At 36.0% G+C, this 69,376-nt stretch overlaps 2 protein-coding genes across 2 annotated transcripts; one reads left to right on the top strand and one right to left on the bottom strand.

Annotated features, from left to right (window-relative positions):
- Positions 1-9,146: 9,146 nt before the first annotated feature.
- On the bottom strand, positions 9,147-24,177 carry Smp_050700 (putative phosphatidylethanolamine-binding protein). Its single transcript, XM_018796638.1, has 7 exons — positions 24,090-24,177; positions 18,141-18,408; positions 15,903-16,297; positions 13,118-13,245; positions 11,805-11,981; positions 10,389-10,525; positions 9,147-9,586 (listed from the first exon to the last, which is right to left on the bottom strand). Exons 2-7 carry the CDS (start codon positions 18,310-18,312, stop codon positions 9,195-9,197), a joined length of 1,401 nt encoding a protein of 466 aa, XP_018651760.1. The 5' UTR covers positions 18,313-18,408; positions 24,090-24,177; the 3' UTR covers positions 9,147-9,194.
- Positions 24,178-30,501: 6,324 nt separating this feature from the next.
- Smp_149300 (hypothetical protein) lies at positions 30,502-49,056 on the top strand (the record flags this gene model as incomplete). Its single annotated transcript, XM_018796639.1, has 10 exons — positions 30,502-30,644; positions 32,546-32,712; positions 33,160-33,279; positions 33,986-34,341; positions 38,375-38,475; positions 44,031-44,546; positions 45,921-46,252; positions 47,281-47,895; positions 48,041-48,372; positions 48,534-49,056. The coding sequence occupies 10 exons, from the start codon at positions 30,502-30,504 to the stop codon at positions 48,717-48,719; spliced, it is 2,868 nt and encodes a 955-aa protein (XP_018651761.1). The 3' UTR covers positions 48,720-49,056.
- Between the last annotated feature and the right edge of the window lie 20,320 nt (positions 49,057-69,376).

The raw sequence follows: 69,376 nt of genomic DNA on the forward strand, positions 1-69,376 counted from the left end.
ACTATGATACTATTATAACAAATAAATTCATTTGATATAATAAAGCTTTTCCTTTAGTTACACAACTCACTAATGGTTTCCATTCTTCCAGGAATTTTTGGAATACAATGACTGAGCAGGAAAAGTGTCGAGAAACTGTTGTAAATATTTACAACTTGTATTTTACTTTATGATATCAGTCAGACTCCGTTTCATGTTGATTCAAATACAGACCGGTGGTACACAAAGTTATATGAGATCAGCAGAAGTATGATATACTTACTAGGACTACAGAGAAAAAAGATTAAACCACTCGAATGATGACTTGTTCATAACAATATAAATACTAATCAAGTTCCTATCACTTCAGTTATTAGTCAGAATAACTAAAGCTCAGTACTTTGACATATTCACATTCTCTTTATGAATTACCAGTTAATATAATTATAACAACATCCATTTGAAGTAGATATAAATTATAAACAGTAAAAGCTATCATATATATTCAATGTTAAAAAACTCTCACAAACCCCATCAAACTAAAAAAATATTATATATAGTTGAAATCATGAGTCAATTGAAGCTAGACCACCATGAAAAACCTGGAAGCACTGGACGGCCGTCCCGTCCTATTGTGGGACTTTTCAGCAGTGCGCATCCACGATCCCGCCTCGCGAGATTTGATGTGTTAATGTCTAACTTCAACCAATCAACGATGTCGAGCAACCATTTCACCAATGTCTCCAATGGCTCCATGAAGTATTTCCTGGGGTTCTAGTGAGAAGCAGTAAACAGTGCAGTTCAATCAGGTCTGTTGGGAGATATCGACTCACTGAAGACATTGGTGAAATGGTTGCTCAACGTCGTGGATCAGTTGAAGTTAGACATTAACACCGTTGGATGTCGGGCGGCTCAGTGGTCTAGAGGTTAAGTGCTCGCGCGCAAGACTGGTAGGTCCTGGGTTCGAATCTCGCGAGACGGGATCGTGGATGTGCATTGCTGAGGAGTCCCACAATAGGACGAAACGGCCGTCCAGTGCTTCCAGGTTTTCCATGGTGGTTTAGCTCCAATTGACTCATGATTTCAACTATATATAAAAAATATTAGACAATGTTTTAGATAATAATAAACACAGATCATATTTCTATAAGTAATTTGTAGCGGAAAAATTAAATTTAAAGAAATTTTAACTCAAAAATATTATTTGAATGATAAATATACCCTGTAAGTGAATAAAGAAAAAAAGAAAACAGATATCTGCATGATTAAGTTAAAAAAAAATGAAAGATAAACAAATGATTCCATCTTCAAACACAATCAGTCATTGAATGATCAAAATACGTGTAATTAATTAAACAAATTAAGATGATTGATGGAAATGAAGATTTTTCAACTTAGGACCATCAAAATAATATCGAACATTTCTTGTATAAAGATAAAAGCTTGAAGTGGTAACCTTTATTTTGTAATTCTTTAAAAGCTATCAGAAAATCATGAGAATATATAACGAGATTAAATTTACATAAAACACGAATTAGACAAAAGGCGAAGTTAAATTTATTTTATAGCTTCAGATTAGTGTTCATTGATTGAAAACTGTCAAACAAACAAGGGGAAACTCAAAAATTTTGGATAAGTAAAAAGTCAGTAAGCTGCGTAACAGTATGGCGTGAAAAATGTATCTCTGTTAAATTAGTGCAAACAATAAAACCGAGATTCTTCACCAGTAATTAAACATGGTATTATAATAAAAAGTAACAGTATTAGTAAGAAAAACTTCCAATTTATTTCACATAGCTGTCTCCGGTAATTAATTGGATTCCTTAAACCTTACTATAAACAATCACAGAAGACAAAGTTAACATATTGGTACTTAATAAAAACTTTGTGATCGGTTGAATGAAATAAACTTTATCAGACTGACAATCAAAAGTTGCTATGAATTGAAGGTTTCTTCTGTTACGTGAAATCTATGATCCAGTATTCTGAAATGAGAGACATAAACTTACTATTGCTGATATTTTGTTACTTTTAACTAAAAAGAATTTGATAGAATTCTGATTAATGTAATCGATTAGTCAAATCATTCGAAATACATTTCAGACACAATTATTAATACTCCGACTGATTTTCTGGATTAAAATAATCCGATTTTATCCTACTTTACATACTCCTGAATTATTCATTGTGATTCCCTAACTAACTAAATTTAGATTATATAATAAGATAAAATTCAATAAGACTTTTTTTTAATGGCTACATCATTTCATTACGAAAATTCCCTATATTATGTTATAACTTAAAATGGCAGGTCACTTGTATACATATCCAGTTGTTCAATATTAAATTAAAAACACGAATTTCAGCGAAGGGATCTCTTTTCAACGAATTTATTATCAAGCTGTACAATCGTATATATATATGAAAAAGTTTTGTTAAAGTACTAATTCCGTGAGGAAATGTGAACAACGTAATGTTGACAACGTAATATAAACTACACAATGATCTAATTTTGGATTTGAGAAAAAAAATTGTATTATCCAATTAAATTAGGATTGGGTAAAAACAGTAATTAAACTATAAAAAAATTTTAAAATTTAATTACTTGAAAACATATGTTTATTTTTAATTAGACTAGAAATCAGGAGGATATAATCATTTTAATTAAAGAGCCTCATTAAAAAATATGAAGTCATATCTTTTTGCGTTGGTTAAGTAAGAAGTAATGTAATAATGACAATAATAGTGATAGTATAAGAACTTTCCTACAAACTGTTAAATGTTCATGAACTTATTCATGGACTGTCCTTGGTATAACCACCGGTAAAAACTGAGAAGCACTGGACTGTTGTTGCGTCCCAGTATGGGGCTCACTACCAGTGTGTATTCACGACCCCTTAAGTGGTCTAGAGGTTCAGAGTCCAAGAACAACACCGAAGGTCTTGGGTTCGATGCCCGGCTAGTAGGATCGTGGTCGCTTAGTGATAATGAGTCCTATAATAGGACAAAACAGCGGTCTAGTGCTTCGTGGTTTAGCCGTAATTAGTCCATGATTTATTCTATGATAATGATGCTGAAAGGCTAATAGAATACTCAATACAAAAATTCAGAGAGTTCTTTAGTATAGAGCTGAAACTTGAAGAACTACTAAAACCATCATCAAAAAAGTACAGGCATTTGTAAGCAATTGTCTTTGCAAGACATTCTAAACCCGTTAACTAGATAACATTAGGAACAGTCGACCGTGGCAGAGAACAAACCAACTTCCAGCTGAGGAGGAAATTAGGAAACGACGCTGGAGACGAACAAGTCACACTCTATAGAAATCATCAAAATGCATCACAAAGTAAGCCCTAACTTGGAATCCTCAGAGCAAAAGAGGAAGACCAAAGAACAGATAGCGCAAGGAATTGGAGGTAAAGATAAAACGAATGAACAGGACTTGGCGACAATTGTAAAGAAGAGCCCAGGACAAAGTAGATTGGAGAATTCTGGTTGGAGCTCTTTGCTACAAGAGGGGTAACAGACTTAAAGCAATGGAATTCCTAAGCACAAAGACTGACTCACTCGATTTGCATAATACTGTTGAGGATGTTAAATCCCCAGAACTTACTTGGTAAATGGCCTAAATTTGTAATTTATTTCGAAAATCTGAATTTCTTTGTTTTCGCGCCGAAAGCGCTCATTTCACCTTCGAGTCGAATTTCCCACTCGTAAAATATCTTAAATGCTATTGGTCCGTTGAATCTTTGAGTGTGCTATTTTGTAATGCTGCCCAAGGACAATTTATCGCTGTATATATACGTTTGAGTTTTTCCCCCTTACGATTGCTTGTACTCAGCTGCTTACGGAATATATTTCCCCTACTTCGCCTTGGACTTCTTCCTCTAGTTAGCGGGGCCTGGAACAACGGATTAGATTAGCCTATCCTGTCACTGTGTCGTTGACCTTCGTTCGTTTACCGAGAAAAATCGAATTAGTATCACGCATACAACTTGTTCTTTATGTGATTTCGCGTTCTGTAAGCTGAACGGTTTACTAGCGAAGCTTTTATTGATATTGCGGGCAACAAAATCAGCAACTAATTCTAGTGAATGTGAGAAGTTTAGGTGAGCTAAAACTAATTGAATCACTCTCACTTTACAAAAATAAGTGTACAACTAAATGATGACACATCATCACTCATACCTGCCTATATAGACACCTGTATGCAAGGATATAACTGAAATAATGTCTATATCCTACTAAGAGTAAACTGTACTCATTCTAAATAATGCTCAGAATCTCGACATTTAGGCCAATCTTCAAACAGTAGACATTTTCGACATAAATTCATTTTACCAAAAAATTAGGAAAAAGACAGTCAAACAAATCTTAATGCAATATTTACCAGGGATCCAAATTCACATTAAGAAAACTAAGTTTTTGAAAACAACTTATTACGAATCAAATCACTAGAAAGTATTGTGATTTCCTGTTGCATAATAATTTATCTCAACAAAACGTTTGTTTTTCTTTGAGGAATACAATTATGTGGTTATCCTGAACAAAGTTTCAACGCTTCACAAATAAACAGGACATAACATCACCAACGAAAAAATATCTATCCCTGTCACAAGTTTACTTCATCACTTAATTTCTCCTTCATTCTATAGGAATAGTTAGATTTATAAACACGTATCAATAAGAATAGATGGGATAATTTTGTTTGTAATATCAAAAAAATAATCAAATTTACTGATATTTTCAAAATGTTTTTGTCTGTTAATATGCACATAGAGAAACACTTACAATCAAAATAATCTAACTTGATAAACATAAACTCCAACACAAAAACAAAACGCAATAAATATTATTCAATAGACAAATAAGAGATATTAATAATCCAAAACATTTATAATCACAACACACAGATAAATCACATGCTTGCTTGGTGATTAAAAGGATACCATGAATTAGTTGGAATAGTATTTTAGTTAAAAGATAAATGAATTCAGTTGTTTATTGAGCTATAAATGAAATCATAGTGATTCCACCTAAAACTTAAATATAATGAGAGATTAGCTATCATTATTAGTTTTTCAATAGATTACTATTTAGTTGTGATAAAAAAAAATTGACAATAGAATGAAGTACATAATAATTAAAGAGATTTGACGTAACAAGTTTAAAGCTCAGTTGTAAGATGAGAAAAATGATAGTACTCTTTTTAAATTCATAAATATAATCCCTTAGAAAAAAATTATACTGAAGAAATAATACTTCACAGCATCGAAATTTATGAATAACGTTTTGTGATATAACTAAAAGTTTAAAGAAAATGAATATTTGCGAACTGTTAATCGTTACTTAATCATATATATCGACATAAAAAACTAGATAACGTACAATATTTCAAGTGTGTTATGAGGTTTTCCTAGACCAAACACGGGTGTACAAATGGGGGCGGATAGGATATACTTCACATAAATCATTAAACTACATCACAAGTCGAGTCATAATTTAGAATCCCCAAGGTGGGAGAAAAAGCTCAAGACCAAATAATACATGGCGCCGGGAATCGGAGATAGACATGGAGACGTTTAAAATACGACTTGGCAACAGTCCCCAAATGCCCTGGTACGGCCGAGAGTGGGGAGAGTCCGCTCTCCCTCTCCAAATGCTTTCACATAACCACGCGTATATAGCCTGTCAGGGAAGTCCTACTCACTGCCTTCTCGTGGCGGGGTTGTTGTTTACGAAATGGAGAGGACGAAAAGCGAATGTCCGGCGCTTTAACCTGGTTGGTAGACACGGAACCTCCACCTAGGGGAGTTGGAAAACCCTGATTCCAAACCAATGGTGCACATGGGCTCCAGGATCCTGAAGGAACAAATGGCGTATGAATCAATCGTTGGTCACCGGCTACCATGGAACTGCATCTCCTCACGATGCTCCACTGCCTTATGGATCAGACCTTTAGGTCAAAGGCTCCGTATGTGGCCCCCTAAGAAAACCACCTGCTTCAGTTTGGGCACCTGGGCAGTATCACGGCCCTCACACAAATCAAATGAGATTTGTGAGGCGCATATGTATCTGGTGCTTCCTTGTACCAATATTTATATGTTTAAATAATAAATAATAATAACTTGGCAACAACTGAAAGGAGAGCCCAGGATAGAAGTAGTCTCTGATCGACAGTCTATTCCCCAAGATGAGTAGTAGGCTTCATAGCGTAAATATAGAGTGACAGGCACAAGTGTTAATCACTTACCAACAAACATTATAACTTACTATTGTTCGTCACATCAACTTCATAGTCTATGTTATTTTTAGTACAGATACTCTAGACAAAAATGATAATAATAATGAATAATGATTTCTATTGTCTTTTGTTATGCTTACTACTTTCATTTCATATTGAATATATTTATTTATTCGAAGTTTCTTTATATCTACTTACCTACCCACTCACTACTACCTTCTATTTTAGAAATGAAGTTTTTATTTTTAAAAAAAGACATGAGGAGTTTCGAAGAGCAAACACTGATAAAGAACTTTCTAAAATTCAGTCATGTGTTTAAAAGTAACAGAAGAGGAGAAGAATCAAAAACGAGTATCTTTTCACATACAAAAAAGGAAAGCAAGAAAGTTAGAAAATGAAGAAGATCAAGATACTTAATAATGATAACAATCAATCTTCTCAATCAAGCAATACATCTTAAAATGAATCCAAGCAAATGACAGCAGGCTGACCAATTCGTTCAAACATTTTTGTACCCAAGTGGTTAAACAGTTTTACTAATTCCTCTACTTATCTATCTACCTCTAAATGAAATTAAACTTCAGTGGAAAATCACCACAAACGCTAACTAGTAGAACATATCAAGTTATACTTTTTATATGACACCCCTTTGTCGAATTAGTCGACTAATCTGTTGTGGTATCTTTTTCTAACTTACAGGTATGCATATATTTACTTTTTTCTAACCACGTATTCAGTCAAATAAGATGGTATGAGTCTGTAAATGCTCAAGTAAGTGGTTATATATATATATATATATATATATATATATATATATAATGTTTGCTCTTATACAACAGATGGAATGACAGTACTGAACAGGCAGATTGAAGAGAAAGGCAATGATTTAAAAATTAGATTTTTCTAGACCGATGAAACAACCAAACATATTTTACGCAAAACTCAAAAATATCACGATTCGTTGGGGTTATTTTAAATTATTTTTTATACTAAAAAAATAATTGAGATCAAGCTTTCTTGAAATCTTGTCGAATATAACCATAGCGATGTGCATACGAACGAAATACATCTTTCATTTAACCTAACATAACACCGTACAATCATACGTTATCCTATCTATATTAACGGAAAGGACAATTTCTAAAGCCACTGGTACAAACCCTACTAATGTCCAAATTTCCTTGAAGCATCAGAAAGTTCTGCCTCTTAAACACAGATCAACTCACCCATTGTCCAGAATTTGTGTAAGATTATTGATAAAATGTGCAGTCATTAACATTCTGAAAATGTAATGGGTTAATATGAATACCTGACCCAATGAGTGATAAAAATATCCGACTTAGTACGGGAGGAAGAAAACGGAATTCAGAAAGTGCATATTATATGTATCTAACAAACTATTCAAACAATCTCCCAGAAACGCATTTTAATCATACATGGGAATGAATTATTAAAGCCACAAAAAGATATCATGGAATAAAAAAACAACTGATTTCAGTAGTCTTCAAGACCAATTTACAGAGTTTCTCCATAAAATGATCATTGAGTAGAATAAAAACCAATCATCTATCACACTGTTTATCTTCGTTTCTACAATACTCACTTTTTGATCTTTATATCACACAACTCTTATGACTTTCTCATCATAAACCTCGTAAATCACGAAAATACATTTTCACTCAGCGGCAATAATAACCAAAATCATTACACCCCATTCATATGTTGATGTTGATAAGTGATGAATCTTTATATCGGGCAACGATCTATTTATGCCTATGGTGCATATAAGGATCATGACGAAATGCAATATTCCTTTGCGTGTTGTTTTTGGTTCTTTTGTACAATTTGTATGGCCATTATTTCAGCCTCTTCGATTTTCTTTTAACATCCTGATGTGAAGTTTAGAGACGGAATTTCTTACATTTTCTGTGACCGAATCAGTAAATGAATATCGTTCAAGTCCCTAGTAAATTCAGGTTTAAAAATTGTATCTAACAGTTTATCGGGATTTTAAATAATTGCACGGGACTCAGGATTACGACATTTCGTAAATCTGAAGAATTTTATTTATTGTCACTACTAACAGGTGACAACTATTTATATTGCTAATGCTTTATTAACAAAATAATAGAGTGGAAAACTGTTTAAAGTAGGGGCTAAACAGTAATCCATAAATTAATGGAATCGGTTGAAGTAATACACAATCTAACATGAATAAAAATTATTTACAAACGAGAAGCATCGGAGTTAGGTGATCCCTTGATTTTTGCATAAAAAGGTGACAGTGACAACAGTGAAGTAACAACTAATAATGATGTGGACAAAGTGGACGGCTAAAACAATGAGAAATTGAACATGTCGCTTTAATATATCAAGTAGCAGCCTGGACCTGTTAATTGTCAGTACCTTTGTTATCAACAAGATTTAACTTTTGATTACCTTATAACTAGAACGTTTTATTTTGCAGATGATTTAAAAGGATTTTTTGGGTAACTGTGTGAAAAAATACTCGAGAACATAGATACTAATTTTTATACATTCTCCTCCGGAAATCCAGAGAGTACAATACCCGGAAGTGTGTTCGGAAAGAGTAGGTTGTAAATAAATAACCACACAAATGTAAGTAAACTTTAAGACAAAAATTGAGATAGCCCAAACAACGGATTATACTTGATCCGTTAAGAAATTAAATGGCCAATAAAATATCAGATACCACGCTTAACAACTAATCTAGATAAGTCAACTTATTCCCAAAGTCAGAACTTACTGAATAGGAAGATGAAGTCAACCAACACAAATTCCGTCCAAGTTATTATAAGAGCAGCTTTGATTGTAAATACATATTTTAGCAGATCCTTAACTAACCAGCAAACAAAAGGTAAACCAAATAAATTATTGAAAAACATATTTATTATATTTGTGGCTGTACAAGGGCTTAAACTGAAGCTAGTTATTTGTGATTAACTGATAATTAACCGTCATGTCCATTCAATTCTCTCCACCTACCACGACGTAGGCGACGCTGCATTTCCTGTTTGACCCACCAACTAGGCATTTTTGGAGGAATCGGAACAGCAGCTGGATATTCATATATTTTACGACGAGGTTCTTCTGGATCAAGAGGATTACCTTCATTTGCTAATCGTTCGTGAATTATCTCCTCGTATAATTCTTTACGATCTCGATAACGATCCAAGTATACATCAAAAGATACATCACTGTGCACACCATATCTTTCTCTTATCAAAGGAATACCCTGAGGGTGGCGACGAGGTTTATTCCATGTATCAGCGACTGGAAATTTCTGTTGAGGTGGCAAACGAGCATCTGGGAATTGAATTTCAAAGACTGGTTCTGGTGAGTCTGCAAGTTAAAAGTGAAAAGCTTAAAAATTTAAAAAACCAAGTTGTGTTACTGAAACTGGTTAAGTAGTTTGATCCCTATGGAAAGAAATATGAAGGTGAAAACTTAGATTTTGAATGACATTAGGTATGGGTCGATATGATTTCAAATCCAAAGCACCGATATAACATTGTCTAGCATATATCACCCAAACGGCTGAAACATAATATTCCATGTCTCAAGTGAGCAGACTTGACACTTGCTCTATAGTATTTACCTAACTATTACGAACAAAATGTTACATTCCTGATCAGATCGGGAGTGGGAACTCAAAAAACAGACAATCAACTGTCGTAAAGTATTAATGTATCTCACTAATCCTTGAATGTAATAGGTATCTTTTTTTATACAATGCTGGACCTACAGATTACTGATTTAGTCACTCAAATTCAAGCAGAGAGATTACACATTTGAACTACAGTTCAAGTACCCATTTTTCTGTAGCCAGGTATCACTAATTATCCAAACTAATTTTCTGAGCTATATCTTAAAACTAATGGCCAAATATACTATTAATAAGAGTTTGTAATACTCCGTTGTTTATAATCAGGGCTGGACTTGGATCAGTCATTGCTGGTATATGTGCATCATGAGAGAATTGCCTTGACATTGACCACTTTAAAACAAGTTCTACAACATACGGAGTGTGACTAACAGTGAAATCCAGGATGTATCATTATATCAAGGATTTGTCAGCTGAACGGTCAAATATGCAAAGAATACACTTGATATAAATAAACATAAAGGGGACAATGCAGCTTACCAAGTTTATAGCGAAAATAAGATCGCACACTTTCATCCCAGACTGACTGAAAAAATGCTAAACCAGCAGGAGTTATTTCATCTTCTAAACTTCGATAAAACTCTAATGTGCTGAAGCCGCGTTCAGATTGAAGACCACTGACAGTTAAGATGGAAAATTAAAGAAGATCGATACAATTAGTTCAATTGTTCGAAAAACCAATACTGTATCAGATTATCTGTCATAAAGTTAAGCATAAGCGCCAGGAAGAACAACGAATTAGACTATAGTTTATTCAACTCTGAGTATCTGGATATCGTCTTACTATATAATGGCATATGGTTCGCTAAAATAGCACTTTATTGGTTTGTTGGTGAGTCATTGTAAATATGATATGATAAGTTCAGAAATCAAAGTACTTCTACAAGATTTCCAATGGTCTCTGCTTGCACTTACCATTGGTCTACGCAAGCAATCGAAGTGTTCGTGTATTTAGCTAGTTTGTGAATCTTGTTTGTGGCATGACAGAAGAAAACTTGGGCAAATACTGATGAAATTAGATAGTAATTGTAGCATATTGCCGATTGAATGGAGGCGATAAGTGTAAAACTATAGATTTCGACTCAGTAATATCTTGTTCCTTGCAAAAATCCCCAAGGTCCTTAACTTGGTCCTGTGTGACGTTACAGCTGTACACTGCTAGGGGGTTGTAAACCAAAGCCTACATGCTTTCAATGGTACGTCGTCTGATCCCAACTTGTAATGAAAACTATCCACAAATCAAAGATGTAAATGTGTGGATAAACATAAGTGCCAGTCTAAGGCATACTTTTAAAAAAACAGGTTAATCGTTATTTTCACGGTAAGTTAAAAACCATTTGGGAGAGTACTTCAACAACCTGAAACTGTTACGAGTTCTGATTTCATCTCATTTTTTTATTCTGTAAACTTCTCTGCTCATATGTTTAATTTCCTAGCAGCAATTCCGAGCACCGAATAGTCAGTGGTCGCTTGGTCACCTCTTTTTCATGTCGAAGCGGATTACATTAACCAGCTTAATCTGACTACCTGTCTTAGTACATTTTTAGCCACCTGAACTACTTTTCAGACCTAAATAGTTTATGTCATCCACTCTTTACAATGGTTGTGGACCGGTATTTACTACTTGTATGTCGTACGGAAAATACTTGATCATTCTTCTCTCCCGACTTCAATGATCCAAACTTCTTCATATCTAGCAATATGTACTAATTATACTCCATGAAATATTTCAATTTCTTTCAGTTGAACTACATAACAACTTTTGCTTTCCACCATTTTAAGAAAGTAAACCATAGGATATTTAATTTTCACGAATATTAATCATGTAATTAAATGAATTCTAATAATAACTATAACAGCTTGAAAATCAAAAGGGGACTCATATTTTAAACATACCATCCAGTGGGATTTCCCTTTCTCCACTGATTTAAATCAATTTTCCCATGATCTTGTCGATAAAGAATAAATATATACCGATGATAGCCAGTTCCTTGGTACGGTATAGGTGGCATATATGGAATAATCTCATCACCAATAACACCAACACCTTCTGATATGGACTGTAGATTTGTCCTATATATTGGAAATTCACAACAACAACAAAGAGACACCAAGCTTCAGATGATATCTATGTAGCTGTGTGTAACACGTGATCTTCACAGTTCAATAGAGAATAACTTTTGTAAATATAATGGCATATTACACGAGTGTTTCATAGATAAATACGATTAACGTTATCAGATATTAACTGAGAATGGTACTACGTAGGATACGTGTATATGGGTATCAGACATTTTTAGTCAACTTTTCTAAACTTAGAAATAAAACGAACAATGTATTTGACGAGTACGTACATTCAAATGATAAGTGTTTAAACTGACGAATGATTCTAGCTCATGAGGATTGTTGCAAATGTAGAACAACAATTTGTCTCTTCTGAAGACTGCTAACTAAAAGCAATAAAACTTCTTTTTCTCCTGTATTGATATTAACACTCGCTAACTAAATATATATTCCGGTACCAACATTACACCTACAAAACCTTCGAGAACAAAATTTAGAGACGAATATATAGTGGGTGTTGATAATATCAAGTAGAAAAATCAAGAACGTAAGTGTACTGCGATAGATTCTTTTGAACCAAAAGGTGCTCGGAAAATTATTTTCTGGGACATCAGGACAGAAAACAACACCAAGTCAAATGCAAGCCAACGAAGTTCGTCCAGTGATTGAAATATGGTAAACAAGGCCAATACACATTTGTTTTAACTTTCATAACGTTTGTCCGCTTGAATGAACAGTGAGATAGTCCAATGTCAAAGGTGGAAGGCACCACACCCAATTGTATATTCTAACCATCTAAACAATACATTATGATTAAAGTACTACACCTTTAAAATGCGACAACCTGAAATATTACCTGATTAATTATCCAAGAGAGCACAAATACATCATTACGACGTTTGTACCTAGTCGTCACAACCTCACTTCAATCTAATTATGACTATGGAATGAAAAGGAACCTATAAGCAACCAAGAAGACACTAGTGTAGAGGTAAGTTGGAGCATCATCAAACAGCTTTTTGGCTTTGGTTTATTAGCAAAGACCAATCGAGTGAATATACATTCTCACCGATGACAACCACTAAATAATATCAGTGTATAAAAGATTTCCTAACGAATAAGTTATCATAAATAAAGTAGCTTACACCATCCAGTGAATATATTCATTAGATGGTTCACAACTATCGCTGCCAATGGGTTCGTCCGGACATGTCATCAACAAAGTCCAGTAGAAATTGTTTGGTGCTGCAGACAAGTTAATAAATGGAGGATTCTACAAAAAAATTTTGGAAAATGTTATGGCCTGATTAGAATTATGAATAGTAAGTTTTCAGAACTATTTATGAACCGATATGACACATATATTTTTATTGTACAATTTTCATTTATTTATTTATTATTTATTTAATCACATATATATTGGTACAAAGGGCACCGGATACATGTGCGCCACACAAAAGAATGGGAGGAGAAGGAAGAAGATGCGTATATATAAAAGAAGGAAAAAAAGAAAAGGAGAAGAGTAATGATGGGGGGAACTGAAATGTACAACCAGAAGAGCTCTTTCAGTTAGGAAAGTTATAGCCACTCTTTATGAAGAAAGTAGAAGAAGGTTACAGCAGAATCGCCACTGGCTTCTATTCTGAGCCATATCTGATAACGTCTCTAGTCACTGTGTTGCACCATCTCTCGGACCCCAACCAGGGAGTCGTGAAGGACCAACAGAAGCTAGCCCTTTGCAGCTTTCTTTCATGCCACGACACCATGTCATACACTGACCTCCTCTCCGCTTTTTCCAACCAGTCCCAGAGTCGGCAAATAATGCACGACGTGGAATTCTCTGGGACGACATTCGTAAAACATGTCCAAGCCACCGAAGTCGGTGTTTCAAGATGGTGACACCAATTGAATTATCGTCTCTGCGCCCGAGCACACGATGCCGAACCTCTGCATTACTAACATTGTGTTGCCACTGAATGTCAGCAATCCTTCGGAGATAACGATGATCGAACACAGAGAGACGTCTAACATCCTCAACTCGGAGAGGCCAGGTTTCACAAGCATAGAGCAAAACTGCTCTCACCGACGCGTTGTAGATCCGACCTTTTACAGCCAGACTAATAATAACAATAATAATAATAGTAATAATGCAAATTGATTTGTTTCTAGTATGAACGAGAATATAATTGTCAAATGAATGTTCCATTTCACTTATTTGCGTGAGGGCTGTGATACTGCCCAGGTGCCCAAACCGAAGCAGGTGGTTTTCTTAGGGGGCCACACCCCGAGCCTTTGACCTATAGGTTTAACCCATCGTGAGGAGATGCAGTCCCATGGTAGCCGGTGACCAATAACTGGTTCATTCGCCATTTGTTCCTTCAGGATACTGGAGCCCATGTGCACCATTGGTTTGGAATCAGGGTTTTCCAACTCCCCTAGGTGGATCCTTCATATCCACCAACCCGGTTATAGTGCCGGACATTCGCTTTTCGTCCTCTCACTTTCGTAAACAACAACCCCGCCACGAGAAGGCAGTGAGTAGGACTTCCCTGGCAGGGGCTATATACGCGTGGCCATGTGAGAGCATTTGGAGAGGGAGAGCGGACTCTCCCCACTCTCGGCCGTACCAGGGCATTTGGGGGCATGTCCCTATTATTATAGGCTTCATTTTGACCTATGAAGTATTATTATATGATTTACCGTTCTCGAATTATACCTAGTCTATTAATTACTGTTCCCCACATTCACAGCCACTTTTGGCTGATTCTTGTACAAATGTTATTTTCTATTTTATGGTACGATGTGGTCAGTTTGATGGGTATATAAACTCAGTATGATTGGATGGGATGTCATCCTAGTAAAGATACTGACATAATGCAGTATTCAGAACGCAAGCAATGAAACGGGAGGATTCAAGCATGTTTAGGATGCATTAGTCTCCCTCTAGGCACACACTGTAGCTTGAGGATTAGTCTGAACTATCACCTAAAATGACTACTCAGAATGGATTAGTTGAGCGTGTTCCCCACCTCACTTATCTTTGAAGCCTTTCAGCCCTGATAGTTTGGTAGTTCATAAACGTTAGGCACATCTAGAAAGCTAATTTAGAATTCTTCGTCAACTTGCACCCCCAGTTATACAGGAGAGATATCCATTTCTCAATCAAGAGAAAAGTATAATTCTCAGTATTTCATTACTTTAGTTCATGGTTGTGAAGTATGGCCTTGAAAATTAGAGGACAATCGCAGGTTACTGGTATTTGGTCATAGGTCTCTTCAAAACATCGCTCACATATGCTAGAACGATGAAGTGAACAGTACTGAGGTTAGGGATAGAACAATAGACAAATTCAGTGAGTCGTTTGACAAAGAGGTAATTCCTCATCAGCTAGGACATCCATTGTGTACATTCACTCACCTCCTACTACAACGTGGAACGCTGACTGGCGTAGAAGTAGGATGGTAGAAAGCTAGTGGTGGTCAAAAGAAGATGTGATATCAGTCCTTGGAATTACTGACTGTTAGGTTGAACTATTTCATTAGATTCAGATTACTTGATTGGAGTCCGCTCAAAGACCGTGATTAGTGATTGGAGATGGGTGATTTGGCTTACAATTGGTCACAGTAGCGCACGAAACGGTCAAATGATGATAAAATTTGTTTGGTCTGTAGGTGACCAAATAGTAATATTAGAATATTTAGGTTCATGAAGTCTCTTTACAAAATGAATATTTTATGCCTGCGTTAATTTTTAGAATATTATCAATGATCAATCTGAATAAGAAATAAGAATGAGAAATTGCAAACGACTGAAATATGAAAATGAACTCTTAACCTTCTGCATAGCAAAAACTCCAAATGAAACGTGAAAGCATCAAGTATTAGACTAAAGGTAGGTATAGTAAAGTGGTCTAAAATGTAACCAACTAACCATAGCTATATTGGCAGATATTAGATTTCCACTAAACACGGGTTGTACATATGTAGTCGACCGCTCATTACATTTGCCTTCGTCCGAAATATCAGGCTCATCATCTGGTTTTAAATACTCGATTTCGAAATTCACAACAGGGACGAAGATATGAGGCGGTCCAAAAAGTGAGTTAAAGATACCGTAATGCTGCGCAACATTTAGCCGACGAACTGGGGCTTCATTATCTTCACTCGGTGAATGAATTACGTCAAGTGGGACTTGTAGTGTCCTTTTACGGGCTTGAGGTTCCAGATCCAGTCTCTTCAAAATTGTTGATTCTTTAGGGAAAACGTACGGTAATCCAATGTCAACGGATTCCAATGATGAAAGATCGTTTGGTTTCATAGCTAATTCTAAATACCATGAGAAAAAAAAGTATGCGTAAACACTGTTCTGGAGAAATTTCAGTTCTTAACTTCTAATTTGTAACTATACGGAGAAGCGTTTTAAAGCACGTTAATCGCATATAAACTAAAAAGAACATCCAAGTAAACTAAGCAAAGGTAAACCGACTTAAACCAGATAAGCCAGCAGTTTGTAACTAGACCTATAGATCACTAAGCAACAAGAATTCCTACCGGATAATTTCTTAGCTAGCTTTACTAAATCTTGATTTTCTTTCACTAAATACTGGTCGGATTGCGGGATATCCACAAATAAAAGTGAAATTTAGGACTTCTCAGCTAAAATCTAACAAGCAACATCAACCTGCAAGGTGTTTTTTTACCTTAGTATTTCCCCATTTTGTCAAATTCTTGTTTAGTTGTTATATAGAGTGGGATTTTGAAATAAATTTGGTTTTCATTGCTGATTACAAGAGAAGCATAGCTAAACATAAGGACTAAAATTATGTAATGATACAGTTTAAGATTCAGAGGATACAGAATGAACGCAATTGTGCCACTGTTATACATTAATCTGTACTTCCTTACCATTTCGCAAACTACTTCTCCGCCAACTAGGATTTCACGTCGCTGTGGCTTGGCATCAGCAACACATCTGTCAAACACCTGAGTAGGTTAAGATTCATAGCCTCATAAATCGATGTCTTTTTCATTGCATAACCTAAACCTAACGTTAGGACTAATCAGTGAGCAACCACAAGCCAAAATATCTATGGTCAAATACCTACTACTTACATTTATCGTTGTTATTCAGCTGAAAAGAGTCGACAGAAGCTCCCACTCCTAAAAAATGTCCGAATTCAAATTATCGTTCGGCGTGTCGAAGTGTCTGTATGCACGCTACCAGATACTGAAAAAGTCCGACAAGATAACCTCTTCAAGTTCAGCTCCGGAAATATTTATTACAAAATACTCTCAACCTACACATATCTTTTATTTCCACACGTATTATTCCACAGTCACAGAGCGAACTGCTGCCTATTATACTAGTTTATGTCACCTAGAATAGTGTCTACATAGAACCACGATTTTGTAATATGACAATTTGTTCAATGACTGCCAGATAATATAGCTTCAAAAAGGTCATAAATGTAAACTCTAGTGCTTATTTTGTCTTATACTTCGTGCACAGATGTGTTACTTTACTGAGTAAAAACAATTTTTAGCATGCTAATAATTTCATCTTTTGATGTCAGTTCGTTTTGAGGCTCTTGCAAGTAAACTAGTTTTTATGAGCAACCGACATTCAGTCACTAGACACCAATTTAAATGATCACGAAGCAACAATTTAAATCAAGCCATACTGATCAATAGGAGATATTTCTCTAATATAGCTAATTGATCAGGAGTAAACTAGTTAATGTATTTCTAGAAATACCTTAGCAAGCATAGTTGATTATTACAAAGGTTTTGTGAAGAATAATTTTTAGATCCAAAAAGGATATATAGGTCATCTTTGATTTGAAATGCCCAGTTTGGTTGAATGTTTTGAGGTTCTTGATTGAAATACAAAGAAAGCGCAAGACAGTCTTAAAAGCGAAACTCTACTAGATAGTAACAAACTAATTCACAAAGATACAATAAATATGAAGCACCATCACATTCTCTGATCTTCCCTCGTAATTAATGGGAAAACAGATCGAATTTTGGGTATAATACATAGAACAACGTTGTACTATACCAAGTTTTGGTATTTTGTCGTTATCTAATTGCTCAAACAAAACGATACTATATACAAACAAAATCGGTAAATTGTCACAAACTGATGTTTTACGTAGCTTAAGTACCTCACCTTTGATTCTTTCTTTGAATGTTTTCCGACCACATTCCGGCACTTGACGTTTCGGATGTGGATAGACACCAGGCTCAAGTACCGGTGGCACATAACTCTTTCTCATCAGGTAATACCGAACAGGTATAAAGAAAGTACCTCTTGAGCACGTGATCAGGTTAGAAGATAGCATTATACATTAGATTAGTACTTTGCACCAACAAGTACAGGAATTCAAGGGTTATTTGAATACACTTCGGGGAATTGGAGTAAACGAGACTATAAGCTCCTGAAAAATATCAGAACATGAAGAATATATAAAACGTGGACATTTTTCGAATATCCAACAATTACAAATCAAGAGTGACTAACTGTATACGCAACTGACTATATTTGGTTATATGGATAGGGACAAAATTTTAAAAACGCACGAAATATTTTACTAGCCTTTCAGAAATCTAAAGACTTATCTTTTTAGCTTGGAACTTGAGCAATCGGACGTGTGGAGCTTCATACAACAGGGCACACAGGAATGGGTAAAACAAACCTAAATAGTCATATGAAGGCTCAACCATCATTATATTTGCGTCTGAGCTAGGATGAAGCCCTGGGACGAAAACTAGATTAGTTTTTTTTTTAAAAAAAGCCACTCTCTAACCCTTTGAACGTAGATGTCTAAACAGTGAGGTAGTGGAGCAACCCAAGAGATGTAAATCCACTCTACTCGGTGACCGAAATAGATTTACACTTCATTCGCTTTTTTGTGACTGTGTAGCCTATATACCTCATTACTTCGGAATCAGTTTTCCAACTCCCCTAGGCGGACCTTTCTTATTCATATAAAAAAGGCGGAATAGTAGAAGTTTCGCCGTACTGAGTACTTTCATAAACTTCATGTGGAGCTAGTAATACCACTCAGTTGTTCAAATCGATGTAGTTGAGAGGGATTAGATTCCGCACCTCAGATGAAAACTAAGTACTCCAAAGTCTGAAACACATCTACCTACAATATATTACACTTAGAAACTAATCTCCATAGCTAAATAAATACAAATCGTGTTCTTTCAATGTTTTCGCGTAATAAGATAGGGTTATCTGTGTAGACAGGATAGAGAAATCATATTGAGACAACAGGCGTGTTGACTAGTCCAATCATTGTAGTTAGTTTGTCAGGCACCAAAGGCACTGAAAATCATCAGAAATTATCAAAGATTACAAGAAAATACAGAGATTTCTTTGATATGGAATCGAATGTAAAACTAGCACATGTCTCAATGGGAATGAAAGACTATGCTACTGCCATACACAAAATCGAGGACAACTGGGGGTTATTATTGAAAAGTTTGTAAACCATAAGCCATTTACAATTAGGGGCCAAAAAGTTGGGTATCAACTCCTAACGACCGTTCTCATATATATAATATATGTAATAACTTGTCATAAATTCTGACACTAGCTCAGAACCCCATGGCTAAGAGCTTTTCGCCAACTGAGAAAGTCAACTATGACAAATCTATCACTTCAGTTTCAGTTTCAGTTTGGAAAGGACAGGAGGCTTGATGGCCTGTGTTAGTCCTGGCCATGATGGTCTCTCAGCTGATCCAACTTTCTTTTGAAGGAGTCGACGGATGGAGCCTCAACCACGTGCTGAGGTAATGAATTCCACTCGTTGATTATTCGATGGGAAAGTCGGTAGTCAGCTGACAAGTAATTCGTTCGGGGCTTGTGAACTTTTTTGGAGTGTCCTCGTAGATTTTCTGTTTTGGAAGACAAGAAAAATGAGGGCATATCAGGTGCAAATTTGTCATTAAGCAATTTGAAAACTGTAATCAAGTCGCCTCTGATTCTTCTATATGACAGCGGGAATAGGTTTAGCTTGGTCAGTCTAGTACCATACGGGAGCTTCGCTATTCCGGGAATCAGCCTAGTTGCTGTTCTCTGAACCCTTTCCAAGAGTTCACCGTCTTTTTTTAGGCAGGGGCTAGCTGCTTGTATGCAGTACTCAAGTTTAGGGCGTACGAACACTGTATACAGAGTCAGAAACGTTTTAGCGTCAAGATGCCTAAAAGCCCTGCGTATGGACCATAAAGTCCTAAAACCTTTGGCGGCTATTGCACGGCAGTGTGCAGTAGTCTTTAAGTCTTGACTAACGATGACGCCTAAGTCATTGTGTGCCTGAACAATAGGTAACTCAATGTTATTCATCGTGTATGTATCTGTACCCTGGTGGCCAATATGCATCACAATACACTTGGAAGTGTTTATCGGCAATTGCCAGGTTTGGGACCATTCAGATAATCTCTCCAGGTCATTTTGAAGTTCTAAGCTATCGCCCTTGCTTTGTATCGCTCTCCATATCTTGACATCATCAGCATAGAGTAAGACCGATGACGATAGTAGACGAGGGAGATCATTTACGTACAGGAGGAATAACACTGACCCCAAAACTGTACCCTGGGGGACTCCACTAAGCACAGTTTCCCAGCTAGACAACTTGGAGTTCACCCTTACTCTTTGTCGGCGCCCAACTAGGAAGTCTTTTATCCACATCAATAGATTGCCTTCAATCCCGACATTCCTTAGCTTATATAACAGCCGGTTATGCGGAACTTTGTCGAAAGCTTTGCTGAAATCGATGTAAGCTACGTCTATAGGTAATTTTTGGTCCTTAAGAGCGCACCAGCTTTCACGAGCGACTAATAAGTTTGTGAGACAAGAGTAACCTGTTCTAAAACCATGCTGCTTTTCGGAGAGGATCCGGTTTTCATCGAGATACTTTAACAGTTCCTCCCGAATAATCTTTTCTAAGATTTTAACAACCACACTAGTTAGGCTAATTAGTCGGTAATTCTCAGGCTTATGTTTTGTACCTGTTTTGAAGACTGGACTTACTATGGCGTTCTTCCAGTCTTTTGGTAGACGACCCTGGGTTACGGATAGATTAAAACATACACTTAAAGGGTTCGCAACAAAGTTAGCTAATTCCTTTAGTAACCTAGGATGCAGTTCATCGGGTCCAGTGGATTTACCTATGTCAAGCTTAACTAGCAGACCAAAGACATCGAGTTCTTTAATGGTTACGCTGTCCAGTGCTTGTGTGGGGGGATTTTCATGGACTGGTGAGAAGGGTGTTTCTATGGTGTATACATCGCTAAAGTATTTAGAGAATACTTGAGCTTTGCCAAAGTCGTCCTCCACTAGTGATGTGGCAGTACTGTCTCCCCATAGTGAAGGAACATTTCTTCTTCTTTTTGTCCTTTGGTCTATATACGAATACAAGCGTTTAGGGCATTCTATGGATTCCCTAACGATTTTCTCTTCGTACAGCTTTCTGGCCTTACGGAGGGTTGAGACACAGGTATTTCGAGCCTTTTGATACTGAGATTTTGCCCCGTCAGTCCCCAGTAACCTAAATCTGTCCCACATTTTCCTTCTTTTACGGAGAAGGATGCGAGCCTCCCTATTGAACCACGGTGGGGAGTTTCTCGGTCTCTTAGGTGTAGTCCAAGGGATGTGGGGGGCGGTAACTTTTAAGTATAAATTCCGGAATACGTCTCAAGCCGTTTCGATTGATGACTCTGGGTCTATTTTCCAATCTACTGATGATGCTGATTTCATGATGTCTGGTATGTTTGCTTTCCAAACGTTAGGTCTGGATTGAGCTGAAGCGTACTCGTGATCGACAGTTATATGGAAGTCAAAGCTTAAAACTGCATGATCACTTTTGCCTAGGGGTGGCATGTAATCCAGGTTTGCAACATCATCCTCATAATGAGTCAATATAAGATCTAGTAAGGATGATGCAGAACCCGGGTCGTACCTAGTTGCTTCCTTCACGTGTTGCACTAGGGCACATGTGATTACCGCAACAACTAGTTCCTGTTCGAAGGAATTTGCTGACGATTCAGTCCGCAGATTTCCCCAGTCCACCATGGGTGCATTAAAGTCTCCTAGGATTAGACATCGATCACTTCGTGATAAAGTGTTGAAACTGCTTAGCAGGACCTCGTTTGCCTCACAGCTTGGACTGCGATAGATCAAACTAAGTAGCAACTCTTTTCCCCTGCATTTCAGGCGGCAGCAAACTAATTCATACGTCCCACTCTCATGGGATACACTGTCGATAATGGTGGATGGAATAGCATTTCTAATGAATAGAGCTACTCCCCCTCCTTTGCGCGTTTGTGTTCTATCGGCCCTTACTAATGTAAAACCCTCGAAATCAAGTTCCCTACTATCTATAGACGGCGTCAGCCATGTTTGTGACTGCGATTATGTCTGGCCTAGTTGAGTCAATCTGTACACCTAGTTCCGGTAGCTTATTTAGTAAGCTCCGGGCGTTGGTATAACAGATCCGAAGCCTATTTAGGTGGCCTCGTGCTTCACCCAGAGTGGCTTCGGCATCATCCTCTGTCGAAGCCTCACAACCCGAAAATTTACAATTTTCAGGTCTTTTTCGCCAGCGTCTAATCTGAGCTGTAGTTCCTTTTCGGCTTCACGTCTTTTAACACGGTCCGCCAACGGTAAGTCCTTATGGAGAAAAACTCCTGAACCCTTTAATTTGTGTCCATTTTCTAAGATTAAGTCGCGTTCGTTTGGGGATTTGAAAACGACTTTGAGTAGTCTAGACTGATTTGGTTTCAGATGCGCTAGATTTCCTAGTCTATACACCTTTAGCAAGGTGACTCCGGGGATGTTTTTGGGCATAACTTGGTTCAGTAGTTGTTTTATCAACACAATGTCATGCTCAAAACGAGCTTTCGGTTCTAAGCCGTCACTCTCCTTGACTCTATGGAGAATGACTGATCTGTCGCTGTGATCAGACCTCGGCTTGTCGACCCTTTCGGTGGGGGTATGATTTCCTTTTACGTCATTTTGGCGTTTTTTTCTTACGACCCGTACCCAATCGCCAACGTTCTTTGGAGTGGTAACCACAGTCGCGTCAGGCGTACTGTGGGATTCCAGAAGGTTCAGGACGACTTGGGAGATTAAGTCATCTTTCGCGCTGGAAACCGATCGAACCTTGCGGTTTCGGCTTCCGGAAGTTCCCTTCTGGGTAACATTTTTGATACGAGGGACAGAAGAGACTTTTTTGCGCGAGTTTCTGGTTGTGACAGACCTCTTTGGAGGATGTTCTTCCTCCTTTGTAGAGTGTGGGTCGGCATTTTTTGGACTCACTTGGGCCTGCCTTGTGTCAATCTGCGTGTCAACAGATTGAGTTCTGACTGATGTATCCCGACCGCGCTTGCCGAGACACTTTTTTGCGGCATTTACTATTGAGATGGCCTCGGTTAACAGGCTATTTGCATCCAAACAGCACTGTAGACATAGCCATACGCACCCATTTTTACTGAACCGCTTGAAAGCTGCAGGTGTTAGATTCGTGCAAGCTTCGTGGTACCAACCTTTGCACTCATCGCACTGCATGCCGCTATCAACAGGATATCGACATCCCGGGTGGTGGCAAATGCTTTTGTTGCATCTTCCAGTCATTTTAGAATGCGAAAGTGAGTGTTGACTACAAGTAGAAAAAACTATAAATAGGGCCAAAGTACTAACAGACACAATAGAAAAACAAAGGTACTCTGGAGTACCGACGATAAAACTATTTAGGATACCAAAAATGATACTTTAATAGAATACATTAACTGAAAGAAATTCAATCAAAGTATAAAAACAGTAGTCTTGATACGTTAATAACGGTCAAAACAATAGAATTTACTCAACGAGGAAAAATACCACTGTCCTTTTTAAATAGCATATTTGTTGTAAAGAAGATCGAAATATTAGAAAGTCGGTAAAGAAACCATACTGTGGTTAAACACCCGTGAAATGGTCCCTCTTCAACCACAGTAGCTATTTTAGGGAAATATCTCACTGAAACCGAGGGAATATTAAAGAAAACTTTTAGCCTATGTACACAACTTTACTTGGAAATTCTGAGAAAGCAATTAGCATTTTCCTTCTAACCTTGTAAGTAAGCTAGTATTTCAGTCACTACTTAAAATAACCGAAACACCAACCGATACCGTACAATCCAAGTAAGTCTGACCGACGCCAAGGCCACAGTTGGTTGTTCGGTGTCCAAGATTTGTTTGATAATTTCTTCAAATGACTCTGGTCTTAAAAACGACCTAATGCTTTCAGTCACACACATCATAAGCCTTCACTATTAAGGCTTTACAAATCCAGGGAACAAATAGACAACTGGTAATGAATGGAGAGAGAGGTCAACGTCAAATACGTAGTAGAAGTGTTGGGGGAGCAAAATAAGTACAGGATAAAAGCTAGACTAAGATTGTGGTCTGTATACCTTTAGGAGACCTGAATATCTCAGAAAGCGCCGAACGGCATATAGCTATATACATGTCTGTCTTTAAGCTGAAAAAATCCTCGATATTACATACTTAGGTTGTCGAACTAAGGCTAGCGTATTTTATCCTTTGGCGGCTGATGTAATTTTTTGTCCATTTATTCAAGACTAATACGGCTTTAGGTACTCCTGAGAGTAGTTCGACCGACTTAACCGATAGTTCTCGTCAGGCAATCCTATTTCAAACGTTCTTGACATAGGATGAATTCAAAAGTGCCTCAAAAGTTTTCCAGCATGTAGGAAAAGTGTTGTTCTGGTAGTTGCAAATGACATGTACTCATGAAGTCCTCCTACAAAGCAAGCACTCCGTTTTCTTGTAGTCTATACTTGTAGCAATGCCTTACAGCTTCTGAATCTAGGACAACGTAATTATACAGGTGATCGTTGCCAACAATAAAATGTATGTCTACCCTAATTATACGGATACTCAGACAATAATCAGGGGAGCTGAATTATATGGACATTCTTTCACTATGAAGTGCGACCAAAAGTACTCTTTGCATTACCAATCTTCTGGTAAAATATTAAATGATCTCTGATCACTTCTTTTTGTGTTCCTAGCAATTTGGGAAAGTAGACCGGCATTTCTAATGGGTATATATGCTTAGTACAGGTTTATGTATTGTCATGTGTGAGATGCTCACAGTGTATACTGAAGCCACTGAAAGAAATCAGTCATATATGTTACTCAGAGTTTACATTATTTGTATAAATTTTTCTCGCCGAGATGTATGTAGCACAACTGCACCATCTTACATAATATTCATCCGTTTACCACATAGAGTGCTACACCTTAGGACAACTCCAAAACGACTTATTCACACCTCTATTAGACATAGAAATACGCAACCTTACCTAAAGGAACTAATAAAAGTCTTGAGCAAAGCAGTGTATTCTCTCTAGTCCCCAAATGAGGAGTCGGGGCACTAATTAATGGACATCGATTTGCAATATCCTGGTCAGCGTCTGTTAAGCAAGGCCAGTATACAAAGTCGCGTTGGTGTACTGAGCTTTCAGAGGAAATAAATTCTAAAACGGTCCAACAGACTTCCTTTATGTAGATTTAGGAGTAACTTACTTCATGATGAAACAATATGTTAAGGAGTAAACGTTGATATTAGAGAACCTATGGCGTTTAATACAGATGTATTGATTGCACACGACTGTACACTCGTTTTGTGATGGTAGAAAAGATTTGCAGTCCAAGTGGATGATTTGCATGTATTTTTGTTCTCTGAGTTGGATGGTTTGTTCGTGGGAGTTTTATCGTCATTCTGAACGACATTATCCGCACAAAATTTAGGTAGAAGTGACACCAGTTCCTACAGTAGAAACGACGGTTTTGAACGAGAAAATCCAATTGTCTCCGTCAAAGACTATCAACTGTTTGTTTTGTCATCACTCTGCATATTAGAGAAAAGGGTGAAATAATGTCACTAACAGTGAGACATATCTACCCTAAGATGTTGGGAATCTTTAACGGCAAAAACCTTTCTCGCAAAACCAGTATGCTGATTTACAATAGTCAATGAACCATCGTTTTGATAGTGCTGTCATTCTGCCAATTATCGGAGTAACTTACTTTACAAAATGTTCAAATAGGCGTTGATGCCCTAAAAATAAAAGTTTGCATGCGGTTGTTAACTCCAGGGTCTATCTTTAAAGATTTCAACATATAGCACGATAACACGTAAAAATCTACAGAAACGCCTTAGGCTAGCTATTACGCCGTGTCGCAAATATATTCACGTCGGTAAGAAAGGATCAGTATTTACAACAGTAGTTCATGGATGGTTAATAACCTTAGGGTTCTCTTACAATGACCAATTCCATGAATTCCATAGTTTAATAGTTTCTCGGTCCCCCACTATTAGTGCGTCAGGATTTTCTCGAACACTGACTCAATATTAGTATGACAACATATCGCGAGTTGCTTTGATGGGGCTAACATCCTCTTAACTACTTGAGTAATGCCTGACAGTGATAATAACATTGTTCGCACTAGAATCCCGATGATCCTTAGTTTGTGGAGATAGTAGAATAACACTTATTTTCCAACTTGTATTACCTTAGGAAATTTCTGTTTGAACGTTGAGAAGTGCTGAAGGTCAATGAAGGTGGAAACAGAAACAGAACTGGGACCATGAGGCATGTTCATACATCAGTGGTCATTCTACGCAACTATCTCATCATTACATTCTGTTGGAAAGATTCCACCCATCTTTTTAAGGTTCTCTAATGTAGCATACTGAGGTTATCACAACGGGCCGCTCTAGGACAGAAAACGATGAAATGCCAAGATAAGATCGCAAATATTAAACGGTCACATCATTGCAAGTCATCCATATTGCACCAGGCCTGGTGGTCTGGCAGCATAAATTACACCATCCAACATTTCCAGATATCACAACTCTACCAAAACCTTACCAAATGCTTAGATTAAGCCTATCCGTCCCTTGCTTCCTTTCCACACAAACACACTCAAACGCAGAGACTGTTACTCTACACCTGTTGTTACTGTTGATGTCTTAACTTTGCATTCATCATTACCCTATTTTACGATATGCTTGATCCTTAACACTCAAAACTCGTTGAATTTCAATGAGCAATTGAAAACTAGTGTTTCAAATTAACAAAGGAAGGCAGATCACGATTTCAAAATAGGACTACATTCATAATGAATCAAAACCCATTTCATTCAGATAATCACAGCCGAAAACGTTTGTTACCCTATCATGTGTATATCTGGATTAGAGTCCAACTTATGATGAGATTATTGGAGTTACTTCCCAATTTCGACCCTGAAGCCCGTTGACTAGTCAACTGTGTACTTCTTTTAGTATCACTATAAATTCACTTGAAAATATCTATATGTCAGAATACCGATTGTGTTGAGAAAGCGTAATTAATAATTAGTTAAATTCACAGACATGCGATGAACAAGCATACTGGGAAGTAAAGGGAAAGAATGTATGCGTATGAATGAGTATGTTGTAAGTACCAAAAAACCAGTGAGATGACAGGTATAAAATTAGGATATGGAAATGCGTTCAATCAAACTGACTCACTCATATACATAATGGATCGAACATCTAAAATGCACCAAGCAGATGATGAAAAAACAGTATGTATTTCTTAACCTCTCCTATGCGACCCGGCAAAATAGGTCATGCAAATAAAAAGTAATGGTGGGCTTGCCATAGGAGCACTCTTGCACAGCATTTATGCATTTCTTTACGTCTATTTTTGAAAATGTACCAGAGACAGTTGATGTGTAATTATGCCAAAGAGCATGATGGTTTAACAGTTGAACTCCATGTACTGGAATAAATGATCCAGAAATCATTGGGGTGAAGGATTGTAGACGTGGAAGAAATGAATAACTGAATCAGACAAGTGTGGTGGTCGCAACGTATCTGTCATCTCGGTGGACTATATTCCCAGTTCTGACTGGAGTTACTGCTATTGTTGAGATATGGTGTAGATTTTACTTGCTGTAAATTTCTTATCCAATTCCGGTTCCACTGCATATTTATACAATTATGTCACTGGTTTCCGTTCTGTACTCTCTAAGGATGCTGGTTTCAATAGACCGAGGTTGACAGTATCATCCTTTTCAGACCTCTCTATAGTGGCTGGATTGTCATTTTTCCTTATGATTTCAAAAAGATCGTTATCAGAAGTCTTCAATAGATACTGTAATCAATTACTTTAAGTGAAAGTGTGTTGCAGTAGAAATGTGGACGTCCTCATTGAGAATGGAATACAGTGTAACTAAATATCTTCAGTTGCCAAACTAGAACTGGTGAAGGGGCAGTGGTATAGGAATCCGCTTATTCAGCAGCTACAACATGTTTATTCACTGCTAAAACAATACCGACACGATGTCAATTACTAGTGTCTAAACAGCAATAATAAGAGTACATATCTTCATACTTTCGTTGGATATTCTAACTGACTGTTGATCCAAACTGCGAATTGCAGGTCTCACACGACACAACCAGTGTACTGAATGTTTGACATGAACAACAGCGTGTACAGAAGAAATATGAGGCTTTAATTTTCAGTGAAATCGTCTTTCCAAACCACTAGCTTATGGGTGACATTAGGTTGTTCGGGATTATGTGATTCCTAGGTGTGTAGTAAGTCAGCCGTGAGAGAACAATATGTTGCAGAACTAGAGTTTTCGCAATTCAATGGCCATTCAATCCAGCCATTACCTTCAGTGGTAACATCGAACATCTTAGGCGACACATCTCTCCGGACAGTGTAAGGATGAAAAGCTATAGCTATGCTATAGGATCATACTTAGCTACAAAGTGCATACTCGGCTTTCTTACTTATGGAAATAATAGATAAATATTGTGTGTTAACAATTCGAGGTGATAATAGTTCCATAAAAACTATTCTGGATAAAGTAATGTCAGTTGTTGATATCAAGTCACTCCTGATGACTTGACTTACTTCATATCTAAATAGTCGACTTTTTAAGGTCAGGATAAACTTCAATTCCTTTCGGGCTACGGAATGTCCTGATGAGGTCCTCAGGATCCAGTACTAGGACCTCTCATTTTCATAATTTATATAAACGACGCTCCCCAGAGAGTATCGTCTGATATATGGCTCTTCGCTGACGCTGTGAGACTACAATGAGTTCTCAACCAAGATGATAGGCTGGGACTTTAAAAGAATCTGGCTCGACTTCAAAGTTGGGTGGACTACAACGAAATTATATTTAACACTTTAAAGTGTGAGGCAGTCCGCCTGAGACATGTAACAGACCATGAATTCAACATAAATAACTCCTCGAAGTCTTACGCTAACTGTGACAAAAATGCCTTTCGGGTAAACCTTGCCCTGGTAACACTGAAGCGCATTTTTTTGGCCCGTTCGACGGCAGAACTTTCCACTTAATGTCCGACCGTTTTATTCGACTCCATTTAGAGTGTGGAAGCATAATGTTTCCTCCCTTACTTCAATAGGACAAGGATACATTGGAACGTATTCAACGGCTAGCTACGAAATCAGTTGGAGGGCTCGAATTCACTCCATATGAAGAGGGCACAAAATCACTGAACACTTACCTGTTAGGGCATATGCGTCTCCAAGGAGACCTTCTACAGACTAACAGCATCCAGAACACTCATGGGGACCTCCCAAATACATACTTAAGCCCACCCTGTAGTGCCGCGATTCGTTAATCGTTCGTTTCGGTAATCGATATTATTCTAATCTTAACGGCGCGTAAAATCAGAAGACAAAGGATAGCAGCAACTACAGTTTATTGTCGAATAACTCAGGTCAGAAAGTTAACAACACCTGAGCGAATAATAACGAGCGAGTGAACAGGCGAATAAGCGAAGGAAGCGAACGAGGCGGAAATGACATGCAGTGAAGATGGCTGGGAAGCCAACTCGATTTAAGCAAGCGTTAATCAACATTTACAGTCGGACAAAAATGAGTGACAGACATATGATGAATAAGATACGAAGTGTACACATATACGCTCATATAAAAGTATAGTCAAGGTTAATAAGCGAATGATTACAAGATCAAAAGATGACTCAATGTACAGGTGAATTGGCTTGGCCAGCAACTAGAATAAAGTATATGGGCTTAACATAACAACCGATACTACAACCCAACATAAACCTTGGAGATAACACCCATTAAGTGGAGACACAGCAGCAGAGCGGACTGTAGGCACACCTTCTACTCCTTAAGAGTAGTAGAAGTCCAGAATTCGCTAACTGCTGAGCCAGTTCAAGAGACCCCTCAGGAGTGCTTTAAGAGAGAACCTGACATATTCTTTAGGACTAATTTTTCTCTTTTGTCGTTAAATATAATCAGGTTCCTACCTAGAGGCATCAGTGATCCATCGCTACTGAAAACGGAAGCCCCTCAATCTAAAGTTCCATCTATTCCAACCGGAATCATTTGAAGTCATTTTGATTTTTTTTTTTACATTGTATGGAGAAACTACAGCGCGAAGTTTGACCTCCGACTAAGATGAATGACTGTAGCGAAGAGAAACATTTTCTGGTAGAAGGTACAAGCTGTACCTTGTTTGATGATCGGGAAAAAGCTTGTGAAGTTGATGGAGAAAAACTATTGATACCATGGTGTGGTGACACATCAATTTTGATTGATAGGTCAGGCTCTGTTATTTCGTAAAATTATCCGTATAATTTGCAAATGATTATGTAGTTATGCATCGTGATTTGTTTTTCAGGTGGCGAGGTAAAGTTTTCCTTTTTTTGGACGTAGTTTGTCTCACACTTTAGCTGCTGTACCTCTCGTTCTTGCCATCATTCTGTGCTCGTCTGAGTAGTCATAAAACGTGTTTTTGTATTTCGATGTATTTCGTAACACTAAAACCAAGCCCGTCTTCGCTTACAAAGAGACTGAATGACGACATCTGAGACGAGACGATGGTCTTCGAAATATTGTTTTTCACCCTACATGAGAATTTATTAAACATAAGCATGGCTTTAATTTACAAAAGGTGAGATTTTCAGCCGTAGTTCAGATTGTCAGTGCTTCTTTTGCTACTACTTAACCAGTTTTCGCAGCTTCATTATTATCTTGGATTTTCAATCTCCGCTTGTTCACTTTTGTTCCATGCTTTGCATTGCTTGTGACTGACTATGGTTAGAATTCTATTGTCGGTCAGGCTGTTGGGGTGTCAGTTCACGTAGTAGTTAGTGCAATCATACTTACATTCAGAACTCTCGTTGCTCAACCTTTATGCACATAAATTCTTGTTCAAAAAGTCCACTTATGTCGTTTTGAATGTAACGATACTCTTCTTTAACCATTTACCATATCCGATAACCCACTAATCATGGGCCATTGGACTTACATTCTGTCCACACCATTATTCGTCTTAGTAGAAATGTATAATTCTAGCCTTAGTATCAAAATATTAAATTCATATGGTATTGTAGATATTTTAGTGTGTTGATTATCTATTACTTTAGAAGATTGCTCTATGCTTGTGATAATATCGGATTTTTAACACTATTTGATCTTTAACTTTAAGGAAGTTTGTCGCGTAGTATGTGCGTATATATCTCAATGTATACTCAGCTTTCAGACTTTAGGGTAACTTTCATTGTGAGTTTCTACAAATTACACTACTTGTCTTATATAGCTGACTGAAAATACCTTAACCTCGCACTAATTCACTAGCGACATGATTATATGGGTGTTAGCTTGAATCGCCGCAAAAAACTCGGCAAATATAAATGTAGCAACTAAAAGTATAACATACTTAACCAGTCTTTCAACAAAATATTTATGTACTCCTGAATCATCGTTGAAATTCATATCTTTCAATGCTCAAATTTAGGACAGCCTCAAGTTGTCAGTGTTTGTAGAGACAAACGATCTTTCTATAAAACTGTGGTTAGTGAAATCTCGGTTTACATCCTTATTTTGATCTCTTAACACCCACGTTATATTTCTATTCACTTTTGGCTTAAACAGCCAAGAGATGTCTCCCCCTTGTAAAATAACTGTTGCTCAAGCTTTATTATGCGAACATGCCGTTAGTTGCTTGGTTTTATTAAATGATTAGTTTTTCATATTGTCTCCACAGTTGATCATAGGTATTAACTTGTATCAGTTTCTTTACTTATTCACCAGTATTAAAAGTTCTCAAATCGACTCAGAATATATATGTTGAAATACCCGGGGATTGTCTTCTAGTCATTGTTTGTATGAGATATAGTGAATGATCAAGGAATTTCAGTGTTACTTTGGGTTAGCTTATATGGTTGTAAGCTTCATGCAACCGATGTCCACGTGCCATGCATGTGCAGTGATCTCCGTGTTCTCTAGTTTCAAACCAGCCTGGTGTTTAGATTATCTATCGTTTTATCTATTTCACCTGATGGGATGACAAACGTATTGAACTTTACTATTAACAATATTACCATTAAGTAGCCCGAAATGTATATGAAGTCTTCAGTACTGCAGTGATCTAATTCCCCAAATTATTACCTTTTTTCTCAATTTTGTGGCCAACTGGCTTTTATTTCGCTACCTTCAGGTTCGATGGACGTGGGTATCTCACTGATATTTATGAGGGAGATCCTAATTGCGACTTAAGTCCTGACGATCAATTGTCTGAAGAAGAGATTGCAATAGAAAAGATGTGTGATTTCGAACGTTATTTGGAAATGCAAGTGGACGTCCATGAACTCGCAATTCAAGATGGTGAGTTTACTTTTGTATTTGTGTATTGATGTATTCTGCAATACCACCCTTGCTGATTGTTAATGTGATCTTAGCTTTTGAGTCAACACATCTTTGGTAAACGCATGTTGACAACTTCGTCCTACGTGGTAAGTTATGTTTATCAACAGAATATAGTACTTTTAACTTGATATTTGCTGTGATTGTCACTAAATTAACGTTGTTTCGGTTTTTATGTTCATTAGTGCATCCACTGCACATTTTATGCTCCAGAGATTAACACCTTTTACGTCTGTTTATATCTTGCAGGTTGTTTTTTGGAGTGGGACATGCAATTCGAGCCTGATGAGGCTATGGGAATAAGCATACTTTCAATGTAATTAAACATAAGTCATTTTTTGAAACAAACTCCTACACTCATGTTTTCCATTCCCATATATACCATTCGTTCTGTTTTTTGTTTTATAGAAGAAGCTCGGAAACGTGAAGCTGAACGATCTCGCAATGACTATGGAGCCGTTAGCTTTTCTTACGATGAAAATGTTTCCCAACGAAATGGCGACGAATCATATGTTAACAAGGGGTCAAGTAAATAATTATTTTATAGAAATTAGTATTTTATGTTGAATTGAAATGTATGTCTGTCAATGAAATTTATCCCCCAGTTTAATTTAACATTACTCGGATTATTCCCATTTGTTAACTCCTATGAGAGAATAATCCACATAACTACTTTTTATTATTTGAATACTGCTGTCTATAATCTAATGAGGATGGCTCTACAGGCGGTTCAATTTCAAATGATTAATAAACTTTCAAATTATCGTACCTAGAGAATGACAAGTCTTAGACAATAATATCTAGTGTACCACATTATAATTACTCTCTACCTGTTACAGATCTTGTCTAGTCCTTTAATTTTGTAGATCCAAACTAACTGCCAAAAACTGTAGTTCATTATTCTATTCTGACCCTATCATCAACTTCCCATTGCTAAACATTCTATTAAACGTCTAGTCAACCAATAACAAATGGAGTGGTAAGATTACCTTACAAATATATGCCAAAAATCCTTTAAGTTGCATGAACATTTTACTTGATATTGTTGCTTTCAGAGTTTTTCATTTAGTTGCAATGGTAAATTTTAAGTTGAGCTGATTGGTTAGTTGCCGTACTATAAGGGTGGTATAAACTGACGAAAATTCATCAATGTTGGGTTGCTAACAGAGTAAATAGTCACTTCGTGGTATGTTGCATCATCACTTAAATGAACAAAATCTTTTTCGTTTCAAAGCAATCTTTTTTTTTTCTAAACTAGCTGAACAGCACTCTGAAGAGCCATATAATTGTCCTCCTGAGCTACAACAACTTTTGTCGAATTTCCAACTTCCGGAATCCGATAAACAAGCTCACATTATTGAAAAAACTGCTGTTTTCGTCTCTCGACAAGGAAGTCAAATGGAAATAGTTCTTAAAGCTAAACAAAATAAAAATCCATTATTTGGCTTTTTGACTTATGACCATCCACTTAATCCCTTCTACAAGGAGATTGTGAGGTTAATTTCCCAAGGTCGTTACGTTCCGAAACCTCGTCAGACTGCAGATAAACCAGCTGGGACACTCTTTACAAGTGCAGATGAGTCAAACAAGGTAAGCGTCACGTTTTTTGAGTTTCCAGATCGTTATATTGACCTCACTTGGTAGTGTTAAGTATTGCTTTTTGGTAAAACCTTTTTTACATGTGGCCACAATTCTTATTGCTTGTATCAGTTTCAAGTGTCATCTAATAAGCCCCACGTTGTTGTGTGAAATATTTGTTGTATGCGTCCTCAAAATATTACTGTTACATTATTTTAGAAGAAATAGGATAGTTTAGATAAGGAAAGTAAGTTGTCTTTGGGTTGGTAAGTAATTATCCACGTTACACCTGGCATCTTCAGGTTTAAAGCTTATCTACACTCAGTCATGATTATTTTGCAGTTTTATGTAAATCACACAAATCAAATGAGATTTGTGTGGCGCATATGTATTCGGTGCCCCTTTGTACCATGATTTATGTGTTCAAATAAATAAATAAAATAAATATGCATTTGGAACTTACCTCTGTGGCACAAATTTATGAAGTCACTGACAAGTGGACTGAGCCATGTTAATGGGTGTAGACTACCTGGTTGGGATCCGCAAAATTATAGCGACCGATGGTTATAGACCTTGAATGACATGGCTCAAAGTCGTTTGCAATGGCGAAGGCGCATCCACTCTTTGTGTTCTGCCAAATTCTAATCTGAATTCTTCATGTCCCTATCTTTTTTACTTACTTACTTACGCCTGTTACTCCCAATGGAGCATAGGCCGCCGACCAGTTTTCTTCAACCCACTCTGTCCTGGGCCTTATTTTATAGTTCTATCCAGTTCTTGTTCATTCTTCTCATGTCTGTCTCTATTTCTCGGTGTAATGTGTTCTTTGGTCTTCCTCTTCTCCTTTGACCTTCAGGATTCCATGTGAGGTCTTGTCTTGTGACACAATTAGGTGATTTCCTCAAGGTGTGCCCAATCCACCTCCAGCGCTTCTACCTTGCGTAGACAACTGTTAATAAACACTTGTATCTTCTTGATGATGGCTTTCGTAGTTCTCCACGTCTCCACCCCATACAGTAGAACTGTCTTGACATTTGTATTGAAAATTCTAACCTTGGTGTTGGTTGACAATTGTTTTGAGCTCCAGATGTTTTTCAGTTGTAGGTATGCTGCTTTTGCTTTGCCGATCCTCGCCCTCACATCTGCATCTGATCCACCGTGTTCATCAATGATGCTGCCCAGATATGTAAAGGTTTCCACATCTTCAAAAGCTTCTCCGTCAAGTGTAATTTCATTGGTGCATATTGTATTGTATCGGAGAGTCTTGCTTTTCCCTTTGTTTATATTGAGACCTACTGCTGCTGAGGCTGCTGCCACACTGGTCGTTTTCTCCTACATTTGTGATAGAAGAGCCAGATCATCTGCGAAGTCTAAATCGTCAAGCTGCATCCTGCCTGTCCACTGTATCCCGTGCTTTCTTCCAGATGTTGACGTCTTCATAATCCAGTCGATCACCAGGAGAAAGGATGAGAGTAAGCAACCTTGTCTAACACCGGTCTTTACTTCAAACGATTCGGTGAGTTGTCCTCCGTGGACGATTTGGCAGTTTAGTCCATCATAGGAGTTCCGTATGATATTGACTATCTTCTCAGGCACGCCGTAGTGTCGGAGAAGCCTCCATAGTGTCGTCCTGTCCACGCTATCAAATGCCTTCTCGTAGTCTATGAAGTTGATGTAGAGTGATGAGTTCCATTCAATTGATTGTTCCACAATGATACGTAGAGTTGCGATTTGGTTTGTACACGATCGATCCTTACGGAATCCAGCTTGTTGGTCTCGAAGTTGGGCGTCCACGGAGTCCTTCATTCTGTTTAACAATACCCTGTTGAAGACTTTTCCTGGTATTGAGAGAAGAGTGATGCCCTTGTAGTTGTCGCACTTTCTGAGATCGCCTTTCTTTGGTATCTTGATCAAAAGTCCTTTTTTCCAGTCTATTGGTACTTGTTCTTCATCCCAAATCTTACTGAAGAGGATATGGAGTATCTTGGCAGTTGCTGCTACATTTGCTTTCAGTGCCTCTGCCGGGATGTTGTCTGGTCCCGTTGCTTTGCCACTCTTGACTTGTCTAATGGCCATGCTGATCTCTTCAATTGTTGGTGGGCCAACATCGATTGGGAGGTCTGTGGGTGCTGTTTCGATGTTGGGGGAGGGTTCAGTGGAGCTGGTCGATTCAAGAGTTCTTTGAAGTGTTCTACCCACCTGTTTCGTTGTTCTTCAATGTCGGTGATTACTTTGCCTTCCTTGCTTTTCACTGGTCTTTCTGGCTTACGGTAATTTCCAGCAAGTTTCTTTGTTGTATCATACAGTTGTCTCATGTTTCCCTCTCTTGCAGCCTTTTCCGCTGTCATCGCTAAATCTTCCACATATTTACGTTTGTCGGTTCTGATGCTCCTCTTCACTTGCTTGTTTGCCTCTGTGTATTCGGCTTGTGCCTTGGCTTTTTCTGCTCTTGTTCGGCTGATATTGATTGCTGCCTTCTTGTTCCTCCTTTCCTCAATTTTATCCAGTGAACCGATAGTGATCCATTCCTTGTGGTGGTGCTTATTTTGGCCCAGAACCTCCTGATGTGTTGAAACGATCGCCCCTTGATACCTTTCCAGTTGTTCTCCACGGTAGTTCCTTCTCCATTGAGTAGATCATGAAAGGCCTGGAACCTGTTGCTGAGGGCTATGTTGAATTTGTTGAGTTTGTTTGCATCTCGAAGAAAGGCCGTACTAAACTTTTTGATGTTGTCCGCGCCGTTGTCCAGTGCTTCTTGAGTTTTAGTTTCATCTTGGCAACCAGCAAGTGATGATCGGATGCTATATCAGCTCCTCTTCTGGTTCTCACATCCTCCATCGTCCTCCTGAACTTTTTTGTTGATGCAGATATGGTCGGTTTGATTCTGTGTAGTGTGATCCGGTGAAATCCAAGTGGCTTTGTGTATGTTTTTGTATGGGAATATGGTGCCACCTATGATCATTTTACTGAAGGCACATAGGTTTGCAAATCACTCACCATTTTCGTTCCTTTCTCCCAGTCCATGTTGTCCCATGACGTCTTCGTATCCAGTGTTGTCCTTTCCAACCTTGGCATTGAAATCTCCCACCAGAATGGTCAGGTCCTTGGTTGGGCACTTCTCGAAGATCGACTGCAGCCTATCGTAGAATTGGTCTTTAGCGTCTTCATCGTAGTCGTTGGTAGGCGCATAGCAATGGATGACGTTTATTCTAATGCCCTCTGTGTTTGTTTTGAAGGAGGATTTGATGATCCTTGGTCCATGAGATTCCCATCCTATAAGTGCATTTTGTGCTTTTCTGAACGGCATCAATGCAACTCCTCGTGTATGTGGGACATTTTCTTCATGACCGGAGTATAACAGAAGTTTTCCTGAAGATAGTCGTTGTTGTCCAACCTGCTTCCAATGTGTTTCGCTGATTCCAAGCACCTCCAGGTTGTATTTTCTCATTTCTGCAGAAATTTGGAAGACTCTTCCGGTCTCCCACATTGTTCGGACATTCCATGTACCTATAAAAATTGTCGCTCTGGTTGTAAGAAGGTGCATCGACCTCATGACTTCCGAAGGAACTCGGCTTTCATCATGAGACGTCATAATTATTCCTTCTACTCCCAGGGCAGAGTTTAAAAGGTGTGAATGATTTTTTCTGGTTAGTGTTTCTTTAGCGAGTTGATTTTCTACGGGATGGGGTCGCTAACTCCATGCCCAACCCTCCTTTACCCGGGCTTGGGACCGGCAGTAACCCCCAGAGGAGCTACAGGCGGAGTTCCCTATCTTTCTTCTCTTTCCAAATTTATTTCATTGGATTATACTTCTTCAATAACATCTTCGAACCCTAATCTTTCACATAATGCTTATACTCTTACTACTTCTACCACTATGGAATTTGAATCGACAACTGCATCTCTGTGTTAATGTGGTGCGACAACTGGAACAGATGTACGTACGTACGAAGTTTTACTTTGTGACTGACTAACTGACTCTGTTATGTGTAAATGTTCATTGTTAAGATAATACATACCTTCATTTTTCTTCCGTTGTTTTCAGTCAATCCATGAAGATGTTTACGAATTGAAGCTACCAAAGGTGGATATTTCAAATACATCATATGCTCCACTAATATCCAAGTTCAAGAAAATTAATGAAATGTAAGTTCAGTGATGCTACTATTTTCGGATTTGAACTAAAATACAAACTTCCTTTTAAAGAATGTTGTTACTTTGGTTGTTGTTATTGTGGATTGTAGTCTCTAAATTATTTTGTCTATACAAAGCAATGTTTTAAATTCACCATGAACTTACCTGATTTCTCCCAATTATTTGGATTCTTGTTTCATATGACAAGTGATTGCTTTTATTTCTCTGCTTACTCGGTCAAGTCATAGAAATCCAGATTACTAAATAGCAAATTTGTTTTAGACATCTTTAAAAAATATAATATACCTCAGATTTCTTCTAATGACAGATATAGAACCATTGGTATAGGTAGCATTAGTTGGTGGCTTAACCATGGGGAGTATTTACAGTATTCAAGTAAAGGTACTGCATACGCAAAAATATTCAAATAATTCACTCTGATTTTACAGATTATATTGCAACCTGGTGAAACCGTCAAATGGTTTATGCAGAGGTTGGAAATAGGTTACAACATGGCAATTGTAAGTCAGCTGATGAGGATATGCACGTTTATTGACTGAGGTGGTTGAGACCCCTGTGTAATGTGCTACCTAGCACAAATGGATTAAAAAAAGCCCATTTCATAGGGTTATTGTATGTTAAAGAGAGATAGAAAATTTGGAACTGAGTTCAACAAAATGATCCTAATCTATGATTAGAGGAATTGGATGTTGGCTTAAAATTGGTCTCAATAATGCAAATGCACCATCCGTTCCTTAAGTTTCGTGAAATTCCAAGTCTTAATAATTTCCCATACATTTGAACCCTTGAAATTTATTTATTCTTTCCGATCTTAACTCTACATTGGTTGTTTTTTACTATCAATAGTATTACTTTGATTTCGTTGATTTCATGTTACCCTGCTTTTATAAAATTCAGCATCTCAAGCTGATGCACATTTGTTCGGAAGCCTAATTCGTTTATAACTATTTGGGTGATAATGATGCGATCAGACATGAGATTTAAATTTCTACAGTACGTTTGTAATATTCGGTTGATATATTTAAATGTTTGATTAGGGGTTGGTTCCCGATCGTTGCTGCTACCTTGACGTGGTGGTTGGGCTTGCCTATCGTGATGAAGCCATCGAGCTATGCTGGCTGGAACAATCGTTCCTGGAGGTCCTACCATGCCAGACAGGTCGGTTGAAGAGCGGTGAGACTAAAAGCAGCAAACCCAAGGTCCGAAGGCGAAGTCATACTGCTGACTGTACAGAGGTGTGACAGCAGTAAGGTGTTTCCTTCAGACAACCAGCATGACAGCGATGCTGCCTTCCCACAAGGAGGGGTGGGGTTAGAAAAGGTCGACCCTAAAAATGCACACCTCGCCTTATCCCACGGATATCCGTCTCCGGCGGTAAGGTTTTTTTGAAGAACGGAGCTAACACAAAAAGGTCGTGTGTGACCGACCTCAAGCAGTTGTCCCTTGGGCACTGCGGTCACGCTCTCAGGTCATTAAGACCACTTCTAACCCAATTTCCTTTTCAGGTACCTCTAGAAGAATCCTTCCACGGTGTGGGCAACCGAGAAGTGACAACTGCCCTCATACCTCTAACAACACTCAAGACCACTGTATTCATAATCAATCTCCTTCTTCACTTCCTACTATTCCTTCTACCTTGACTTTCAACACTAAACTTCCTCTCTCGGTTTCCTCCTCAAGTGTCACCATGGCCAACGATTCTAGTGCGCGAAACGCTGTTTCAGGTCTACTAAAACCTCGCTCCAAACTACACATTGGAGCGTTCAACGTACGTACCCTATGCCAAATCGGTCAACAGGCCTCCTTAGCTAAAACTCTAGAATCTCGTACCATTGATGTATGCTGTGTCTCCGAAACACGCATACAGGATCCCAGTGTGGTCATTCACTTGACCTCACCTCGCCAAAATGGACAGCCGACGAAATACACCCTCCGTGTATCTGGCGACCCGTTGGCTAGTTCTCGCGGACTTGCAGGTGTAGGCATAGCACTAAGTACAAGGGCAGAACAGGCACTACTAGAATGGATCCCCGTTAACAGTTGCCTGTGTGCTGTCCGGCTAAATGGCTCCGTAAGAACTCGGAAGGATAGGGACACACGTCGTTGCCTTTTCGTCGTTTCTGCCTACGCTCCCACTGACTGCAGCCATGATGAAGTAAAAGATGACTTTTACAGAAAACTCTCTGAGCTTCTTCAGAAAGCTAAGCGCTCAGACATAGTAGTCGTAGCGGGTGACTTTAATGCCCAGGTAGGCAGCTTAAATCAAACAGAAAGACATTTAGGTGGGTGTTTTAGTATTCCGGCTCAACGAACCGATAATGGTGATCGTCTGTTGCAACTATGCTCAGACAATCGTTTATTTTTAGCAAGCACTAATTTTAAACATAAGGAGAGACATCGTCTAACATGGCGACCACCTGCACCAAACCAACGATGGACTCAAATAGACCATATTGTCATCAGTCATCGTTGGAGAGGCTCAATAGAAGATTGTCGCTCGTATTGGAATACTTGTTTAGACTCTGATCACGCTTTAATACGAGCGCGCATTTGTCTGCGCCTCAATGGACGCAGGAAAATTACACTAAGAAGACCCATTAGGATTGAACTGGAGGACGAGAAAGCCAAATGCGAATTCCAGAAACAACTGAGTTCACATCTAGGCAGTTCTGTAAACGAGACTGACCCAGATGCTGCTTGGAAAGACATACGAACAGCTGTGGAAGCAGCAGTAACATCTATTGGTCATTTAAACCATAGGGCTCCAAAAAACCAGTGGATTTCCTCTAAGTCTATTTCACTGATGGATTCGCGTAAACTCATCCCATCAGGCTCTGAACACGACGAAGAGCGTAAAGAAATTAGATCTAGGTTAACTAAAAGTCTAAGGAACGATCGTGAGCAGTGGTGGGCAACGAAAGTAAAAGAGATGGAAAAGGCAGCGGCTGTAGGCAACACCAGGCAACTATTCAGACTAATAAAAGAAACCGGAATTAAGAAGTCAAGTGTAAGTGAGACAATCTCGGAAAAAGACGGAACCCTTATCTGCTCTCAACCTAAACGTTTAGAACGATGGGCGGAACACTTTAAGGAGCAGTTTAGCTGGCCTTCAGCTACTGCACAACTACCCACTATTCCTAGAAAACCTGAATGGAACATTGAGGTAGGCCCCCCGACCCTACTTGAAGTTCAAAAGGCTATAAGTAATCTGAAACGAGGAAAAGCAGCTGGTCCAGATGGATTGGCTCCAGAGGTCTTTAAATATGGTGGTCCAATTTTAGCGATTAGGTTGACTAATATTCTGGCTAAAATCTGGGAGACGGATGTAATCCCATCCGACTGGTCACAATCACTGATTGTCCCAATATATAAAAAGGGGTCAAAATCATCCTGCGATAACCATAGAGGGATTAGTCTGACTAACATAGCACCTAAAATACTAGCCTCAATAATTATCGGGCGCCTAACTAAGACTCGTGAACTGCAAACACGAGAAAATCAGGCTGGCTTCAGACCTTGTCGTGGCTGTATCGACCACATATTCACCATTCGTCAAGTTTTAGAGCACAGACACGCTTATCGGCGTCCGACAATGATAGTTTTTCTTGACTTGAAAGCAGCATTTGACTCTGTAGACCGAGAGGTTCTGTGGCAGTGTCTGTCATTGAAAGGTGTACCTGAGAAGTACATAAACCTTGTGAAGGCTCTTTACTCGAACACTACCAGTCGAGTAAGAGCTTATGGCGAACTGTCATATGATTTTACAACCTCAAGTGGTGTCCGTCAAGGCTGTCCACTATCCCCATTTTTGTTTAACTTCATTATAGACCTGTTGCTGGAAATAACACTCTCTTCGACTGAATCTACAGGAATTGATCTCCTACCAGGGGACCACTAAGCGACTTAGAATACGCAGATGACATAGTCCTGTTTGGTGAAGACGCTGGCAAAATGCAGAGTCTTCTGTTGGAACTCAGTAATAATGCCAGGATGTTTGGGATGCGTTTCTCCCCATCCAAATGTAAATTGTTACTCCAGGACTGGCCTGCGTAAGGATAGGGAGTGAAGTAGTCGAACGCGTCGACAACTTCACTTATCTTGGAAGTCTGATCAGCCCTAATGGGTTGGTGTCTGACGAAATCTCTGCACGGATTCAAAAAGCTCGTTTGGCTTTTGCCAACTTACGTCACCTATGGCGTAGACGAGATATCCGTCTATCAATTAAGGGACGAGTATACTGCGCAGCAGTTCGCTCTGTTCTACTTTACGGCTGTGAAACATGGCCATTAAGAGTAGAAGATACTCGTAGGTTACTAGTATTTGACCACAGATGCCTTAGAAATATTGCTCGCATCTGCTGGGATCACCGGGTAAGTAATAGTGAGGTTAGACGCAGGGTATTAGGGAACGATGGTAAATCAGTTGATGAGGTGATGAATCTTCATCGACTGAGATGGTTGGGCCATGTGTTACGTATGCCTGAACACCGATTACCACGACGCGCTATGATGACTAGTATTGGGGACGGTTGGAAGAGAGTTAGGGGCGGCCAAACCAAAACATGGCATCAGTGTTTGAAGTCACTAACTTCTAGTCTGAGCCATGTTGGCAGATGCAGACTACCTGGTTGGGGTCCGCGTGACTATCGTAACCAATGGTTGGAGACTCTAGGTGACATGGCTCAGAATCGATCACAATGGCGTAGGTGTATACACTCTTTATCTTCCCTTAAACCTTGAGACTAAAATTGCTTCATATCTCTCTTCCTTCCTATACTATATCCTTATATACAACCTATAATTTATATACTACTACCAACACTAAATTAACTACTATTAATCCGGTGTTGATCTTGTTGTGCTAACGAGGTATGGCAACTTGGACCGATGCATATATGTGCCTGGTCCTACGTTGTAGCTGACTGACTTAGGGGTTGGTTGATACATCTTCGTATAGTTGTGTCTTTTGCGGAATTTAACATAATTATAGCAGATAAGTGCTTTAGTGAAATACGCGTTTGTGTCTGACTGTTCTCAGCTATCAGTCTTCACAACTTTTTGGAAACTCAGATGTAAGTATCGTTTATGGTCGTTCACTAGCGTCTTATAATTTACCTATCACATGGTGGTTGCACAAAATTGTGTATTCATTCTGTTGTAGTACGACTTAAGGTTTCAAGATTCATCGTTTAGTTTATTAAACACATTCAGCTTATGTCTTCATAGATTTATTACTCGCTGTATGTTTAATGTTCTCTTCTGTGCTATCGTCTTGTTTGAAGTTACAGCTTTATTACCATTAAATGTTGCTAGGCTTCTGTTTCCTTTTAGTAGTCAGAATTTTGAATTTTAATGGACTAGTTATAAACCAACGAAACAGCAATGTTAGTCCTGACAGTAACCGGTGTATTCATGGCTTTTGAAATTTGTTCAGATTCGAGCTGCCACTCAATTCTGGTTATTTTGTAATGTGTGCATAAAAGAAGAATGTTTTCAAATTTACTTAAAAAAACTGCTTAAGTTTTGATATTTATTGTACCATCATAGGGCTGCAGCTGTCGCAGCAGCAAATCGTGTTATCCCTGTTTCTGATGTCCAGTCTTCTGTCGCTACTCCTGAGGCATTGACAGAAACAGAACGTCTTCTTTACGATCCTAGTGAGATCGACAATAGCTCTTCGGAAATCCTAAAAGACAGTAATAGACCTTTGGATTCAGAAAAGACAAAAACTCCTTCACCACAATCTGAAGTTCAAGCCGACGTTTCCACAACTAACGAAAGCCTTGCTGACGTTCCAGTCGTTGGGAAAGACAATATGATTTCAGAATTAGTAGATCCTTTATCTCCAGAAGAGTATGAGCGTATTTACCAGGAGTATTATAAACACTACTATGCTCATTATTACACACATTATTCTAACCAGTGGGCTTTGCCTGAACATGTCAACGATGAAAGTTTCAATATTGTACAAGAAGCAGCTAAGGCAGCCGCTATAGCAGCTGCGGCTGCAGTCAATGTTGTCCAACAAACACGTTTAAAAGCTAGTGCTCCAGTCATGTTCGAGTAAGTTTTTCTTTTGCTATTATTAATAATATTGTCATTTTAATCAGCAGTAATCGTGGAAACAGTAATATACACTCATAATTCATAATGTACTTGCTAGCTCTGATATTTTTTAAGATCATTCACTATAGCTAAATATTTTTCAGCTGTATTTGATCCATTTTTCTTCATCGTGTTAATGTCCTGATAGCTTTATGCTATATTATATATATAATCTTGTTAGTGCTTCAGATTTATAGTAAGTTCATATATTCTTTCCTTCTCCCTTAGTAAAGCAATTTTTCCCAAGTGTTGTAAGAGAGAAAGATAAACAAACTGCATAGTATCCAACCTCGTTCAGTGGTGACTGAGTTCAAGATCTCATACGTTTTAACTCCATAAATATACCATCAACAGACTCAAAAAACCTAAAATTGATCGAATATATGGCGTACTTATACAGGATACAGATAACTACAGAACAAATAGGTGTTCGATTTTTCTTAGAGGGAGAATGGATCAATTGTTCTTCTTTACAGTGGTTCTTACTATACCGTCGAAGATCTCTAAGCATTGTTGTCTAGGATCTGGTAGCTTTTAACTGTAAACTCAGCAATTTACTTACGTTTTATGCCACTTACTCTGCTGATCAGTCATATGTCACAATGAGTTTTCTTAACCACACTAGCTATTCCGAATAGATTCTATTTCGTCGTATGTACCAGCATAATTAATTTAGTTGATTCAGATTCATCACTCTATCAACTAAATTATCTTTTATAATTTGAGCAGTGTTACTCCAATATTTCTATCTAGATAAATCTACCAAACATAGGCAATATTTCGAGGAAACCTAAAGATTATCACTTGTCGATCTTTTCACGTTATTATTTGTTGAAGGATAATAAGAAAGTAAACAAGATTACTGTGAGTATTTATTCTGAGGTACGTGACTCGTATGATGATGTGTCGTCGATCGCCAACATCGTACAGTCTTACGGTTGACTGAAATATTTCCTAACTCATTTCTTCAATATTGCAATGTATATTAGAAGTAAATCATGTTCACAAGACTATAGTTTAGCATTAGAAAATTACGGTGAAATTCAGCATCAATATAAAAAATTTTATGCGATATTATAAATAAATAAACTACGTTCCGGGAATAATTGCCGAATGCCCGCCGATTTACAGGTATGATCCGACTGATATCGGCTTTGAAAAACTGAAAATAACGTCAGTGTCTTACATTAGCTTTTCAAGTTTATACATAATCATGGTATGTGTAAAAGCGATGAGTAATTACATATATATATATATATATATATATATATATATATCAAATTGTTTTTGTATCCTATAACTACGGCATTCCTGTTTTGATATTCTTTGCAGGCCTCCACTTAGTGATGAACAACGTGGTATTATAAATAAAATGGCAGAATATGTTGTTCGTAATGGCTTAGAATTTGAAGAATTGGTCATTCGTCAAAAAAGCAAAGATCCACGATTTGGATTTCTGAAATCAGATCATCCTTTACATTCATATTACATGTCTAAACGGAAAGAACTAGATCCTGATGATAGCTTGACTAAAGCTGCCGATTCTAATTTTAGTAATATTTCTCCTTCAAAATCATCTAAAGTAAGCTCGTCAAAAAAATTGGATTCAATTGAAAAGCCTGAAACAATGTTTCAAGATAATAAAGCAAAAGGTGGTTCTCTTAGTAAGTAGTTTAGAGGATAAATATGATTCATTTCTCTGTAAACATAGCACAAACCTTTTTGAACATTCAGAAGTTCTCAATTTAAAAAAAAATCTTTTGGCCTAATCACTTGTTCAACTTTTTGCATCATAAAAATGGAAAAAACATCTATTTTAAATAACTTGTAATTATAGTTTCTCGTGATTGAATTACTTAATCCAAATCTCTTTCGACCATTCTGACTACAATATGAGTTTTGAATATGTCCAAGCGTTTATTACTAATAGAGTTCCTATTGTTATGCATCGAATATTTCAAAGTCTTGAACTCGATTATGCAACGTGCTTTGTGGTCAACGGATTTACTATCATAGGAGGAGATATACATAAACTCCAGTTTAGTTAGTCTTACGAATACTTACTATAAATAAATGCTGAATAATACGTTTACCGTTGCTATCATCGAAAACACAATGGGTCATACTCGGGTATTTATAGAGCAGTTTAGTTTAGTATTGATGCAGATTTAACTAAGCTTTTCTTTAGTTTCTATATGAAGCTTAAAGTTCTCAAATTGCCAATTTAGAAAATTGAGATTGTACTGTAGTGCTTGAGAGACAAGAGTTTTTTATAATGCTACAGTGTCCTGTTTCGATAATTTCTATTGTATAAAATAATGCATTATTTTGCAATGTTTTAATGTTTTTCTCAGCTGAAACATTTCTGTTACGTCTCATGGATGTAAGAATTTATTGCAATATTGTTAGCAGTCAACCAACAAACTAGCTAATGTACCAAACCGTTATATATTTGAAGTTAAACGTTAATTTCACTTTTTATGGCTTCCACGTCTAATATATATATATATATATATATATATATATATATATATATATATATATATATATAAGTTTATTTTTCCATAATAGGCAATCTAGCTAATTCAAAGTCATTTCCACTGAGTTGCTCTATTTACAGTTTTTTTCAGGATATGAGTTCATACTTGTGTTATATATTTCTATATAACTCATTATAACATTTCTTTTGTAGAAAATCCTCAGTCTCTTGATTCTCATAAGGACAAGAAAGATGATTTTGAAACTTGTAATTCAGAACGTCAAACGGGTATCAGTTTTCGATTAGCCCGCCCGATTACATCAAAGTCTCAGTCCACTCAAAATACAGAAACTTCGGCGGGAGAAATTATGGACATAATTGAAGCCGCTGCACTAGAGTACTCAGAATCTGTTTCCAAAAGTGCAAGACGAGCTAACGAACAACTTAATAAGTCATTGAGTCGTTCGAAAAGTGACAGTCAGTCGAAATCACGGAAGAGGAAAACTCGATCTCCAAAAATGTGCGTCATACCTGGTATTCCCAGTCCTAGCTCATCGTCTTCTTCGGAATCGTCTCCACCTCAAGTAGAAAGTCCATACTCTTACGCAAATCGTTCTAGTGGAGCTTCAAATTCGAATTCTGTTTGTACATCACCCTCCATATCCGTTGAGCGACATGAGAGAAATAAACCAGTGCATAACATTCAGTCTGTCTGTAACACCACTTCACCTTATGATAATAACTCGTGTTCTCCTGTGGAGTCGATATCTAATTCAAGTTCACATTTGACTTCCAACTGGCCTTCATGTGCTCTTGAAGATTTATTAGGTAAACACAGTCCTTGTTTTTGATATATATTTGTATACAATAAGTTTCCGTTATTTAATTTCATTAAAGCTTTTAGTTTTGATATAACGTACTTTACAAGCAGGTTTGCTGAATTGTCATATTGTCCACTTTCTCCAAATGATAGATATACACGAACCTACAAGTCTTCTAGACTTCTCTGCCGATGGTTATCAGGTTGCGGTCCCTACAGCTAAAGAAGAGCGTCTGCGTGAAGAAAGACGTAAAAAAGCTGCCCAATTGGTTACCCAGTTGAAGTTAACTAATTCTATCACAAAAGGAAGTATAAATACCAGTACAACTGTCCCCAAATCTTCGACAGTTATTACCACATCAACGACGTCTGATCGGTATCGTTCGTCACCTCCACCAGCTCCTGATTCAGTCCCTGCAGCTGTTGCTCATGCTGTAGTTGCTAACATGAAACGTCGTCGAGAAGCTTTGGAAATCGAAAACAAAGTATGTTAATACTTTTGACTTTTAAATATGTGAATACTCTACTAGTCAAGAGTTTTTCCGCTCTAACGATGTAATGATACACCAATACATTTTGTTATTGTTTAAATTTGTTCATTTATAACAACGCTATTGTAATGCACAAATTTTTACCTCGTTTGTAGGCTCGTAAAAGGCGTCATCGTTCACCACCAGCCGCTTATGCATTTACGCGTAATCGAATCTCTGACAGATCTCCAAGGAGGTCACCAACTCCTAGATGTGATTCTTATGATCGTGAGGACCCAAGAGATCGGGACGATCATCATTCAACAAAGTCCAAGAAAAAACATAAAAAGTCTCATTACTAATCACGTCGTAAAGACACCTCATTGTAAACAAGTGTACATATTTATATTATATTGTGATCGCGTATTATTAAGCAGAAATGTGATTCGTTCAAACAAGGTTTTAATTCATTGTTCTTTTCTTCAATTTTGAGCAGTTGAAAGAAAGTTCTGTATCAGCCACAAGAGATTTTCAAAACTATAATAATTGTAATGAGATTTATTTTTAAATGTCCGGTTTGTATGATATGTGTAACCTTGATAAAATTTGATACTAAACGACTTAAATCTGTATTAATTACCAGTTTATATTCACATTTCATGTATTCTATCATGTGAATAGTAACGTTTATCCATTAACAAGTTGCTTTTATTGCTTAAAATTGTGTTAATTGTTTAGCTACCAAGCATATAAATAAGATTAAGATTTTTAGGCTACCATTATTGTAATCGTTGTAGTAAATTCTCTTCAACAACGGTTTATCATGTCGAGGGTGGGGGGTATCTACGGAAAAACCTGAGTAAACATCCCATTTGGCGTCCGTTGATAATGAACATAGACTTTATTTGGATTTATGTAACATTTGATAATTCTCACTAAAAATATTCCTGGTTTACAACGGGAGAATATTATTAGATTCTGTGTACTTGTCGTGGACCTCCCAATCTATGTTAACCCACCAACAATTGAAGAGGTCAGCATGGCCATCAGACAAATCAAGGGCAGCAAAGCAGCGGAACCAGACAACATTCCGGAAGAGGCATTGAAAGTAGATGAAGCAGCAGCTGCAAAGAAACTCCACATTCTCTTCAGTAAGATTTGGGATGAAGAACAAGTACCAATAGACTGGAAAAAAGGACTTTTGATCAAGATACCAAAGAAAGGCGATCTCAGAAAGTGCGACAACTACAAGGGCATCACTCTTCTCTCAATACCAGGAAAAGTCTTCAACAGGGTATTGTTAAACAGAATGAAGGACTCCGTGGACGCCCAACTTCGAGACCAACAAGCTGGATTCCGTAAGGATCGATCGTGTACAAACCAAATCGCAACTCTACGTATCATTGTGGAACAATCAATTGAATGGAACTCATCACTCTACATCAACTTCATAGACTACGAGAAGGCATTTGATAGCGTGGACAGGACGACACTATGGAGGCTTCTCCGACACTACGGCGTGCCTGAGAAGATAGTCAATATCATACGGAACTCCTATGATGGACTAAACTGCCAAATCGTCCATGGAGGACAACTCACCGAATCGTTTGAAGTAAAGACCGGTGTTAGACAAGGTTGCTTACTCTCATCCTTTCTCCTGGTGATCGACTGGATTATGAAGACGTCAACATCTGGAAGAAAGCACGGGATACAGTGGACAGGCAGGATGCAGCTTGACGATTTAGACTTCGCAGATGATCTGGCTCTTCTATCACAAATGTAGGAGAAAACGACCAGTGTGGCAGCAGCCTCAGCAGCAGTAGGTCTCAATATAAACAAAGGGAAAAGCAAGACTCTCCGATACAATACAATATGCACCAATGAAATTACACTTGACGGAGAAGCTTTTGAAGATGTGGAAACCTTTACATATCTGGGCAGCATCATTGATGAACACGGTGGATCAGATGCAGATGTGAGGGCGAGGATCGGCAAAGCAAGAGCAGCATACCTACAACTGAAAAACATCTGGAGCTCAAAACAATTGTCAACCAACACCAAGGTTAGAATTTTCAATACAAATGTCAAGACAGTTCTACTGTATGGGGTGGAGACGTGGAGAACTACGAAAGCCATCATCAAGAAGATACAAGTGTTTATCAACAGTTGTCTATGCAAGGTACTTCGGATCCGTTGGTCAGACACTATCAGCAACAAGTTACTATGGGAGACATCAAACCAGATTCCAGCGGAGGAAGAAATCAGGTAGAAGCGCTGGAAGTGGATGGGACACACATTGAGGAAATCACCCAACTGCGTCACAATACAAGCCCTGAAGACCAAAGAACACATTACGCCGATAAATGGAGCAAGACACGAGAAGAATGAACAAGAGTTGGGTAAAACTAGAAAGGAAGGCCCAGGACAGATTGGGTTGGAGAAGGTCGGTCGGCGGCCTATGCTCCATTGGGAGTAACAGGCGTAAGTAAGTAAGTCTACTTGTCGTTAGCTTGTTTTTCACGACAACTAGTGTAAATAAGTATCTTGATTATTTTTTTCAAGTTTAAGTTATTTTTACAATCTCAGAATTGTTATATTTATTATTTGCACACAATCCATGTACCGTTTATGGAACAATAATAACTCAATCAAGCAGCTAGCAATTTTCACCATATCTTTTGTGTTAGAAGTGATTGAACTATGATACTTGAAACGTATCATATTTACTCATGACCACATATTGCAATCCGTTGTTCACTAGTAAATGCGTTTGAATGCCGACTATTGTAGTTTCCTTTACTAACTGGACGATTTTTCGATAATGATAACAAAATTGCAAAATAGGGGTAGACCTAACATATAACAGTTGGAGTTTCGTCGGATGACATGTTAACTAGATCCATTTGTATTAATTCAGAGTTAGCAGTTTCATTTTAAAATGGTTCCAAAATACATCTACAACGACACAAAAGGTTTAGTTATGAAGCAAGGTAAACATGGATATGTTAAAGTGTGAGCAATGTGATTATTGTAGATAGTCAGTGCATGTTCACTTCAACAATTTAAAAGAAAGGTTTTATTTTTTACTCTTTGCGATCGTAAGATTAATGAACGTTACAATGGAAACACTTTTCTCCGAAGTATTCTTTTGTTGCACTGATTGAAAATATGCAAGAAGAATTATCGCGCAATGGAAATGGGGTTTAATGATCAACAAAGTGATCTAGAGTGCTGTTCGGGGTATGAGAAACGCTTTCATTTCCTAGTTATCCACAACGGTTGATACTCCTTAACAAGTATCTGAAACGGAAACAGTTTAAGAGTGGTCTTGACGATCTGGGAGCGTGGCGGCCCTTTTCAACGAACAACTGCTCATTCCTGGACACATGGTTGTTTTTGTGGGAAGTCTCAGATGTTTTAGCCCCATACCTCGGAACTCTTACTGCCATCGGAAATCCATAGGGTAACGCGAGATGCGCTATTTTCACGGTCAGCCTTTTCTAACCTCTTCTTTCCATTATGAGAAGTCAGCGTCTTTGTGGATGCTTTTTGCCTGGGAGGAACTACTACCATTACATTCCAGGACAGCCAGCGGCCTAACTTTGTCATCTAAAAGCTACTGCTCTTAGTCTTATCGTTCTTCAGCTAACCTGCCTGACATAGTAGGACCCATAGGAATAAGTGTTTCAACCAATATAGCTCTATCTGGCCACAATAAGCAAGCCTGACCACCGCGGTGAGTTATCGTCTATAGTTGTGGAGTTATTTATATAATAGGGAATGTAAGTATAAAATTGCATGAGATTTTTCTGATTATGTTGTCGTTTAACGATAGACATTAATTTTAACAATCTGCATAATCAGACTAAAAAACAAGTATACTTTAGATTTCCATCAATAACACAAGAAGTAGTCACCGCGTTATACTACTGTTGTTAACCTAATTTTGTTTTTATTTTTGAAATGAGGTAAATGTACGATTTTTACTAATGAACTCTTTGGAATGTGTTTTTTAAACTATACACAATCGATAATTGAGCAAAGGTGACCTACTCATAACTGTCAGTAATGTCTATATGTTTATTCTAACGGTTAAGTCTTTCATAAAAATGTTAGTTACTTATTACATCCAAATTATACTTCAAATTCTCCATCTTAATAGTTATGACACAAAGTCTCAAGGATAAACCTAATTACGATGACCTAATGAGTATATATTAGGTGAATTGAGTCAATTTTATGGAAATGGTTACATGAGTTCTAGCTAGTAGCTAGTATTAAAAACATATTTCAAAAATAATTTTTTAAGTCCATAAACAGTGCTGCAAATTGGGTATATTATTAATAGTGGCTCATCAAGTCTCGTGGTATTTGTCAAAGGACTTGTTTGCTCATCCTGTGCATTATCTAAGTTATAGAAATCAACCACGACTTGGTCACTAATATTTAATTGCTTGGAAAATTCGTCGTTTTAAGCGTATAGATAATTTTTGGAAGGTGCTTTTTATATGAGATATTTCAGGTAGATTAGAAAACTCGATATCCTCCCTTTTATCTCAAAATAGCGGTTGGATTGCATATAGTTATTTCATTTCGTCTTCTTCAAAGTGTTAGTAGAGATATTTTTGCATTTATGCAGGTACGAGTGCTAGTGGTGGTTCAGCAAGTGAGATCGATATATGCATTACAAAAGTGGTGACGTCTTATGCTAGTCTGTCTTTAGAAGACCAGGTACCAAATACTTCGATGTGAGCAGTTCTAAATAATGTGGAACTTAACGCATCAAAGCTGAATACATTCAATTATCGTCTTCTAAGAAGTGCCCACATTCGTGTAAAGACAATACAAATAATTCAGAAGTCTGATTGCTTAACGTTGGTGTTTAGAACTGAAACACGTCTGAGGCGTCTTAGCTGTTTTTACACCACGTATGGTTTACTGTCGTCTTCTATGAAGAGCTGTAGAGTGGAAGATATCTATGAACAGTCATATGCGTTTGCCCAATACAACGGTCTAGATCAAAATCTAATGGCTAGTGCAACTCAATTGTTCTAATAATGTATCAGAAAAGCAACATGTGAAGATCCTGAATATTTTCATATTTCCTAGTACAATGCACAATATAATATACTTTTCGAATAAACAAGATTTAGCTCGGTCATATCTCATTACGGGCATTAATCTTTGTCACTTCCCATTCTCATATTTGATATATCGTCGGCATCATTCTCTTTGACCATATTTTTACTTCATTTTGGCTGGAGCAGATTTTTTGCCATAGTCTATCATAAACTTTTGGCTAGGGTTAAAATAGAATTTCTTGCCTAGCTCCATTGATTACACGAAGAAGTAGTATTTTTCCATGAGTTAGTTCGATTGCATATGAAAAATTATTCATAAATGAAAATGCAACCAAATAATGGTGACTTCTTACCAACTTTCAAAGCAACACAGTGACATAGTTGACAAATTTGTTTCTAGTTAAAAATTTAGCTCATTCATACTTAAAGCATATTCAGCACTAACATTATCAATTAACTATCAGTAGGTTGTATAACAAATTTAATTATAAATTTGTGTAATCAGTATGATAATATACTGACAAGAACCATGTAAACCTCTATGAGGATTCACATTGTAGTGTGGTCTACTTATATCTATGTAAGTAGTATATGGCGGTGGTCAGATATAGGATGTATTTTGACAGAAGACCGATAAGGAAAGAACTGAAATGGAGCGCGATTGGTAGGAGAGTGCATAAACAATGGAATTAGAGAAGATAAACTGATAATTACAGAAGGAACAGTGAAGATTGAGACGATTGGTTGTTAATTTGCAAATTAACTGTTTGCTGTATGGTTAACAGAATTTAATGAGATAGTCTGTAATTTGTGTCTAACTACATTAGATTGTCCCCAACTAGTGTTTTATACACTACAACACATCATTACTTTCTTATTATGATGAAACTTCGCCATTCACTAAATAATTCCATTTTGCAGATATTCGAAGTTAAAACTCATTTCATCTAGTCTTTATTTTCACCACATTTATTTGACCAAATAACAACACATTCACAATCAAGCAGGGTCAAGGAAGTACTTGGTGATAACAGTCAATAGTATAACAACGACAACAGTAATTGCAATGGCATTAATATTGAGTTGACTGAGATAGAGGTCTTGATGTAAGCAAAAGCAAAAGAGATTAGTACTTGAAATAAAATTGCCACATGAAATGTCTAATCCGTTTGCTATTTTTTCCTCATGTTCCTTTTTAAATAATCACCTTTTTTCCAAACATCACTGTTTGTTGTTTGAGTTACACACCGGTTTGTTAAAAAGTGAATTGATCAGTTAAAGCATTATCTCATGAAATTGTAAAAATATTTCCAATTCCGATGGTGTGAAAATTCCATCTCCTGAATTGTAAATTTTAAAAAAATCATGAGAAATAATTTAGTTTTTTTCATTTAATTACAAATTAAAAACAATTAGTATTCACAGTCCATCATGTTTTTAATAGCTCGTAGATAAGTAATTGACTCCATAATCAACTTACACATCTGAGTTGCTAGACATTGAACATATTAATAGATTTACTTAAACAATAAGAAAACTGATAAGACGGTAACAAATGTTGTGGTAAAAAATGTGGGACTTTCGCAAAGTTCAGTCATATGCATCCGATTGAGATGAATAATTCGATGCACACAACAATAGAAAACTCAGATTCAAGATATCCCTTATAATCTTGTAGCCTTCTTCATTCAACAGTTGAGAAAACAAATAAACATTGAAAGATCAGAAGAATTGAGAATGTTTTGGATGCCTTTACTGTCGATAGCATAATGAGAGATGTTCGGAAATTTGTCGGATGATGCAGGGTGAGCCTGAGAATCAGTCAGTGAGGATGCAGTTTTTAAAGAGTTACACTTTAAATTTTTGAACATAATAATTTAAAAACATCTTTTTTATAGACAATTCTAGTCAAGATGTTTATTTAAAATATTTCTCAGACGGTTTTTATTTTTGTTATCACTAGCTTTATTCAATATTATATTTTTGGTACAATATAGAATCCACAGCACAAAGTATTTCAACAAGTTTCCGTTTCCTACTTCTTGGTCGATCCTGACGATAAATATTGACTGATCGCCAGATAGAAGTTAGCAGTCCAGTCAATCAACATCTAAGTAATGTACATTCTTTTCGCTGCATACATTTTGCCAACAACCACGATACCTCTGATTGAGCCTTTTGTAACTTGTACAACGAAAGGTAGTACACTTTTCAGAAACTCACCTAAATAGGTTATGCGATTAATGGACATAATGATGTATTAAAACAAACAAAATTAGATAACTTGTTGAAATATCTAGATGGCAGAAACAGGTAGCCCAGATGTTCGAGCAAGTTGAATTAAAATATTACATTAACTAATTAAAAGAAAATAATTTTTGACTGATTACTGGAGAGTCTTAAGTGTTTAACTCCCTAACCCAAAATATAATAAATAACAGATATTAACTAGCACTAAAAGTAAACTCAAGTTATTCAATGTCATCTTGTAGACTTTAATTTTGAGTTTTATTACATAAACTATCAAACAACTTCTTTGACAAATTTTTAGATGGTAAAAAGTATTAGAATTCAATGTGAACAATCAAATTACAAGATATATCATATTAGATTGCTTTATTGATTTATAGATAATCATTATGATTAATATCAGTTTGAGTTTGAGTTTTCCAAGTATTTTGATCTACTAACATGTATATATGCAAAACTGGTTTATTTCACCTGTTAATCTCATCCTTGATGGTCTTAAAGTTCTAGTTTATTGTTGTTTCATTTCGGTAGTAAATTATAACCATTAGGTAGTGTTGAATAATTACCTATCACTTTCAAATAAAAGTACAATGATCATTATATGATAAACAATGAGCCATAGATTTATTGGTCTTATAGATTATAAAAATATTAATAAACAGCAGAATTTATACCAAAATATGTGGTTACATGTTTTTGAAATCGCAAAAGATTCATAAAATTAGCCATTACTGATTGTTGAAGTACAAACACCATTGCTAACACAAATAATTCTAGCATAGTAAATTATTTCAAGTAATGTATGAGACAGTAAATTAATTAAACATGACACCATTTAAATTTGTTATAGGAGTCAAGTTAGATTGTTATTAGAAAGGATAACAACCTATTAGCTAATAATCACTACATTTAAACTAGTGTTTCCTGTTAAGAATAATATACGTCCTGAGATAAAATGAGATGACTTTATGTTTCACATTGCATTACTTTGTTGATAGGATAAAACTATTTTCGATTACAAATGATAATCTTCTGATTACTAAATACAATTAATCTCATAAAATAGTAGCACCAGTGAAAAATAAAAGTGATTTCTAACAATGTGTAAAAGGTAATGACTCGTTAATACTGTATTCATGGCGAAAGCAAAAGATAATAGGTTTTATCTCCCATGTAATCGTATATACAAACTGCTGAATAGTCTTCGATATTAAAGGTATTCCTGCTTTTCAATGCCTAGATAACTGACGCCAGCTCATCAGATAAACCAAGTTGATTTGTGTCAATTTATTCAGAAAAATTTAATGATGTGCGATAGTTAATAAGTAGTAACTAATTCTCAGCGGAAACTTCCAGTAACATTGCCAGTTTTATCAGTAATAAGTAAAATATTTATGTTAGCTAAAGGACCCAGTATTATCTTATTGTGTTCGATACATGTTTGTTGAAAAGTATGAACGAAAGCATATGCTGGTTTCAACTTTTTTTATTAAATATATCACTCACTCACTCATTTTACTTATACAAATTGTACTTTGAGTATTTTTCATTATTATCAGTGAGAAATCGTAAAAATGTTGGGTCACAATACATCTTTTAATTAATAACAAGTATATTTTTGTTATATCCCAATGAGTAGAAAAATTGTATTCCTGACGTTCCGTGACTTAATGTAAGCCACTTCTTCAAAGTAAATAAATAACTGACATTAAATTAACAAAATTTTAAACAGTACTGTTTAAACTTGTGTTCATTTATTAACGAATACTTATTTACTCTGAAGAAGTGACTTACATTAAGTCACGAAACGTCAGACATACAATTTTTATACTCATTGGGATATAATAAAAGTATATTTATTATTAACTTTCCAATCAATGCTCAATTTATTTGAAACTATCATGTCCAACTTTGGCATTGGTACCTATAAACACCTTTTAATTCTATCAAGTAAAATTTTATTGAAAACAATGTAATTTTTGGTTTTGAAGAAAAGTGATGAATGAAGGAGAAAATTAGTTGTGTATAACTACTTGATTTAGAGAATTATGCAAGCCAATATATCAATTTATGCAGAGTACTTTAAGAAAATAAAAATTGGAAAACCTGATTGTGAAAATCACAATTTAACACATTAGATTTCGTTAATGTTCACATCAGAATGGTACTTAGAAAAAGCGAAAATAGATGACATTTAAAATAAATACTCATGATTTCAACTATGAAAATACTGAAATATCCACAAAACCCCTTCTAATCTATATTCATATGCTCACTAGTGACTGACTTCAAGATACATGTCCTGGAGTTCTAGTGGGAAGCAGTGACCAGTGGAGTTCAAACCACGTCTTTTGTGAGATAGGAACTCACTGAAGACAATTGGTGAACGGTTGCTCAACTTCGTGGATCGATTGGAGTTAAACATAAACATCATGGGATGTTGGCTCAATGGTCTATCAGTTAAGTACTCTGGCGCGAGACTGATAGGTCCTGGGTTCGAACCTCACGAGGCGGGATCGTGGATGCGCACTGCTGAGGAGTCCCACAATAGGACGAAACGGCTGTCCAGTGCTTCCAAGTTTTCCATGGTGGTCTAGCTTCAATTGACTCATGATTTCAACTATGAAAATACTGAAATATCCACAAAACCTCTTCTGAAATACTTATAAGATTATTCATATTTAACTAGGAATAACTGAATGATACCAAATAAACATAATTTTCCTTTCTTAAGAAAAAATATTGTTTCATATTTATGAACGGAATGTATTAGACTGAATCTTGTTCTTGATAACTTCCTCATTAACTTCAACAGCTACAAATTCAAAATTAGAATTGCATTACAATAGATAAAATACTAAAGTTGAATTAATCCATATTATGAATTTCAAACGACAAATTCCACATTTAATAAGTCTTGACTACTACTAACTGCTAACGAAATGAAGTAACATCATTGGTAATTTTAGAGAAAAGTATCAGAAATTATATGACCTTAAGATGAAACTAATCCTAGCGTAGTAAATTAAGGATAATATACCGATGACATGCTCATTTATTGGTGTTTATCAATTTAACTGTTCCTGTGAAGGCTTTTATCATCACACTCTCGTAAACACGTATCAGCATAGATAAGAAAAGCGTTACGAAATTTATTTAAAGATCCATTCTTTTCTAACAAATTGAAGATACATTCTTAGTGATATATCGGGTTTCTAGGAATTTACTAAAATGTTCAAGCTTATTCTCACTCTATATAGCTGAAGCAATTGAGATCAATTAGAAGAAATTTATGAATAAAAGAAAGGTATATTCAACTTTATTGTTTACCTTTGAAAAAATTAGGGTCGTTTCATTCTTAGCTCAATTTTTTTCCTCTTTACTTCATTTTAATTAATGCTCCCGTTAGAGGCGTTTATTTCTGTCCTAAATTATGCTTTGGTATCTCTCATTTTACATGATATTTTTATTAATACTTTTTCATGTCACTATTATTGTTATTATCACAACTACGATATGATTCATGTTTTTAATTAACCTTTTCACATCCGATCTTAACTTAATGATTAGAATTTATCATCTACATATAATTCTTCATACCCTTTATGCATGACCTTTCTTTGACATTACCAACGATTTTACTTCATTTCGTTAGCAGTTAGTAGTAGTTAAGACCTAATAAATGTGAAATTTGTCATTAGAAGTTCATAATATGGATTAATTCAACTTTAGTGTTTTATCTGTTATAATGCAATAATAATTTTGAATTTGTAGCTGTTGAATTTGATGAGAAAGTTATCGAGAACGAGCGTTAGGTCCAATAAACTTCGTTCTTGGCTATTCTATAAACATTTCCAAAATACTGGTTTATATTTGGCTAGACGTAATTATTTATTATCCTAAGATTAGTGTAAAACGTCGTGTGTGGTAACATGATGATATTGTCTAAGTATTCTGCGTTTAGATCCAATGATTTATGTCTCCCATCTAGTACTGTTCATGTAATAAGATATGAAGAAAAACGGTCTTCATAAATTCTTCTTACTAGATTCATAGGTCCTTTGACGAGTACAAAAATTTCTTTGATGCTAGTCATGGTAGAAATGCTATTTTAAAGACGGAAGTTCTGATCACTGTGATGATCTTTAGGTTAGTATATTTTATTATTGATGAATGTTAATCATCAGGTTCTAACGACCTGTTCAACATAAAGACCACAGTTAGATAGATGGTTTGTAAAGATTAATTTAGTATACAAGAAAATTTTATTCTGCACTGTCAGTCTAGAGAAGGACAGAAATTCAAAGAGAATATTAATATCTCAATAAATATATCCTGAAAATAACTACAAAATGATGATTAGTCTAGAAGTGTAGTCATTTTACTCTAATGTTGTAAAACTTAACAGTGTACTTTCACAGTCCTATGTGAGATCGAACTTAAAGTACCCTGGTTACTCGGTGAACATGATGATTGTTGACCAGAATATACTGATGGATGATATAATAATAAAGCATATAGTAATTGATAATAAGAGTCTGAGATTAAAACTTGGGTGTCCATTTTATAAATTCTCTTTTAGTCATCATCGTTTATATACATAAATCTCTTGTTTATTTAAATGTTTGGTTACAACAAATGATGAAACATATTTTACAGAATGGTTAATTATAACTCTTTAATTAATTTAATTCTTTTTAAAAATAAAGTTTTATAGAAGCACTTTAAATAAATAATAACTTTATTTGCGGGACTTATATCACTATGACAAATCTAAATAAGGTAAAATTAATTTACATTGAATATTGATTGCAGCAATGCAACTAATTCATAGGTATTACTGCATTGAGTCATGTGGAACTATAATTAACTAATAGTTGTAAAATAATTTTATAAGATTGTCAAGTTTTCTGAGATTGATTATAACTAATCTGTTAATTTCAGTGTGATTTCAAGGTACTTTTACCTTGTTTCACATAGAAAAAACTATTAAATAACATATATTTGTGTAATGTTAACCATCCGTTGTTCAGTATCTAATGAAAGTGGATTATATAACATTTTTGAACATTTTTCTGTATATTTTGTTAGGGAGTGTTGGATATAAGATAATAATTCTTAATAAGGATTTCATTTCAGTCATCTAGAGCTATGGATATAAATCTTCTTGAACACTCTATTGTAGAGCGTTTAAACCACTCGGATGAAGAATACAATTAAGGTAAGAGTTAGAGCTTGAAATAAAATCCTTAGTAAAGAATATGATTTCACATGTAGCATTCCTCAATAAGTGGACTGTAAAGTTCCCAAAAATGCTTGATGTTGAGTCCAAATCGAACAGTGAAAAATGAATGTGCTACAAATTCAAGGACACATATCCCATCTCCTATATCTGTAGTATGTTGCTGAAATTTAAAGGTAAATCAGACTCATGTTACAACAGTTTTAGATTTTTCCATAAATGTATTGAAAATATTAAAAAACCATAAGGTAACTTTCATTTTAGCGAATTCCAAGTCCATAGAAAGTAATTGTGATAAAAACATTAGATTACATGTTTGTGTAGTTAGTAAGGTCAGTTTTCTTTTTATTGGTATCATGTATAAAGGATATAAATACAAGAAGCTAAAAGGTTACAATATTTTGGTCACCTGGGTTAAAATGACTTAAACAAGTCATTATCAGATGAAATAATCTTAAGAAGAATAAGTCTATGCACATAAGATGGATATTTTTTTCTCATTTATACTTTTGAAAGGCCATACTAAATAACAGAATGAAGTTCTTCTGAATCCTATTCAATGTTTTCTGGAGAGGAATGATAAATCAAAGAGTAATTTTATATTGTACATTTATATTGTTTAATACAGCTAATATCCACTCATATTCAAAGTTTAGTAATAAATAATTTATTACCTGATGCTAGTTGGAAAGGACAAAAATCTTTTTAAGTCCTAGACAAAAGTCTTTTTCCTAGGTTTTGTGATCATTTCATGTGGCCAGCAAAGCATGTCTACAGCCCTGAATGAACTACTTTTTCTATGATATAAGCACTCGCATGATAAAAATGAACGAACAAATTTTCTCCAATGTATAGGTCGAATTTACAAATGAAATAAAAAGTAATAGAACAGGATTTAACCAAAGATTGCATATATTGATTTAATATGCCCCAGTATTCATAAGTACGGCAAGAAATCACTGTTTTGTCTTTGAAACTCAATTATATAGACTTTCATAAGTTCATTTTATAAAAGGAATTGAGATATCATTATTTATAAATGTAGTGTGCATAAGGAGAAAACCAAACATCTTAGATTTATTTTACTTTTAAATTACTAATAAAATAAACCATATTTCTTACCATTATAATCAATCTCATTGAAAACTGATTGTATTAATTCAGGTTTGATTAATGAAACAGGTACATCGAATTCATTAAAAATATATTCTGCATAAAGTTTATTATAAACTAAATCCTTCCATAATTCTTTGGAATTAGTAGATTTAGTATAATATTTTTCATTTAATGATTCTATATTAAATATATTTTTTAATATACGTTGAAATTCATATAAAAGAATAAGTTTAATTCTTTCATAAGCTAAATCTAATATTAAATGTGTAAATTGTTCAGTTAAATTAATAATTTTTGTTAAATTTGTTGAATATGATAATTGATTTAACCATTTTGATAAAATTATTCGATTTGATTTAATTAAATTATGAATATTTATAAAACTTTCATTTTTTAAATGAAGCGGCAAATTTTTGTAAAAATCAATTTTATTGAATTTTGAATATTGTAAAGATTCTGGTTTAAATATGTGAAGGTTAAATTGTTCCGGTTTTCTTTGAATTTCATTATTTGAATTTCTGATTTTTCTAATCATTTGTCTTTGTTGTCGTTGTTGAAAATCAGACAGGCATTTCTTATATTTTTTGGTACAAAGATTAGCTGAAAATAGATTTTGTATTACAAAAATAATAGTAAAAATTGAGAAGAAAAATAAATAGTCAATGGGAATCTTTAATTGTTTCGAAAGATTATTCTGCTAAAAGTGATTTAAATGGAAAATTTGAAATAAAAAGATTGCTTAATTAATTATATCTCAAACGATACGGAGTTTATTTCAAGAATTGCAAATGCCAGTTAACATCTATTGAAAATTCAGTGATTTTTTTGTAGCATTCAGAAATGCACTCAACAACATCTCCTACAAGTCACTTGAAAATTACCAATTTGTGAGATTCAATAATAACATAATTATCAGACACTAGTAGTATAGAGGTTTGAAAAACTAAGTTTCATGAAAAAACACTCTGTATGTAAGGGATAAAATTTATGTGGCATAATGTATTCTCAGTGTAACATAGTTGATCTCATAATATTAGGAGTAAAATGATTTTGGTCTCATAGTTTGATAAAGTCATCTCTCTTAAATGGCCAACCGATTTGCATGTGAATAGAATAATTATCTGAAAGTCTGTCTTGCACTTTCGCCCTATGTCCTCGGGTTAGTGAGTGATCTTGTTCCCATAAACTAACGTAACTGGCAGGATGGTGATCGAATTAATCCCCAACTCTATCATAACATGGGCCCACGGGCAAGTGGGGAATGTTGAAATATATATGTGAAGTTGTGAGGCAGAGGTAATTTGCTTTTGGTATCTGTCCAGATCATCACATTGAATCATTAGGTTTGGCGAGGGCAGGTAAGAGCTTTGACCATAACCTGTGCTGTGACTAGTGCACAAGGGTCGATACCATATTTGCTTGTAGCATAAGCGTAAGGGACCGTATCATCCATGACGACTTATTTACAAACCAATTCAAATACTTGATATTCATTCAGTTTTAGAAGCAGCCGCACTACGAACTGGGGTGGTTTCATATATACTTATATGTTTACGATGGATTATATAGTTCTCGGCGTGTGCGATCTATATATGTATGTAACGTATACCTACGAGCAGAAACTTCTATGCTTATATGTTCTTATGGAATATATAGACTTGTTTATCTTTTTGATGATTTCACGTAACGCTTACTGATGACATGCCCATTTATGCCTGTGTGTATCATTGGAATGTACTTTAATTGCACTTTAATATATGCTGCATATTTGGGAGAGAGTTCCTTGTTTTTCACTAGCACATCTATTAATGGCTCAGAAGCGATCTAGGTATACATACAAGTTTCTAAATATGGTATGAAAGCGCAACTGTACTAAGGGTAAACAATACGGTTTCCGTCTGCTCCACCCACAGCAGACCGGATTGAATCCATCTGTCGCACGTACATATAATTAGACTGTAGTGAATCTGTCTGCTTGTATGTAAAAAATAGTCTGTCGACGTGCCCGCCTGTTCTAATAGTATGATTGAGTTGAAATATTTCATTCTGTTCTTTAACTGTTTTCTTTACAGCTTTACATTTCTTTACAAAGGCCCTTTTCTTTGCACATCGAAAAGCCAATCAGCTTGCGTTGTTACTGGGACCAGACAATGATAACAATAATGATCTGAATGATAATTATTTCTAATTCTGTAGTTACTTTTTATACGATGATCCAAAAATATTTGAAGAATAGAATCACTGAATATATGCATTCTTTGATCAACTGCTCAACTGATTTTAGATGACGAAAACTCAAACAAAAGTAATTGATATAATTCAATAAGTGTGACTCCGTTTCCAGGACGTAAGATAAATGGTTCTCGTCTACTGAAAGAAGAGTTATGTAATTCACAAGTTATTGTACGCTTGTCATATATTTTTTGACACAAATGTTATAGAAATATTCAACAGCTTTGTATTCGTCTATAATATATCATTACGAATACGATAATGATGATAATAAGAGACGAAATCTGATCTAGTTTTTGTTGTATATCTCTATGTTTGTTAATAACTGGTTTTGAAAATTCCACGCTTCACATTTAATTTATCAGAATATCCAAACAGTATGTTTTTAGTTTTATACGTCATTGTTCCAAACTTATGACTGATGTTGTGAACGTCAACGATTTCTCAATTTAAGCAGATATATGATATCATACTCATTATAATAAAGAGTATACGTGGAGGTACAAAACTTTATTCAAAATAATTTATTGAAAGTAAGAAAATATAGTAATTGACTAGGTCTGTGATAGTTAACAGTTATATTCATTTGTAAAATCTATGCACTTAAAAAATAGACTTCAATCTTTCGGGTACTCAGTAAAAATTTAATATTGTTTTTCTAAGAACACATTTGATGATCCGTAGTTGGCACGGAATAAGTGCAATAAGCATCCTATTTGTCCAACTGTATTGACTAAATTAACTAGCTGCATTGAAATTTGAACTTAGTAACTAGACAAAGTTCAACAAACGAAAATCATCATCATATATAAGCTGATTTGGTTTTGCTTGGAGTTTCCAGTATTTTTGAGTTATCTTTCAACACAAACTGTTATCATTTGAAGGTGTATCGCAATTGCAGAATATTGGTCAGCTTTCTCGCCATAGTTAATGTCTCCCCAGACGTGAATAATCACGATATTAAACAGAACCGTATGTATAACCTTCTAGCGTAGTACTGAGATCACTTCAATTAGTATAAATTTCGTTCATACTAATAACTATTGAAATAGATTTCTCGAGCTTTAAATGGAAACCAATTAAGTGGATTGGTAATTCGCCTATGATATTGTGTGTAGACCACATTTTGTCTTAAATGAAGTCATAAATATGAACTAATAGTCTCTTGAAGTCTCTTGCTATCAACGGTTAGATGTTAGGTGAAGTTACGCGAACACAGTTTTTAGAGGTCTTAACTGATGAAAAATTATTCTCCTTTATAATAGTTCACCATGTCTAATTCTTAGTCCTTCAATGACCGTAAAGATGTGACACTTCAAACAAGCAACTCGCGTATACATATCTTATTACTCTATCAAACTGTTATCTAAACCACGAATCCCAATTTAAGAAACCTACATTTAACTCGGTTACTTAGTAGTCAAGAACTCTAGAATAATAATTTATAAGGAACTTACCGGTTGGCTTATTACAGCAATTATATAGTTTGTATTTATAATTAAAGTACTCATCCAAACGACGTGATTTAAAATCATCACTATAGATATTCCAACATAAATGATGGTCATAATAATTATGATGGGATCGATAGAAGATACAGTGGAGAAAATCCAAGTAAGTTGGCAATAAATTTCGCATAAATAATGAAGTTCTCTTATTGTTTTTCAACCCAGGAATTCCAACCAATAAACCGGTATTCGAGGAAAAAGTATAATGTATTAAGATCAAATATATTAAAAATAAGTTAATTGACTGATATTCAAAAGAACGACGTATTTTTGTCATGGAATTATTAAAGAAAATAATTATTTGATACTTCAATTAATGTAATACACCTTGCTAATTGTTGCTTAGATTATATGTTGAAAATTTAATTTGAATTAATGATGATCCTAAGTCTCAAGCCATGGTAGCTTCATTTGAACGGTTGTACTTTTTGAAACATTCCTATGGATAGAAAAAAGAAACTTTTAAAAATTATAGTAATTCACTTTTGACCATTCAATTTCACGATATAAAAAGGTTTAGAAAACATAAAATAAATAAAAATAGCGAGTCCTGGATTACACTGCTAGCCACTATCCATCTTTGCTTACAATGCTTGTGAATTTAGGCTATATCGAGGCAATACACACAGTATGAACATATGCCAATTAGAGACTGACCAGTTACAGTCCTAAACATCAATAGGAAGATTCAAATAAACAATACTAAATGAATTTAAACTTCACCTCATTGCACAAGCGAGTGGATATCAGGACTCAGTGGCCGAGTGGATAACGCGATGGAGTTTGAAGCGAAAGGTACTGATTTCGAGTCCCAGAGTGAACATCAGCTCTGAGATGCAGCTACATCCAGCTGATGAGTCCCAAATAGGACGAAACGCGCGTCCTGGATTCCACTGCTAGCCACTATCCATCTTTGCTTGCAAAATAGAATTTGTGTTCATGATATTTAAAATAGTATATAACTTTAGTACGGACGCTTTTCTTATTTATTCAATAGCTGTTTACTAGATATAAAGTTTAAAGCTTTAATCAAGTAAGAGAGTATGATTGACATAATTGTTATGAAACTAATGTTCCATACATAAAATGCTGTTTTCTAAGTTTTGTTTCAACAATTCATATCTGGTAAATTATACGCATATGATCGCCACAGCTGGATGAAAATGTGATCACTAATATAAGGTTTAAACTAACAGACTATCTATTATCACAATGATGGCATTGTATGATATTAATAAAGTTATAGAATTATGAAAAAATGAAATTTTTCTACATCATATGATCAATAGATTAGAGACATTGGAAACAAAAGTAAAATCAAGGATTAGAATATTACCTAAATTCCGCAGTAATCTGAAGTAAATTACTTTGAGTTGATTCATGAAGTAAGAATTCAACTGAACTTTGTTTGTAGTTCACAGCCTACAAATTGAAGTCATTTTATTTAATATGACATAATGAATAATTTATTACTATAGGGTTGTGGAGATTGTTGATTTTAGATTGATATAGTGAATAGATTAATGTTAGACCACCATTGAAAACCAGAGAGCAGTGGATGACCGTTTCGTCCTAGTATGGAACTGGTGTACAGTGCGCATCCACGACCCCGCACGCGAGACTCCAACCCAGAACCTTCGGTCTGGCGCGCAAACGCTTAACCTTTAGACCACTGAGCCGGCATCCGATGCTGTTAATATCTAGTTTCAACCAGTCAACGATTTATTTCTAATTTTCACATAGATTTGAGCTATAGTACGACGAGTTAGATTATAATGTACCATATTCTCTCGTATTTACTGATTAGTGCTTACAAGCAATAAAAAAATGATAAAATTAACCACTTCTTCTGAAGAAGTGGCTTGTACTGAGTCACGAAACGTCAGAAAATCTAATTTTTCTACTCATTGGGATATTACAAATATATTATTTATTTATTTTAGCTCACAGTACTCTTGACTAGTAAACGTACTCATTAAGGTATTGTTCATTGGAATGAAGATAATTTATTGTTTAGTGGGACATCGGTTGATAGCATTTATATCGTAGAACCTCTCAATCTAATACACTGTTTATTGATATACCTTTGTAAGGCTTTTGTAAATTTTTAACGTGGTTCATGTTACTTACCAACATTTTTTGGTAAATAATCGAAAACTAATGTGCATTTAAAAACTGTTTTATTTTAGTCTAAAACTTCGCATCCGTCTGCACATAGGATCCCATACAAACAAAAAACATAGGACAACTCGGTCTTAATGATAATGCAATAACTTGAAACTACTTAGTTGGAATCTTATTATCGATATCGTCAGATCTAAGAATTTTGTCACAACCGAGTTGTTAAGTGCATAGAATACGGTTTCCAAAAGTATTTACTCCCAAACAAATGATTATCGTTCGCTATGATAGTTTTGTTGAGAACTTCTAAATAATTTAAAAGAAATTTTCGTCACTAGCTAATATTGGTTGAATAAAGATAAAACTATTTTCTATTCCCTTATCTTGAAAATTATTTTGATCACTTTAAATATGCAATGAAAATTGTTTCAATATAACACAATCTAGAATTCTGATATGAGAATTACAACAAAGTTAAAATAAAAGGAGTTATTATCATTAATTAAAATAGATGATATCCTTACACCTGATAACCTATATTTTCACTATATCAAGGGTAAGAAATAATAAAAAATAAAGCTAGTTAAGGTAGTAATAATAAAATCAAATAACATTCCAACTAACTTTACAGTAATCAAGTTGATTTCAATACAAATGAATGCTTGTTTTCTAGTTCCTATGCTTTAAATATAAAGTAATGAGCTTCTACAAAACATTATTGAACCATATATACTTGTTGAAATCATTCTAAATTGTTTTCGTGCTTTTATTTTCTCTAAAAAATCATAAGCGTATTAATAATTGGAGAGAACTATTCTCTATTTACATTACCGAATACATTCATTAATTAATTAAAAAACAAAATTATTTTGGGTAAATTTTTCTGAGCTGATTTATAATTGAAATATTTTAATGAAAACAATGTTCTTTTTATTTTAATACATCAAGGCCCACCTACTAACTTAATTATTGAGATGGAGACCATTGATTCATTTGCGTGAGAATAAATATTAGTATATATATATGTAATGGAAATATCTCTATTCAGTTCTCCCTCAAAAAGTGGCTATAAAAACACAATCCGAAATTCACTGAAGCATATCTATATGGTTACTTAAAAATGTTTTATTAATTTGTGTTGTTATTATTATTGTTACCACTTAGAATCATAACAATCTTTTTATTAAAATAAATGGAAATGATGATACAATATAGTATATGTCTTAATGTGTGTTGTAATAAAATCAAACAGGAAGATTATTTTCTGTGGGTATCAAGTGAAGGGTTGTGTAAATGAATCTATTTTACTTCGAATTAGAAATTAAAAGAAACGAACTTTATCAAAAAAATGGTCCTTCTTATTCATTATCATTTTATTTTGTGTGAAACGATTTTGATTACTTTCAAACGAAACAATTAAGTAAAAATTTATTTCATTACAGTCAGTTATACATTCAGTGTTTACATAA

This window comes from Schistosoma mansoni, chromosome 4 (assembly GCF_000237925.1).
Source record: "Schistosoma mansoni strain Puerto Rico chromosome 4, complete genome".
In the NCBI taxonomy this organism is placed as follows: Eukaryota; Metazoa; Platyhelminthes; class Trematoda; order Strigeidida; family Schistosomatidae; genus Schistosoma; species Schistosoma mansoni.

Excerpts from the sequence above, each read along its gene's own strand:
- Smp_050700 (XM_018796638.1), bottom strand. The coding sequence starts at position 18,312 with ATGCTATCTTCTAACCTGATCACGTGCTCAAGAGGTACTTTCTTTATA. Across the intron at positions 11,982-13,117 it reads GAATATATTCACTGGATGGT|GACAAATCTACAGTCCATAT; the intron begins GTAAGCTACTTT and ends TCCAATATATAG. Across the intron at positions 9,587-10,388 it reads TTATTTTCGCTATAAACTTG|ACTCACCAGAACCAGTCTTT; the intron begins GTAAGCTGCATT and ends TTTAACTTGCAG.